At 44.1% G+C, this 72,089-nt stretch overlaps 1 protein-coding gene and 1 pseudogene across 1 annotated transcript; both read right to left on the minus strand.

Annotated features, from left to right (window-relative positions):
• Positions 1-957: 957 nt before the first annotated feature.
• On the minus strand, positions 958-20,937 carry LOC129020328 (chloride intracellular channel protein 4-like; annotated as a pseudogene).
• A 7,861-nt stretch (positions 20,938-28,798) lies between these two features.
• On the minus strand, positions 28,799-38,134 carry CD70 (CD70 molecule). Its single transcript, XM_054465746.2, has 3 exons — positions 37,794-38,134; positions 37,000-37,033; positions 28,799-33,573 (listed from the first exon to the last, which is right to left on the minus strand). The coding sequence occupies exons 1-3, from the start codon at positions 37,953-37,955 to the stop codon at positions 33,188-33,190; spliced, it is 582 nt and encodes a 193-aa protein (XP_054321721.1). The 5' UTR covers positions 37,956-38,134; the 3' UTR covers positions 28,799-33,187.
• Between the last annotated feature and the right edge of the window lie 33,955 nt (positions 38,135-72,089).

The raw sequence follows: 72,089 nt of genomic DNA on the forward strand, positions 1-72,089 counted from the left end.
TTTTGTTTGTTTGTTTCTTTTTTCTTTTCTTTTTTTTTTTTGTTTTTTTTCAGATGGAGTCTTGGTTTGTCGCCCGGGTTGGAGTGCAGTGGCATGATCTTGGCTCACTGCAACTTCTGCCTCCTGGGTTCAAGCAATCCTCCTGCCTCAGCCTCCCAAGTAGCTGGGATATAGATGTGTGCCACCACACCCTGCTAATTTTTGTATTTTTAGTAGAAATGGGGTTTTACCATGTCGCCCAGGCTGCTTTTGAACTCCTGACCTCAGGAGATCCACCTGTCTTGGCCTCCCAAGGGATTACAGGCATGAGCTATCACACCTAGCCAGGAGTGTTTATTTTTAAGATAACTTCTATACCTTGTCTGTCCTTGATCCTAATCCTTGAATAACTCATGTTCATGCTAAATACAATTTCTACTCTAAAGGAAGAGGAGTGGTCTGTTAGGAAAAGCATATTTTAAGGAGAAGACACGAAGACATCTCTGTCACAAATGCAAGTTTACTTAGTGAGTCTTTTGGTTACATTACTACATTAACTGTTTCTGTCACTATTTCAATCTCCTTATCATTGGGACAGGTATTGTTGAACATATCCCTACTACTTGTATTCGTTAGGTATCTCCAGATGCCAGTTATTCCTTTTTTTTTTCTATATTTTATTTATTTATTTTTTTTGAGATGGAGTCTCACTTTATCGTCCAGGCTGGAGTGCAGTGGTATGATCTCGGCTCACTGCAACCTCGGCCTCCCGGGTTCGAGGTATTTTCCTGTCTCAGCCTCCCAAGTAGCTGCGATTACAGGCACCCATCACCAAGCCTGGCTAATTTTTGTATTTTTAGTAGAAATGGGTTTTACCATGTTGGCCAGGCTGGTCTAGAACTCCAGACCTCAAGTGATCACCCACCTTGGCCTCCCAAAGTGCTGGGATTACAGGCATGAACCACCATGCCTGGCCAGTTATTCCTTTTGGAATATCAAAGTTGTGATTTTTTTTTTGACAATATGCAGTTTGGGCAGCAGACGGCAATCAGCTAATGCCATTTTATTGCCACCAGAAATTTATGTGTAGAAAACTTAGTGTACTGCATGCTATTTTCATCAATTTCATCAGGGAGAGGAGAATTCAGATATTCATAAGTTTTTGCAGTTTTTTCTTTAACTTTTACTTTAGGTTCCAGGGTACACGTGCAGGATGTGCAGGTTTGCTACATAGGTAAATGTGTGCCATGGTGATTTGCTGCAGAGATCAACCCATCACCTAGGTATTAAGCCCAGCATTCATTAGCTATTCTTCCTGATGCTCTTCCTCTCCTTGCCCCACTGGCAGGCCCCATTGTGTGTTGTTCTCCTCCCTGTGTCCATCGTTCAGCTCATAGTTATAAATGAGAACATGCGACATTTGATTTTCTGTTCCTGTGTTAGTTTACTGAGAATAACTGCTCCAGCTCCATCCATTTCCCTGCAAAAGACATGATCTTGTTCCTTTTTATGGCTGCATAGTATTCCATGGTGTATATGTACCACATTTTCTTCATCCATTCTGTCAGTGAGGGGCATTTGGGTTGATTCCACGTCTTTGCTGTTGTGAACGGTGCTGTAGTGATCATATGCGTGCATGTATCTTCATAACAGAATGATGCATATTCCTTTGGGTATATACCCAGTAATGGGATTGCTGGGTCAAATGGTATTTCTGCTTCTAGTTCTTTGAGGAATCACCACACTGTCTTCCACAATGGTTGAACTAATTTATACTACCACAAACGGTGTAAAAGCATTTCTTTTTCTCTGCAACCTCACCAGCATCTGTTGTTTCTTGACTTTTTAATAATCACCATTTTCTGCAGGGTTTTTAAGAGACCCTTCACTCATGCTTCATTAACCTCTGGCCTTGAATTCTTGATCTATGCAGAGAATTTGGCAAAGATGTCCATTCCAGCAGTATTTGATTCTGGGTGTTTTGGTGAAAGCTTTAAGTACTTGGGAGGGCATAAGACTTCTTCAGGAGATTCCTCAATCTTATTTGACTTCACTGTTGAAAGTTATAAGTGGTAGGTGGTTCCCAGGAGCCTTGTTTTGCAGATCTGCAGGTTTCCTTTTTCAGATCAACAGTTGTGACACTAAAGACAACTCCTTTGAGCTAAAGAATCATGAGGAATCTCTGGGAAAAAAGGCAGATTCCTGTATTCCTGTGCTTTCACCATCACAGACAGCCTTGACCCAGAGCTCAATGAGGGGCTCTTCATCTTCCTCCTTCAACCTGTTCAGTGGCATCGACAATGCCAAGGCCAGCTCAGCTGGGCTTTGCAAACGGTGGCAGCTGCTGCTTCTGCTCCAAGGCTGCTCTGGCTGATGGCTTTGGCCATACTGCTCACTGGACAGTCTGGCATTGAGGTGGCCACGGCCTCAGCTCCTCAGCACTGCACCACACTGCAGATTGAGCCACTTCTTCAATTGGCCTTAAATTTATCAAAGGGAAATTGTCTAGGTGAGCCTGAGTTAATCACACAAACTCTAGAAATCTGAATGTAGAAGTCAAATATCAAGAAAGTCAGAAGCCAGAGAGATTCAGACCTTGAGAAGGATTTGACCTGTCATTGCTGGCTTTAAAGGTGGTAAGGGCCACATGACAAAAACCCAAGAACATCTACTAGGAGCACAGTGATCCCTGGCTAACAATGAGCTAAAAAAACAGGGGCCTCAGTTCTACACTGCAAGGAACTGAATTCTGCCAACAACACTAATGAGTTCGAACACAATTCTTCCCCAGACTCCAGATAAAAACACGGCTTGGTCAACTCCTTGATTGTATAACCTTGAGAATAGAATCCAGATAAATCTTGCCCAGATTCCTGGTGAAAACACCATGAAAATAATGTATGAGTGTTGTTTCAAGCCACTAAGTTTGTGATGATTTGTTACACGGCAGTAGCTAACTAATACAGAGTTATGTGGCCAACCTGTTGATTGGGATCACCAGTCTTACTTTGCAAAGATACTTCAGAACCATGGACAGTGGAACGCATGCCAGGGGAGAGCTGATTGGCTGGATTAGTTACCATCCAAACTGGAGTGATCCTATTGGACAATCTTTGACCTAGCCACTGATCCCTGGTCCAGTCAGATTTTGTCAGGGTCTACAGACTCAACTTCTCTGCCAATCACGAAGATGGTGCCTCAGGAGTCTTGTAAGGTCTTGAGTGAACAAGTCCCTGCCTAGTTCTTCAGAAGGATATTGCACCACCCTCTTCCTCATCCACATTAGCCTCCTTTGGCTTCTCCTTCCCACTTCCCAGCTATTGCCCAGTGGTGTTCCTGCAGTCAGGAACTCCCTTCCTTTCTCTCTTTGATACTTTCTATCCTTTACCTAGCCAACTCTCTTTTTTTTTTTTTTTTTTTTTGAGACAGAGTCTCTCTGTCACCCAGACTGGAGTGCATTGGCATGCTCTTGGCTCACTGCAACCCCTGCCTCCCAGGTTCAAGCAATTCTCATGCCTCAGCCTCCCCAGAAACTGGAATTACAGGTGCACACCACCATACCAGGCTAACTTTTTTTTCTTTACTTTTTTTCTTTTTCTTTTCTTTTCTTTTATTATTATACTTTAAGTTCTAGGGTACATGTGCACAACGTGCAGGTTTGTTACATATGTATACATGTGCCATGTTGGTGTGCTGCACCCATTAACTCGTCATTTACATTAGGTATATCTCCTAATGCTATCCCTCCTCCCTCCCTCCATCCCACGACAGGCCCTGGTGTGTGATGTTCCACTTCCTGTGTCCAAGTGTTCTCATTGTTCAATTCCCAACTACGAGTGAGTACATGTGGTGTTTGGTTTTCTGTCCTTGCGATAGTTTGCTCAGAATGATGGTTTCCAGCTTCATCCATGTCCCTACAAAGGACATGAACTCATCCTTTTTTATGGCTGCGTAGTATTCCATGGTGTATATGTGCCACATTTTCTTAATCCAGTCTATCATTGATGGGCATTTGGGTTGGTTCCAAGTCTTTGCTATTGTGAATAGTGCCGCAATAAACATATGTGTGCATGTGTCTTTATAGCAGCATGATTTATAATCCTTTGGGTATATACCCAGTAATGAGATGGCTGGGTCAAATGGTATTTCTAGTTCTAGATCCTTGAGGAATCGCCATACTGTCTTCCACAATGGTTGAACTAGTTTACAGTCCCACCAACAGTGTAAAAGTGTTCCTATTTCTCCACATCCTCTCTAGCACCTGTTGTTTCCTGACTTTTTAATGATTGCCATTCTAACTGGTGTGAGATGGTATGTCATTGTGGTTTTGATTTGCATTTCTCTGTTGGCCAGAGATGATGAGCATTTTTTCATGTGTCTGTTGGCTGCATAAACGTCTTCTTTTGAGATGTGTCTGTTCATATCCTTCACCCACTTTTTGATGAGGTTGTTTGATTTTTTCTTGTAAATTTGTTTTAAGTTCTTTGTAGATTCTGGATATTAGCCCTTTGTCAGATGGATGGATTGCAAAAATTTTCTCCCATTCTGTAGGTTGCTTGTTCACTCTGATGGTAGTTTCTTTTGCTGTGCAGTAATTTTTTTTTTGAGATGGAGTCTCACTCTGTCACCTGGGCTGGAGTGCAGTGGTGCAATCTTGGCTCACTGCAACTTCTGCCTCCTAGGTTCAAGTGATTCTCCTACCTCAGCCTCCCAAGTAACTGGGATTACAGGTGCCTGACACTAACTCAGCTAATTTTTTGTGTTTTTAGTAAAGATGGGTTTTCACCATGTTGGCCAGGCAGGTCTTGAACTCCTGACCTCAAGTGATCCTCCCACCTTGGACTCCTAATGTGCTGGGATTACAGGCATGAGCCACCATGCCTGGCCTGATAGCTCTGAAATTTAAAAACTATTTAGAATCTCACTGGGAATTATGTGCTTTCATGGCTAATGGCCTATTGCTAAAACTATGTAAGCCCCTTCCCTCTAGGCTCAGGGACTGTCACATAAGAGGTGGGCATGTGAGACTGTAAGGGCCAAATTTGAGGGATAGAATTATTTCAGACCCTCCTACTCGTCTTGGGCTACTATGTTGCCTCTCTCCATCCATCCCAACCATAAAAAGTTTTGCTTTCCATAGAATTAAACAAAAATTATGGAGAGATATCCAGATACCTGGTGTATTAGTCTGTTTTCATGCTGCTGGTAAAGACAGACCCAAGTCTGGGTAATTTATACAAGAAAAAGGGTTTACAGTTCCACGTGTCTGGGGCAGCCTCACAATCATGAAGGAAGGCAAGAAGGAGCAAGTCACATCTTACATGGATGGCAGCAGGCAAAAAGAGAGCTTGTGCAGGGAAACTCCTGTTTTTAAAACCATCAGATCTCGTGAGACTTATTCACTATCATGAGAACAACATGGGAAAGACCTGCCCCATTATTCAATTGCTTCCCACCAGGTCCCTCCCACAATGTGTGGGAATTCAAGATGAGATTTGGGTGGTGACACAGCCAAACAATATCACCTGGTGACAAAGCCTTCTGGGTATAGTGCTCCCAGTAATAAAATGATGCCAATTATATAAACAATTTTATCAGCCACCTTAGGAGGAATTACTAAAAAGACTACAAAAAGCCTTGCAGCACACTGAAAGTCTCTAAATTCCTTAGCTTAAATGGTTTTAGGAAAATGCTTATGTTTTGTATAGCTAATTGCTACAAGTGTGTAACTACAACCAAGATTATAGTAGCTCAATGCATAGAACTTAAATAGATGCCAATTTTATAACCTCGCCTTTTGGCATTTGATTTTTGGCTCTTATGTTACCTAAAGGGTTCCCAGGGTTAATGAGAACCTGCCCACCACCATTCCAGTCTGGCCTGGAACATTTAGTTGGCTATAAATATTTTGACTCCAAATCCCTTGGCCATGGGGTCCCACTGAGGGACATGTTGGGCCTGGGTAGGCAGACACATCACCCCAGCAATAATATGGGACAAAATAGAAGTTTGGCCATTGATGCTGCGTCTGGCAAATAATGACCAAAAAAAGGCGGAATGTAAACTAATAATTAAATCCCAAGCTCCCCCTTCCCACTGTTACTGATGGAATGGATCCCTCCTTGGCCAAGGGAAGGCCCTGTAAAAAACCTTAAAAACTTAGTTCCCAGACATAATGGGATGGGAGGCCAGACATACCTTCCTTTTGTGGTTTAGACACAAAAACTGACTACAATTAATGGTCAAATAAAAATCACAAGACAGAACAGACTTTCTGTAACAATAAGATAGCAAATTAAGCCAGGTACGGTGGCGTGCACCTGTAGTATCAGGTTGCCAGGTCCAACCTGTGGACCCTGACCCAGTGATGGATGAAAGATGTACACTGACACAGACATTTTGCCTGTCAGTGCGGCTAAGGGGCTCTGCTGCCTGAGGCCACAGCATTGGCCTCGATAAGCCAGTGAATTTTGCATTTATTTAGTACAGATTAAATGACAAAGGTCTCAAGTAAACACCACTGGAGGGTAATTAACATTGCTGACCTCCTGAGTAGAGAGCAGTCATGCACCCGCAGATGATCAAAGGTCAGTCTTAGGACCACATGACTAAACAAGCTATTTAGATAAACTCCTCTACATTCCTATGTATCTACGCCCTAAGCTTTTAAGAGAATTCAGCTGCCTCCAGCCAAATCTTTTACTGAAGTGATGCAAACCACCCGGCCTTCCAAGAAAGTTTGTGTCTATTTCCTGTAACTCTATCTTTATAATTTCTCCCACCTCCCTGACCAATCTCCTACACCAGGTATTTGGGAGACTGAGGTGGGAAGATAGCTTGAGCCTGGGAGTTCGAGGCTACAGTGAGCTATGACTGTGCCACTCCAGTCCATCCTGGGTGACAGGGCAAGATCCTGTTTCAAAAAAAAAAAAGATACCAAATTATAAACAGAACCTAAGACCATGCCAGCAAAGGTTAAGTCACACACTCCTTCACTTAAAAAGTAAACTATGTTCATCCCAGCACTTTGGGAGGCTGAGGTGGGCAGATCGTGAGGTCAGGAGATAGAAACCATCCTGGCTAACATGGGGAAACCCATCTCTACTGAAAATACAAAAAATTAGCCAGGCTTGGTGGCATGCGCCTGTAGTCCCACCTACTCAGGAGGCTGAGGCAGGAGAATCGCTTGAACCTGGGAGACGGTGGTTGCAGTGAGCCGAGATCAAACCACTGCACTCCAGCCTGGACGACAGAGTGAGACTCCATCTAAAAAAAATAAATAAATAAACTATGTTCTAAATGCCACAAAGCTTTTCTTTTTCTCAAGCAGCCAAACAAGCATTTGCCTCTAGATAAGTAACATTAAAGCACTTTGTAGCTCCACTGGATGCTAACTGACCACCAGCCATAACTATGGCTTTAATTAGGCAAGAGATTTATTTCAGTAACTTTTTCCTGATGAAGAAACCACTGACCATGGGATAGATCTGGCTGGTTTACAGAAATTGCAAGCTTGTGTGCCTTTTTGTCCTGAAAAGAACTTTTGATGTATAGGGCTTAATAGTAATATTTTTATTCTAGTCTATTATTATTATCATTATTTTTTTGAGATGGAGTCTCGCTCTGTTGCCCAGGCTGGAGTGCAGTGGCTCGATCTTGGCTCACTGCAAGCTCCGCCTCCCAAGTTCACGCCATTCTCCTGCCTCAGCCTCCTGAGTAGCTGGGACTACAGACGCCTGCCACCAAGCCTGGCTAATTTTTTGTACTTTTATTAGAGACGGGGTTTCACTGTGTTAGCCAGGATGGTCTCGATCTCCTGTCCTCGTGATCCACCCGCCTCCGCCTCCCAAAGTTCTGGGATTATAGGCGTGAGCCACTGCGCCCGGCTATTTTATTTTATTTTATTTATTTTATTTTATTATTTTATTTTATTTTATATTTTATTTTATTTTATTTTTGAGAAGGACTTTCACTCTTGTTGCCCAGGCTGGAGTGCAGTGGTGTGATCTCGGCTCACTGCAACCTCTACCTCCTGGGTTCAAACAATTCTCCTGCCTCAGCCTCCTGAGTAGCTGGGACTACAGGCACAGGAAAACTCCTGTTTTCAAAACCACCAGATCTTGTGAGACTTATTCACTATCACTTATAGCCCCACCATGCCCAGCTAATTTTGTTTTGTATTTTTAGTAGAGGTGGGGTTTCACCATGTTGGTCAGGTTGGTCTCAAACTCCTGACGTCAAATGATCCACCCACCTTAACCTCCCAAAATGCTGGGATTACAGGTGAGCCACCATGCCCGGCCCCACAGTGTCTTTAAATCAATGACTCTCATCATGGTTTGGATCAGGCTTCTCCAGATGGAAAAATTTGCTGTGATTTTAGCCATGATTATAGGGATAGCTTTATTCTTCTACCCTGGACTGTAACGCTGTTGCACGCTATGTATGGGAATGCAAGACTGGCTTTCCCAGAGGCTTCTTTTTTTTTTTTTTTTTTTGAGACGGAGTCTTGCTCTGTCGCCCAGGCTGGTGTGCAGTGGCGCCATCTCGGCTCACTGCAAGCTCCGCCTCCTGGGTTCACGCCATTCTCCTGCCTCAGCCTCCCGAGTAGCTGGGACTACAGGCGCCTGCCACCACGCTCGGCTAATTTTTTGTATTTTTAGTACAGACGGGGTTTCACCATGTTAGCCAGGATGGTCTCGATCTCCTGACCTCGTGATCCGCCCGCCTTGGCCTCCCAAAGTGCTGGGATTACAGGCGTGAGCCACCGTGCCTGGCCCCCAGAGGCTTCTGATCCCTTAAAACGTGATGCTTCAGCAGATCTTTTTAAAAAATATTTTAAGTTTTTGTGGGTACATAGTAGGTATATATATTTATCGCTTCATGAGATATTTTGATACAGGCATGTAATGCATAATAATTACATCAGGGGTCAAAGGGGCATCCATTCCCTCAAGTGTTTATGCTTTATGTTACAAACAATCTGATTATACTCTTTTAGTTACTTTAAAATGTACAATTAAATTATTTTTGACAATGGTCAAGTATTGCCCAGGCTGGAGTGCAGTGGCACGATCTCAGCTCACTGCAGCCTCTGCCTCCCGGCAGAAAATAGCTTTATTTTCCCGCCTCAGCCTCCTGAGTAACTGGGACTACAGGTGCCCACCACCACGCCCAGCTATTTTTGTTTTTTTTTTTTTTTGTATTTTTAGTAGAGACAGAGTTTCACAATTTGGCCAGGCTGGTCTTGAACTCCTGACCTCAGGCAGCCCAGCCACTTTGGCCTCCCAAAGTGCTGGGATTACAGGCATGAGCCACCTTGCTCATCCTCTTATTCATTTTTTCTTTTCTTTTTTTTTTTTTTTAAAGCAATGCAAATTTATTATCTCATATTTATATATATATTTTTAAAGCAATTTTTTAAAGCAACTCTTATTCATTTTTTCTAACTACTTATTGTACCCATTAATGATCATCACTTCCCCCTACCCCACCACCCTTCCCACCCTCTAGTAACCATCCTTCTACTCTCCATCTCTAGGAGTTCAATTGTTTTAATTTTTATTTCCCACAAATAAGTGAGAATATGCAAAGTTTGTGTTTCTGTGCCTGGCTCATTTCACTTAACATAATGACCTCCAGTTCCAACTATGATGATGCAAAGGACAAGATCTCACTCTCGTTTTATGGTAGAATAGTACTCCATTGTGTATATGTCCCATATTTTATGTATCCATTCACCTGTTGATGGACATAAATTGCTTCCAAATCTTGCCTATTGTGAATAACGCTACGATAAACATGGGAGAGTAGATATCTCTTTGATATACTGATTTCCTTTCTTTTGAGTATATACCTAGCAGTGGGATTGCTGGATTGTGTGGATTTAGTTATTTGAGGAACTTCCATACTGTTATTCATAGTGGTTACACTAATTTACATTCCCACCAAGAGTGTACGAGCGTTACCTTTTCTCCACATCTTTGCCAGCATTTGTTATTGCCTGTCTTTTGGATAAAAGCCATTTTAACTGGGGTGAAACGATAGCTTATTGTAGTTTTGATTTGCACATCTCTGATGACCAATGATGTTGAGCACCTTTTCATATACCTGCTTGCCATTTGTATGTCTTCTTTTGAGAAATGTCTATTCAGATCTTTTGCCCATTTTAAGATCAGATCATTAGATTTTTTTTTCCCTATAGAATTGTTTGAGCTCCTTATGTATTCTGGTTATTAATCCCTTGTCAGATGGGTAGTTTGCAAATATTTTCCCCATTCTATGTGTTGCCTCTTGAATTTGCTGATTGTTTCTTTTGCTGTGCAGATGCTTTTTAACTTGACGTAATCCCATTTGTCTATTTTTGCTTTGGTTTCCTGTGCTTGTGAGATATTACTCAAGAAATCTTTGCCCAGTCCAGTGCCCTGGAGAATTTCCTCAATGTTTTCTTTTAGTAGTTTTATAGTTTGAGATCTTACATTTAAGTCTTTGCTTCATTTTGATTTGATCTTTGTATATGGTGAGAGATAAGGGTCTAGTTTCATTCTTCTGAATATGGATATCCAGTTTTCCCAGCATCATTTATTAAAGAGACTATCCTTTTCTCAACATTTGTTCTTGGCTTTTTTTGTCAAAAATGTTTTCACTGTAGATGTATGGATTTATTTCTGGGTTCCCTATTCTGTTCCATTGGTCTACGTGTCTGTTTTTATGCCAGTACAATGCTGTTTTGGTTACTATATCTCTGTAGTATAATTTGAAGTCAGGTAATGTGGTTCCAGCAGTTTTGTTCTTTTTGCTTAGGATGGCTTTGGCTATTCTGGGTGTTTTGTGGTTCCATATAAATTTTGGGTTTTTTTTTCTACTACTGTAAAGAATGTCATTGTTATTTTGGTAGAGATTGCATTGAATTTGTAGATTCCTCTTGAAGTTTTAACAACATTGATTCTTCCAATCCATGAACATGGAATATCTTTCCATTTTTTATGCCCTCAATTTCTTGCAGCAATATTTTATAGTTTTCATTGTAGAGATCTTTCAGTTCTTTGCCTAAGTTAATTACTAGGTATTTTATTTTATTCATACTATTGTAAATGGAATTACTTTCTTGATTTCTTTTTTCAGATTGTTCACAGATTTTTGTATGTCAACTTTGTATCCCACAGCTTTACTGAATTTATCAGTTCTTATATATTTATGTATATATGTGTGTATATATATATAACATATGTATATATGTGTGTGTATATATGTGTGTATATATATTACATATACATATACATATGGAGTCTTGCTCTGTCATCCAGGCTGAAGTGCAGTGGCGTGATCTTGGCTCACTGCAACCTCTGCCTCCCGGGTTCAAGTGATTCTCCTGCCTCAGTCTCCTGAGTAGCTGGGATTACAGGGGCATGCCACCAAGCCTGGCTAATTTTTGTACTTTTGGTAGAGACAGAGTTTCACCATGTTGGTCAGGCAGTTCTCGAACTCCTGACCTTGTGATCCACCCGCCTCAGCCTCCCAAAGTGCTGGGATTACAGGCATGAGCCACCACGCCTGGCCAGTTCTAATATATTTTTTTAATGGAGTCTTTAGGCTTTTCCAAATCTAAGGTCATATCATCTGTAAACAAAGATAACTTGACCTATTTCTTTCCAATTCAGATGCCCTTTATTTCTTTCTCTTGTCTGTTTGCTCTAGCTAGGACTTCCAGTACTACGTCGCATAACAGTGCTGACAGTAGATGTCCTTGTTGTGTTCAGACCTTAGAGGAAAGGCTTTTGGTTTTTTATCATTCAATATAATACTAGCTGTGGGTCTGTTGTATATGACTTTTACTATGCTGAGGTGTGCTCCTTCTACCCCCAGATTTTTGAGGGATTTTATCATGAAGAGATGTTGAGTTTTATCAAATGCTTTTCTTATCATGAATTGAAATGATCATAAATTTTATTCCTTTATTCCATTGATATGATTAATCATATTGATTGATTTGCATATTTTGAACCATCCTTACATCCTTGGGATAAGCCCCACTCGGTCATTCTGGATGATCTTTTTAATGTGTTGTTGAATTTGGTTTGCTAGATTTTTTGTTGAGGATTTCTGCATCAATATTCATCAGTGATATTGGCCTGTAGATTTTTTTGATGTGTCTTGTTTTGTTTTGGTATCAGAGTAATACTGGCCTTGTAGAACAAGTTTGGAATATTTGTTTCTTTCTTTTCTATTTTTCAGAACAATTTGAGTAGGATTCGTGTTAGGTTTTCTTTAAATGTTTGGTATTATTCAGCAGTGAAGCCATTGGGTTCTAGGCTTTTCTTTTTTTCCTTTTCTTTTCTTTTTTATTTGAGATGGAGTCTCACTCTGTTGCCCAAGCTGGAGTGTGGTAGTGCAATCTCAGCTCACTGCAACCTCCGTCTCCTGGGTTCAAGCAATTCTCCTGCCCCAGCCTCCCAAGTAGCTGGGATTACAGGCAGGTGCCACCACGCCAGCTAATTTTTTGTATTTTTAGTAGAGACGAGGTTTCACCATGTTGGCCAGGCTGGTCTTGAACTCCTGACCTCATGATCCACCTGCCTCAGCCTCCCAAAGTGCTGGGATTACAGGCTAAGCCACTGCACCCAGCTGAGTCTAGGCTTTTCTTTGCTGGGAGATTTTTTTTATTATGACTTCAATCACATTACTTATTATTGGTCTGTTCAGATTTTGTGTTTCTTCGTGGTTCAATCTTGGTAGGCTGTATTTGTCTAGGAATTTATCTATTTCTTCTAGTAGGTTGGTGCAAAAGTAATTGTGGTTTTTCCATTGAAAATAATGGATTTTCCAATTCATTGGCATATAATTTTTCATAGTAGACATTAACAATTCTTTGCATTTCTGTGGTATGAGTTGTAATGTCTACTTTTTCATCTCTGATTTTATTTATTTGGGTCTCTTTTTTTCTTAGTCTGGGTAAAGGTTTGTCCATTTTTAAAATATCTTCAAAAAACCAACTTTTTGTTTCATTGGTCTTTTGTATCATTTTCTTCATTTCAATTTTATTTATCTCTGCTCTGATCTTATTTATTTATTTATTTTTTTTTTGAGATGGAGTCTTGCAGACTTGCCCAGGCTGGAGTGCCGTGGTGCGATCTTGGCTCACTGCAAGCTCCGCCTCCCGGGTTCACGCCATTCTTCTGCCTCAGCCTCCCGATTAGCTGGGACTAGAGGTGCCTGCCACCATGCCTGGCTAATTTTTTTGTATTTTTAGTAGAGACAGTATTTCACTGTGTTAGCCAGGATGGTCTCTATCTCCTGACCTTATGATCCACCCGCCTCGGCCTCCCAAAGTGCTGGGATTACAGGCGTGAGCCACCATGCCCAGCTGCTCTGATCTTTATTATTTCTTTTCTTCTACTGAGTTTGGGTTTGGTTGGCTCTTGCTTTTCTAGTTCTCTAAGATGCATTGTTAGTGTGTTTATTTGAAGTTTTTCTTCTTTTTTGATGTAAGTGCTTATAGCTGAAACTTCCCTCTTAGTACTGCTTTCACTGTACCTCATAGGTTTTGGTATGTCATGTTTTCATTATCATTTGTTCTGAGGAATTTCTGAATTTATTTTTTAATTCTTCATTGACCCACTGGTCATTCAGGAGTGTATTGTGTAATTTCCATTGTGTTTGTATACTTTCCAATATTTTTCTCCTTATCGATTTCTAGTTTTATTTCATTGTGGTCAGAGAAGACGCTTGATATTATTTTAATTTTTTTTGAATATTTTAAGACTTGTTTTGTGACCTAACATATGGTCCATACTTAAGAATGATCCAAGTGCTGAGGAAAAGATGTTTATTCTGCAGCTGTATTCAATGTTTATTCTGCAGCTTTATTTAATGTTTATTCTATAGCTGTTGAAGGAAATGTTCTGTAAATATCTATTAGGTTCATTTTGTCTATAGTGCACATTAATTCTGATGTTTCTTTGTTGATTTGCTGGCTTGAAGATCTGTCTGGTGCTGAAAGTGGGTTGTTGAAGTTTCCAGCTATTATTGTATTGGGGTCTATCTCTCACTTTAGCTCTAATTGTATTTGCTTGTTATATTTGGGTGCTCCAGTGTTGGGTGCATATATATTAACAATGGCCATATTCTCTTGCTGAATTGACCCCTTTATCATTGTATAATGATCTTCTTTGTCTCTTCTTATAGTTTTTGTCTTGAAATGTATTTTGTCTAAGTATAGCTACTCCTGCTCTTCTTTGGTCTCCATTGGCATCCCTTCATTTTCAGTCTGTGTGTATCTTTATAAGCGAAGTGTGTTTCTTGTGGGCAACAGATCATTAGGTCTTGTTTCTTTTTTTAATTCATTCAGTGACTCTATATCTTTTGATTGGAGATTTTAGTCTATTTACATTTAATTTTATTATTCATAAGTTAAGACTTACTTCTGGCATTTTAGTTTGTTTTTTCGTCTTCCTTTCCTTCTTTCCTGTCTTCTTTTTAGTGAAGATGATTTTCTCTGGTGGTTTAATTTAATTTATTGCTTTTTATTTGTTTTGTATCCATTGTATGTTTTTTGATTTGAGGTTACCATGAGGCTTGCAAATACTATCTTATAACCCACTATTTTAAGCTGATAACACCTTAACACTGCTTGCATAGATAAACAAGCAAGCAAAAAGAAAACTAGTAAAAACTCTAACTTTGCAGGCTGGGTGCAGTGGCTCATGCCTGTAATCCCAGCACTTTGGGGGGCTGAGGCAGGTGGATCACGAGGTCAGACATTCGAGACCAGCCTGGCCAACATAGTGAAACCCCTTTTCTACTAAAATACAAAAAATTAGCTGGGTGTAGTGGCGGGTGCCTGTAATCCCAGCTACTTGGGAGGCTGAGGCAGGAGAATCGCTTGAACCTGGGACGTGAAGGTTGCAGTGAGCTGAGATTGCACCACTGCACTCCAGCATGGGTGACAATGCAAGAGCCTGTCTCAAAAAACAAAACAAAACTCAAACTTTGCCTTCCTGCTTTTTAACTTTTTGTTGTTTCTGTTTATATCTTATTGCAGAGTCCGTGTCTTGAAAAGCTATTGTAGGTATTATTTTTGATTGTTTTATCTTTTAGTCTTTCTACTTAAGGTAAGAGTCCTTTATGCACCACAGCTACAGTCTTATAATACTCTGTGTTTTTTGTGTGTACTTACTATTACCAGTGAGTGTTGTACCTTCAGATGATTTCTTATTGCTCATTGACAACCTTTTCTTTCTGACTGAATCACTTTCCCTCAAGCTCACTTAGGGACCCAGAGCACTCCACCCTGCAGTGGCAAGGCTTGCCGGAACTCAAGCCCTGACCACTGAAATGGGTGATTCCGCTCTGGTTAGGGCCAGTCCAACTGCTTCCGCTATGGATGGGTCAGCTGGGGACAGCTCAGTTCCGCTTTCTGCTGTGACAAGGGAGCAGTGAGTTCAATGCAAAGCCTCACAATTGCTGTGCTTTCCCCCTCCCAACTCACAGATTCTCTGGCCACATGGCTGCTGCTGGGGGGGTGGGGGAGGGGTGGGACTGGCAATTCAAGACTGTCTTTCCTTCCCTCTTCAGTGCCTCTTTCAGTGACATGAAGTCAAAACCATGCACTGTGAGTGCTCACCTGATTTTTGGGTCCTAGGAAGGCACTCCCTTTGTGTAGCTAGTTGTCAAACTTGGTGCTCCTGTTGGAGGGACGACTGGTGGCACTCTTTATTTGGCCACCTTGCTCTGCCCTTCCCAGAAGATTCTCTTCTGTAAGCCCAGGGACTTGTGAATCCTTTCAACTCCAGGTGGATAGGTTCTACTCCATGGATGCCTAATTATTCCCCTTTTCAGCAGGAAGTAGCCAGAATGGATGCATCACCTGTTTTCCATAGAAATGGAATGGAGTTTAATGGTGGGGAATTCGTAACTGGGGACTTCAGTTTAAAAATATATTTTATTTTATTTATTAATTTTTTTATTAGGGTAGTAAAGTGAAGCAGTGGGAGTGGAGAAGGAACAGAGAAATATGTAACAGGTTGTGAGCAATTAGTTGTAAACACCACTGCACTTGGACCAGCCTAAAAGTATATTTTAATTGTTGGGTGCAGTGGCTCATGCATGCAATCCCAGCACTTTGGAAGGCTGAGGTGGGCAGATCACCTGAGGTCAGGAATTCAAGATCAGCCTGGCCAACATGGTGAAACCTCGTCTCTACTAAAAAGACAAAAAAAAATTAGCCAGGCGTGATGGTGGGGGTCATAATCCCAGCTACTTGGGAGCCTGAGGCACAAGAATTGCTTGAACCCGGGAGGCGGAGGTTTCAGTGAGCCGAGATTGCACCACTGCACTCCAACCCAGGTGACAAGAGTGAGACTCCCTCTAAAAAATATATATATATATATATAAATTTATTTATTTATAAATATATCTATATCTATCTATCTATCTATATATGCACATATATACTTTTAGTCACCCTCCTCCCCTCTCACCTCTTCATTCCTTCCCTCTCTAGATACTCCCTTCTGGCAATGCATGCTTATCTAATTAGGCACTTCCTTGAGAAATTCCAGAGGCTAATCTTAAAACCAACCAGGCAAATCAGGAGCCCTGATTACAGAATCCTTTCACTTAGGGAGAGCCACTAATACTAATGGTTAGTCCACCATCATTTGGCCAAAGTCAAGATAATACCAACCAGACCCCTGAACAGACAACAACCCAAGTTAGCTATTGGAACAAGACCCACAGACCCCATTCCCTGCACCATTCTACTCCACATCTCCCATACTGAAGTGGCATCATTGTCTGGGGTAAATACCTGGGAGTCGTCTTCTTGCACCAAGAAGACTAACAATATGGACACACACACATGGAATGGGTTAAGCAGCAGAAAGTTTAATAGGTAGAAGAAAGGAGAGAAGAGGAGCAGCTGTCTCCCTCTTTCGAGAGAGAGGTGTCTAAAAAGGAAAAAGTGGTGGACCTCATCAGATTTTACAGGAAGGCTTGAGGAGGAGGTGTCTGACTTATGTAAGGCCCACAGATTGGTTCAACCAGGTGTGATGTTTACATGGTGTGTGGGGAAGGCTGATTGCCCCACCCTAATCTTATCATGCAAATGGGCTTTCTGCTTGGCCAGTGCCATCTTGTCTGCCTCTTACTGTACATGTGGCTGGCAAAGAGAAGAGAAGATGGAGCTGCCATTTTGAACATGCCTATTCCCAGGTAGTTTCTTCCTATTGGCACAACTGCCGGCATTCACCTGTGCAACCTTCTAGCTTGTTTGTCTATGTCTGCCACTTGATTTTACAGGCTGCTCTTTGTTAGAAAAGAAAATGATTTGGGGGCTGCTTTTCATTAAGAGGAAGACCTTACCGAGGACCCCCATATCTCCCTATCTGCCTAAGTAATTTCTTCTTAACTGCTATATCAATACCAAGCTTTCCTGTAAAATCCCTATAGTAAGATTTTAAAATTTAAGATGATCTTTCTGACTATAGTCCCCTATATTCCCAGTCTGCTGGCTCTCTGATTAAACCTGCTTTTCCTTCCTCCAATCCTTGTCTCTTGAGTCTGGCTTTCAAATCATGAGCAGCCATACCTGGGTTCTGTTACAGATCTGGTAATGTCTGACCTTGCACTGCTCATGACACATTCTTTGCCTCATAAATGAACAGCTGAGCTGCTTGTCCCTGCTGACCAATGAGAACAAATGCTTGTCAATGAATCTTGGGTTAAGCTTCCCATATTTCCTCAGACCTCTAAACTATAAAGACCCCTTTCTATAAAAGAAATCCTTTTTGCTTAACTCTTGAGATATTAGCAGACTTTATGGTCAGAGTGTTCTACTGGGATATGTCAGGCCTCTGAGCCCAAGCTAAGCCATCACGTATACATCCTTTGACTTGCACGTATACATCCAGATGGCCTGGAGCAACTGAAGAACCACAAAAGAGGACATTCCACCATTGTGATTTGTTCCTGCCCCACCCCAACTAATCAATCGACCTTGTGACATTCCTCTCCTGGACAATGAGTGTCATGATCTCCCCACTCTGCACCTTGTGTCTTGCCCCTTCCCGCAAGAGATAACCACCTTTAAGTGTAATTTTCCACTATCTACCCAAATCCTATAAAACTGACCCATCCCTATCTCCCTTTGCTGACTCTCTTTTCGGACTCAGCCCACTTGCACCCAAGTGAAATAAACAGCCTGGTTACTCACACAAAACCTGTTGGTGGGCTCTCTTCACATGGATGTGAGTGACATTTGGTGCCAAAGACCTGGGACAGGAGGACTCCTTCAGGAGACTGGTCCCTGTCCTCGCCCTCACTCCATGAGGAGATCCACCTACGACCTCGGGTCCTCAGACCAGCCCAAGGAACATCTTACCAATTTTAAATTGGGTAAGCGGCCTCTTTTTATTATCTTCTCCAATCTCTCTCACTATCCCTCTACCCTTCAGTCTCTCCCTTCCTTAATTTCGGTTCCTTTCCCTTTCTGGTAGAGACAGAGGAGATGCATTTTATCCGTGAACTCAAAACTCTGGTGCTGGTCATGGACTTGGGAAGACAGTCTTCTTTTGGTGTTTAATCACTGTGGGGATGCCTGCCTGATTATTCACCCACATTCCAGAGGTGTCTGGGATGCCTGCCTTGATCCTTCACCTTGGTGGCAAGTACCACCTCCCCTGAGTAGCAAGTACCACCTCCCCTGGGTGGCAAGTACCACCCCGCCTCTCTCTGTGTCTCTACCCTCTCTTTTCTCTAAACTTAACTTTTTACTATAGGCAAACTTCTGCCCTCCATTCCCACTTCTTCTCTCTTAGCCTGTGTTCTAAAAAATTTCAAACCTCTTCAACTCTCGCCTGACCTAAAACCTAAGTGTCTTATTTTCTTCTGCAACACCGCTTGGCCCCAATACAAGCTCGACAATGGTTCTAAATGGCCAGAAAATGGCACTTTCAATTTCTCCATCCTACAAGATCTAGATAATTTTGTCAAAAAATGGACAAATGGTCTGAGGTGCCTGACGTCCAGGCATTATTTTACACATCAGTCCCTCCCTAGTCTCTGCTCCCAATGTGACTTGTCCCAAATCTTCCTTCCTTCCTGTCTGTTCCTTCAGTCTCCATCTCAAGCTCTGAGTCCTTTGAATCCTCCTTTTCTATGGACTCATCTGACCTTTCCCTTCCTCCCCAGGCTGCTCCTCGCCAGGCTGAGCCAGGTCCCAATTCTTCCTCAGCCTCTGCTCCCCCACCCTATAATCCTTCTATCACCTCCCCTCCTCACACCCGGTCCGGCTTAACAGTTTTGTTCCGCGACTAGTCCTCCCCCACCTGCCCAACAATTTCCTCTTAGAGAGGTGGCTGGAGCTGAAGGCATAGTCAAGGTTAATGCCTTTTTCTTTACCTGACCTCTCCCAAATCAGTTAGCGTTTAGGCTCTTTTCCATCAAATATAGAAACCCAGCCCAGATCATGGCCCATTTGGCAACAACCCTTAGACGCCTTACTGCCCTAGACCCAGAGAGGCCAGAAGGCCGTCTTATTCTCAATATGCATTTTATTACCCAATCTGCTCCCGACATTAGAAAAAACTCCAAAAAATTAGATTCTGGCCCTCAAACCCCACAACAGGACTTAATTAACTTCGCCTTCAAGGTGTACAATAATAGAGAAGAGGCAGCCAAGCAGTGACGTGTTTCTGAGTTACAATTACTTGCCTCTGCTGTGAGAGAAACCTCAGCCACATCTCCAGCACACAAGAACTTCAAAATGCCTAAGCTGCAGCGGTCAGGCATTCCGACAGGACCTCCTCCCCCAGGATCTTGCTTCAAGTGCTGGAAATCTGGCCACTGGGCCAAGGAATGCCCGTAGCCAGGGATTCCTCGTAGGCCATGTCCCATCTATATGGGGCCCCACTGGAAATAGGACTGTCCAACTCACCTGGCAACCACTCCCAGAGCCCCTGGAACTCTGGCCCAAGGCTCTCTGACTGACTCCTTCCCAGATCTTCTCGGCTTAGCGGCTGAAGACTGACACTGCCCGATCACCTTGGAAGCCTCCTGGACCATCACAGATGCTTTGGGTAACTCTCACAGTGGAGGGTAAGTCTGTCCCCTTCTTAGTCAATATGGAGGCTACCCATTCCACATTACCTTCTTTTCAAGGGCCTGTTTCCCTTGCCTCCATAACTGTTGTGGGTATTGACAGCCAGGCTGCTAGACCCCTTAAAACTCCCCAACTCTGGTGCCAACTTGGACAATATTCTTTTATGCACTCCTTTTTAGTTATCCCCACCTGCCCTGTTCCCTTTTTAGGTCAACAAGTTTTAACAAAATTATCTGCTACCCTGACTATTCTTCGACTACAGTCACATCTCATTGCTGCCCTTCTCCCCAACCCTAAGCCTCCTTCATGTCTTCCTCTTGTATCCCCCCAACCTTAACCCACAAGTATGGGACACCTGTACTCCCTCCCTAGCAACCGATCACACGCCCATTACTATCCCATTAAAACCTAATCACCCTTACCCTGCTCAATGCCAGTATCCCATCCCACAACAGGCTTTAAGGGAACTAAAGCCTGTTATCACTCGCCTGCTACAGCATGGGCTTCTAAAGCCTATAAACTCTCCTTACAGTTCCCCCATTTTACCTGTCCAAAAACTGGACAAGTCTTACAGGTTAGTTCAGGATCTGTGCCTTATCGACCAAATTGTTTTGCCTATCCACCCTGTGAGGACCAACCCATACACTCTTTTGTCCTCAATACCTTCCTCCACAACTCACTATTCCGTTCTTGATCTTAAAGATGCTTTTTTCACTATTTCCCTGCACCCCTTGTCCCAGCCTCTCTTTGCTTTTACCTGGACTGACCCTGACACCCATTAGTCCCAGCAGCTTACCTGGGCTGTGCTGCTGCAAGGCTTCAGGGACAGCCCTCATTACTTCAGCCAAGCTCTTTCTCATGATTTACTTTCTTTCCACCCCTCTGCTTCTCACCTTATTCAATATTTTGATGACCTTCTATTTTATAGCCCCTCCTACAAATCTTCCCAACAGGACACCCTCCTGCTCCTCTGACATCTATTCTCAAATGGATATCGTGTATCCCCCACAAAGCCCAAATTTCTTCCTCATCCCTTACCTACCACAGCATAATTATTCATGAAAACACACGTGCTCTCCCTGCCGATCATGTCCGGCTGACCTCTCAAACCCCAACCCCTTCTACAAAGCAATAACTCCTTTCCTTCCTGGGCATGGTTGGGTACTTTTGCCTTTGGATACCTGGTTTTGCCATCCTAGCAAAACCATTATGTAAACTCACAAAGGGAAACCTAGCTGATCCCATAGATCCTAAATCCTTTCCCCACTCCTCTTTCCATTCCTTGAAAACAGCTCTAGAGACTGCTCCCACACTAGCTCTCCCTGACTCATCCCAACCCTTTTTCCTTACACACAGCCGAAGTGCAGGGCTGTGCAGTCAGAATTTTTATACAAGAGCCAAGACTGTGCCCTGTAGCCTTTCTATCCAAACAACTTGACCTTACTGTTTTATGCTAGCCCTCATGTCTGCGTGTGGCAGCAGCTGCTGCTTTAATACTTCCGGAAGCCCTCAAAATCACAGGTCATGCTCCACTTGCCCTCTACAGTTCTCACAACCTTCAAGCATTAATATCGTCCTCACACCTTTCACACTTATTGTCTGGCCCTTGACTCCTCCAGCTCTGTTCACTCTTTATTGAAACCCCAACAGTAACTATTGCCCATGGGCCTGATTTCAACCCAGCTTCTCACTTAACACCCAACACAAGTCCTGAACCATATGACTGTGTTTCCCTAATACACATAGCATCTTCCCCCTTTTCCTCAGATTTCTATTCTTCCAATTCCAAACCCAGGCCACACTTGGTTTATCGATGGCAGTGCTTCTAAACCCAATCAATTTTCACCAGCTAAAGCTGGACATGATGTCGTTTCCCACACGTTTATTATCGAAGCTGCTGCACTTCCTCCCTCCACCACTTCCCAACAAGCTGAACTAATTGCTTTAACTCGTGCGCTCTCTCTTGCTAACGGAATGCACATTAACATTTATACTGACTCCAATATGCTTTCCACATCCTCCATAACCATGCTGCCCTCTGGGCTGAAAGAGGCTTCCTTACCACACAAGGCTCTTCCATGATCACTGCCTCCCTAATAAAGGCCCTCCTTAAGGCTGCTCTCCTGCCGGCCAAGGCTGGAGTCATTCATTGTAAAAGACACCAGAAACCTGCTCATCTTATTGAAAAAGGAAATACCTATGTCGACAGGACAGCAAAAGAGATAGCCGATGCCTCCACCCCCGCCAATATTCCAGCCTCCACTCCAGAGGGCCAGTATTTTTCTTTCTCCTCTATCACTCCCACCTACTCTTCTTCTGAAAACCTGCTCTACCAGTGTTTTCCAGCTCAGGGTGAGTGGTTCTTAAATCATGGAAAATTCATTCTTCCTGCCTCACAAGCTCAGTCCATTCTTTCTTCCCTTCAAGACCACCTCCATGTGGGATACAAGCCTCTGGCTTGCCTCCTACAGCCCCTCATCTCCTTCCCTTTGTGGAAATCCATCCTTAAGACCATCACCTCTCAATGCTCTGTCTGCCATGCCACCAGCCCCCAAGGCTTTCTCAGGCCTCCTCCTTTTCCTACCCATCAGGCTCGTGGATTTACTCCCACACGAGATTGGCAAATTGACTTTACTCATATGCCCCATGTCCGTAAATTTAAATATCTCCTGGTTTGGGTTGATACCTTCACCAGATGGGTCGAGGCTTTTCCCACTAGCTCTGAAAAGGGTACTGCAGTCATCTCTTCCCTTCTAACAGATATAATTCCCCGATTTGGCCTCCCTACTTCTATTCAATCTGACAATGGTCCGGCCTTTATTAGTCAAATCACCCAAGCAGTTTCTCAGGCTCTTGGTATTCAGTGGAACCTTCATACCCCTTAATGTCCTCAGTCTTCAAGAAAGGTAGAACAGATGAATGGTCTTTTAAAAACACACCTCACCAAGCTCAGCCTCCAAGTTAAGTACTTCTACCACTCGCCCTCCTCAGAATTAGGGCCTGTCCTCCAGAGGCCACAGGGTACAGTCCATCTGAACTTTTATATGGACGCACTTTCTTGCTGGGCCCCAACCTCATCCTAGACACCAGCCCTCTAGGCGGCTATCTTCCAGTCCTCCAGCAGGCTAGACAGGAAATTCACCGGACTGCTAATCTTCTCTTGCCTACTCCAGATTCCTAGCCATATGAAGATACCTCTTTTGGTACATCCTCTCATCTTTTCACTTTACATTTCCAATTTTGCCTTACACAAGGTCTCTTTTTCCATCGTGGCTCCTCCACCTACATGTGTTTAGCTGTTAATTGGCCAGGCACGTGTACACTAGTTTTCCTTACCCCCAAAAATCAATTTGCGTATGGGACCGAACAGCTTCCTGTTCCCCTCGCGACACCAACATTTCACTACTGTTTTGTTTTTCTTATTATTAATATAAGAAGACAGGAATAGGCCTGAACTTACTCACTGCTGAAAAAGGAGGACTCGGCATATTTTTAAATGAAGAGTGTTGTTTTTACCTAAAATCTATCTGGCCTGGTATATGACAACACAAAAACACTCAAGGATAGAGCCCAGAAACTCGCCAATCAAGCAAATAATTATGCTGAACCACCTTGGGCACTCTCTAGTCAGATATCCTGGGTCCTCCCATTTCTTAGTCCTTTAATACCTGTTTTTCTCCTTCTCTTATTCAGACCTTGTACCTTCCGTTTAGTTTCTCAATTCCTACAAAACCACACCCAGGCCATCAGCAATCATTCTATATGACAAATGCTCCTTCCAACAACCCCACAATATCATCCCTTACCCCAAAATCTTTCTTCAATTTAATCCCTCCCACTCTAGGTTCCCACGCCACCCCTAATCCCACTCAAAGCAGCCCTGAGAAACATCATCCATTATCTCTCCGTACGACACCCCCAAAAAATTTTTGCTGCCCCAACACTTCACCACTATTTTGTTTTGTTTTTCTTATTAATATAAGAAGACAGGAATGTCAGGCCTCTGAGCTGAAGCTGAGCCATCATAACCCCCGTGACCTGCACGTATACATCCAGATGGCCTGGAGCAACTGAAGAACCACAAAAGAGGACATTTCACTATTGTGATTTGTTCCTGCCCCACCCCAACTAATCAATCAACCTTGTGACATTCCTTCTCCTGGACAATGAGTCTCATGACCTCCCTACGGAGCACCTTGTGACCCCGCCCCTGCCCCCAAGAGATAACCACCTTTAACTGTAATTTTCCACTACCTACCCAAATCCTATAAAACTGCCCCACCCCTATCTCCCTTTGCTGACACTCTTTTCGGACTCAGCCCGCCTGCACCCAAGGGAAATAAGCAGCCTTGTTGCTCACACAAAGCCTGTTGGTGGACTCTCTTCACATAGTTCTGTGTGACAGGATAGTCCTGTTCTACCCTCCTTGCAATAGTATTTTTAAATAAAGTCTCTCCTTGCTCAATTCAGATTTGTTTTTTATTTGACAGAGTAATGGTCTGTGCACATAAAAGAACAAGCGTGCCCAAAAGTGTGCACACAAAGATCAAGGCTGGGTGTGTGCACATGAGGAGGAGGCTGTGCTCAGTGTGTTTGTGTGTGTTTATGGGTACTGGGTAGGTGGTTTTTGACTTGCATATGAGTCTGAGCATCCAGATAGTCTCTGAATGTAAAGAAAGCTTGGTCTTGTCTGGGCTTGTCTGGGCTTGCCCCCTGAGCGGATGAGACACACCCCGTCTCAGCCTATTTGAATAACGGCAAAGTGTTAAGCCAATTCTCAGGGAGGAAACAATCTTGCAAATACAATATCATCTTGGGGCTGGAGGAGAGAAGAATCTGCCACAGGTCTGCCAGTGGAAATGTGTGGTCCCATCAGAGAACCAGGGTATATAAGACAGACACCAGAGAGCAGCTTCACTAAGACCAGAAGACCCCAGTACCCTCTTCCAGAATGTCCTGGGTCTTGCGTGGCCCCCATGGGGAAACCAGGGTGTATATGAGAAAGACGTCAGAGAACAGTTTCACTAAGACTGGAAGAGCTTAGTTCCCTCTTCCAGAATGCAGTATTTGGAGCAGGAGAATCTGCTCTTTAATAGCTTTCAGCTACACAGGTTTCAGTTCCTCAAAGGCTGCACTTCTGACGTTGAGAAGTCAGAACATAGTAATATCTGCATGAACATTGCAGCATTATTATTATTTTTTTAAATTTTACTTTAAGTTCTGGGATACATGTGTAGAATGTGCAGACTTGTTCCATAAGTATACATGTGCCATGGTGGTTTGCTGCACCTATCAACCCATCATCTAGGTTTTAAGCCCCACATGCATTAGGTATTTGTCCTAATGCTCTCCCTCCCCTTGCCCCCCCACTCCCTGACAGGCCCCGGTGTGTGATGTTCCTTTCCCTGTGTCTATGTATTCTCATTGTTCAACCCCCACTTATGAGTAAGAACATGCGGTGTTTGGTTTTCTGTTCCTGTGTTAGTTTGCTGAGAATGATGGCTTGGCTTTCAGCTTCATCCATGTCCCTACAAAGGACATGAACTCATTCTCTTTTATGTTTGCATAGTATTCCATGGCGTACATGTGCCACATTTTCTTTATCCAGTCTGTCACTGATGGGCATTTGGGTTGGTTCCAAGTCTTTGCTATTGTGAATAGTGCCATTGCAGCATTATTTATAATAGCCAAGATATGAAAACAACCTAAGTGTCCATTAATGAAAGAACAGATAAAGAAAGTATGGTCTATAGACACATTGGAATACTATTTCATCTTACAAGAGAAGAAAATCCTGACATTTGGGACAATATGGATGAACCTGGAGGACATTAGGCTAAGTGAAATAAGCCAGACACAGAAAGACAAATACTGTATGATCTCACTTATAAGTGTAAGAGTTAAAGAAAGAGAAAAGAAACATGAAAAGTGGCTCAACAGTAAAAGACGGGTTTATTTTGGAGAATAAACCTGAGAGGGGCTTCTGGCCAATTTTGGTCAGGAGCGCTCTCTCTTACAGACTAAGAGTATATATTGGTTTTAGGGTGAGGGGGCTTATCACAAGCTTGGAATGTTTCTGTGTGGGGGAGAGGTTTATGGTGGGGGTTGGAATGTCTCTGGTCACAGGGGAGGTTATCTTGGGGCTGACATCTTCCCGGCCAGAAAGGAGGTTATCCTGGGGCTGGAATGTCTGTGGTTGAGGATGTTATTTGTGATTTATGGTCATGGTGACCTTAGCCATTAGGCTGATGCCATTTGGATTTAGGCGGTTTTTTGATCAAGGTGAAACTTTTTTTTCTTTTTTTTTTTTTGAGATGGAGTCTCTGTCGCCCAGGCTGGAGTGCAGTGGCGCGATCTCAGCTCACTGCAAGCTCTGCCTCCCCAGTTCATGCCATTCTCCTGCCTCAGCCTCCTGAGTAGCTGGGACTACAGGTGCCCGCCACCATGCCTGGCTAATTTTTTTGTATTTTTAGTAGAGACGGGGTTTCACCATGTTAGCCAGGCTGGTTTCAATCTCCTGACCTCATGATCCGCCCACCTCAGCCTCCCAAAGTGCTGAGATTATAGGCGTAAGCCACCCCGCCCAGCACTGATCAAGATGAAACTTAAAATGGCAGCACTTGTCCAAGATGGTGATACTCCTGTTCTGTCAATATGGGGAATCTTAAAAAAAAAAACAAAGCCAAACTCTTAGAGACAGAGAGTAGAACTGCGGTTATCAGAGAATGGGGTAGGAGGAAATGAGCAGATATTGAGGCACAAATATGTGGGCTCCCTGGAGGCTTGCATAGTATTAAGGAGTGGGTTTGCCCCAAATTGGAAAATGTGGGCTCTGTGTTCAAATAGTCTCACTTGGGTCTTAGGGCTGGTAAGGTTTGCTGGAAATTTGCATGTGCATTGTACATACGCACACCAGCATGATATTTAAATCAGTATTCTGAGAATTTTAAAGAGATACAGTTTTCCTATCTCAGCACAACATACTCATGAAGAATTTACCATCACCCTTAAAAAAGACCACACACAAAGTGTGGTCGGTTAATTGGTGAATTACGTAGATTCACCAAAACACCAGTTCCTTTGTTTTGTGCAGGCTAAATTTATGACAGTGGACATCTCTGGTCTCTATCCTGTTAATCTGGATGTCCGAGTTTAATGCTAAATTTCAAAAGATGAGGCTGGGCACAGCGGCTCATGCCTGTAATCCTAGCTCTTTGGGAGGCCGAGGCGGGTGGGTCACCTGAGGTCAGGAGTTTGAGACCAGCCTGGCCAACGTGGTGAAACCCAGTCTTTACTAAAAATACCAAAAAAAAAAAAAAAAAAAAAAAAAAAATAGCCAGACTTGTTGCGATCTTGGCTCATTGCGACCTCTGCCTCCTGGGTTCAAGCGATTCTCTTGCCTCAGCCTCCCAAGTAGCAGGGACTACAGGCGCCTGCCATCATGCCTGGCTAATTTTTTTTGTATTTTAGTAGAGATAGGGTTTTGCCATATAAGCCAGGCTGATCTTGCACTTATTGCCCTTCTGACCAAGCCGAGGCGGGTGATCCTTCCCCTCCCTCAGCTGGGATAGGTGAACCACCCATCTTGGCCTCCCAAAGTGCTGGGAACAAGCATGAGTCACCGCTCCTGGTCCTGGTAATGGACATTGAATTTCCTTTTGAGGAGGTGGACACGATGGTGATTAACTGTTAACGGACTTTGAATTTTCTTTTTTCTTTCTTTTCTCTCTCTTTTTTTTTTTTTTTTTGGAGATAGAGTCTCGCTTTGTTGCCTAGGCTGTAGTGCAGTGGTGTGATCTTGGGTCACGCAACCTCTGCCTCCCAGGTTCAAGCGATTCTCCTGCCTCAGACTCCTGAGCAGCTGGGACCACAGGTGCCCGCCACCACGCCTGGCTAATTTTTTTCTATTTTTAGTAGACACGGGGTTTCAGCATGTTGGCCAGGCTGATCTCAAACTCCTGACCTCAGCTGATTCACCTGCTTCGGCCTCCCAAAGTGCTGGGATTACAGGTGTGAGCCACCATGCCTGGCCTTGTATTTTCTTTTCTATAAAACCCTGTGTATACACTCTTTTTTCAAAAATTGAGGTGAAAATCATGTAACATCAAATAATCCTTCCTTCCTTCCTTCTTTTCTTCCTTCCTTCTGTCCTCCTTCCCTCCTTCTCTCTCTGTCTCTTTCTTTCTTTTCTTTCTTTGCATTCCTTTTTCACCCTAGGTGGAGTGCCACATGAACATAGCTCACTGCAGACTCCCGGGTTCTAGCCTTCCTGTTAATGGACATTGAATTTCTTTTTCTTTCTCTTTTTTTTTTTTTTTGGAAATGGAGTCTCGCTCTGTTGCCCAAGCTGGAGTGCAGTGGCATGATCTTGGCTGACTGCAACCTCTGCCTCCCAGGTTCAAGTGATTCTCCTGCCTCAGCCTCCCGAGTAGGTGGGATTACAGGCAGGCGTGGTAGTGGGTGCCTGTAATCCCAGCTACTCGAGAGGCTAAGGCAGGAGAATCACTTGAACCCGGGAGGTGGAGGTTGCAGTGAGCCGAGACCGTGCCACTGCATTCCAGCCTGGGTGACAAGAGCGAAACTCCATCTCAAAAAACAAACAAACAAACAAACAAAAAATCAAAACAAAGAAAAAAGAAAATAGAACTGATTCAAATGACTGTTAAGCACCTGAAGAAAAGTTCTGGACTGGTAGAAACACAAAGAAACTCTCAAAGACTGTATATCTAAAAAATTATATTTTATATTCCTGTGAACAGTTTTAATCCTATGTGGTAGATTAATGTAAGTTAGTTTATACAATACATATTTTTCCTTTTTGACTGGCTTATTTCATTGAGCACAATGTCCTCAAACTAGTCATGCCTTCCTAACCATCCCCCAAAGTCTTAACTCATTTCAGCATTAACTCAAAATTCCACAGTCCAAAATCTCATCTGAGACAAGGCAAGTCCCGTCTGTGAGCCTGTAAAATCAAAAGCAAGTTAGTTACTTCCTATATACAATGGGGTACAGGCATTGGATATACCCATTCCAAATGGGAGAAACTGGCCAAAACGAAGGGGCTGAAGGTCCCCTGCAATTCCAAAATCCAGTGGGGCAGTTAAATCTTTTTTTTTTTTTTTTGAGACAGAGTGTCGCTCTGTCACCCAGCCTGGAGTACAGTGGCTCGATCTCAGCTCACTGCAACCTCTGCCTCCCGGGTTAAAGCGATTCTCCTGCATCAGCCTCCCAAGTCGCGGGGACTCCAGGCGCACGCTGCCACGCCTGGCTAATTTTTTTTTTTTGTATTTTAGTAGAAACAGGGTTTCACCACATTGCCCAGGCTGGTCTCGAACTCTTGAGCTCAGGCAATCTGCCTGCCTCGGCCTCCCAAAGTGTTAGGATTACAGGCATGAGCCACTGTGCCTGGCCAGGCAGTCAAATCTTTTTTTCTTTTTTTTTTTTTAAACTATACTTTAAGTTCTAGGGTACATGTGCACAACGTGCAGGTTTGTTACATATGTATACATGTGCCGTGTTGGTTTACTGCACCCATTAACTCGTCATTTACATTAGGTATTTCTCCTAATGCTATCCCTCCCCCCTCCCCCTACTCCACACTCCACGACAGGCCCCGGTGTGTGATGTTCTCCGCCCTGTGTCCAAGTATTCTCATTGTTCAATTTCCACCTATGAGTGAGAACAAGCGGTGTTTGGTTTTCTGTCCTTGCGATAGTTTGCTCAGAATGATGGTTTCCAGCTTCATCCATGTCCCTATGAAGGACATGAACTCATCCTTTTTTAAGGACAAATACTACTGCGTAGTATTCCATGGTGTATATGTGCCACATTTTCTTAATCCAGTCTATCATTGACGGACGTTTGGGTTGGTTCCAAGTCTTTGCTATTGTGAATAGTCAGGCAGTCCAATCTTAAAGCTGCCAGATAATCTCCTTTGACTCTGTGTCTCACATCCAGGTCATGCTGATGTAAGTGGTGGGTTCCCATGGTCTTGGGCAGCCCCTTCCCTGTGGCTTTGCAGGGTACAGCCTCCCTCCCGGCTGCTTTCACAGGCTGGCGTCGAGTGTCTGTGGCTTTTCCAGATGCATGGTTCTGAGTCCAGGTAAGGTTGGAGAGGGGCTGCAGGGCTAGATTTGTGAGGGAAGGCGGTGCATGGGTCTCACTTCCCCTCCCTCAGCTTTGACACCCCACCGCTCCTCTCACTTCCCCCTCTAGAGGCGAGAGCATGGATGCAAGATGCAGGATTATCTGGCTTGGAATCCTGAGTCCACTACTATGTAGATGAATTGCCTTGGGCTTGTGACTCAGGTTTTCTGCCACTATTTTCCTTAACTGTTAAATACTGAGGTTCCAGCTGTTACAAAACCAGTAACTTTGGACAGATGACTCAATGGTTTGCACCTCTGTTTTCCTCATCTGCGAAATGGGAACAATGATGATTCCTCCAGCTTTGTAGGGCTTGCATGAACACGAGCTGAGTTAATGGGATAAAACAGTGTGCAGTCCATATTAAATGCCGTTAAGAAGCACTTGACTTTACTTTGAGTCCCCAGTTCCAAAATCCAAAAAGCCCTGGAAATCAAGTTGTTTTGGTGAATTGTTTGGCAGCAATCTCTGACCTGAACTAACTTTTTGTTAATTGTAGTCTTTTTTTTTTTTTTTAAAGACAGAGTCTCACTCTGCCACCCAGGCTGGAGTGCAGTGGCAATCTCCACTGCAATCTCCACCTCCTGAGTTCAAGAGATTCTCCTGTCTCAGCCTCCCTAGTAGCACAGATTACAGGTGCCCATCATGACACCCAGCTAATTTTTAAATGTTTAGTAGAGATGAGGTTTCACCATGTTAGCCAGGTTGGTAATTGTGGTCTTGAGTTTTTTGTTTTTTTTTTTTTGAGATGGAGTTTCGCTCTTGTCACCCGGGCTGGAGTGCAATGGCATGATCTTGGCTCACTGCAACCTCCACCTCCTGGGTTTAAGTGATCCTCCTGCCTCACCCTCCTGAGTAGCTGGGTTTACAGGTGCCGGCCACTGTGCCCAGCTAATTTTCTGTGTTTTTAGTAGAGACAGGGTTTTACCACGTCGGCCAGGCTGGTCTCAAACTCCTGACCTCGGGCGATCCGCCCACCTCGGCCTCCCAAAGTGCTGGGACTACAGGTATGAGCCACTGCGCCTGGCCTGTAGTCTTGATTTTTATCCCATTTAGTGTGAATGTTAACACTTCTCATTGTAAAAAAAAAAAAAAAAAAAAATAGGTGTGGTGTTTGATTACAAAATGCTGTCCCAACCTCACTGAGGTGATGCATAAAAGATGGTATAAGCGCTAGGCGCGGTGGCTCATGCCTGTAGTCCCAGCACTTTGGGAGGCTGAGGCGGGTGGATCACAAGGTCAAGAGATCGAGACCATCCTGGCCAACATGGTGAAACCCGTCTCTACTAATAATAGAAAAATTAGCCGGGCGTGGTGGTGGATTTCTGTAGTCCCAGACTTGGGAGGCTGAGGCAGAAGAATTGCTTGAACCTGGGAGGGTGGAGGTTGCAGTGAGCTGAGATTATGCCACTGCACTCCAGCCTGGACAACAGGGCGAGACTCCATCTCAAAAAAAAGATGGTATAATCCTGTACACCATCTTTAAATACTGGAAAATTCTGAGTCCCAAAATGTATTTGAGGTCCAGGGCAGTGGCTCATGCCTGTAATCACAGCACTTGGGGAGGCCGAGGCGGGAAGATCGGCATTTCGGGAGATTGGAGTTTGAGACCAGCTGGGGCAATGTAATGAGACCTCATCTCAAAAAAAAAAAAAAAAAAAAATTGCCAGGTGTGGTGGCCTCTGCTGGCGGTCCTAGCTATTTGGGAGGCTGAGGTGGGAGGATCGCTTGAGCCCAGGAGTTTGAGGCTGCGAGACAGGATCATGCCACCGCACTGCGGCCTGGGTGACAGATCAAGACCCTGTATTTTCAGTAGAGGTGAGGTTTCGCCATGTTGGCCAGGCTTGTCTTGAACTCCTGACCTCAAGTGATCTTTTGTTATTATTATTTAAGTTCTGGGGTACATGTGCAGGATGTGCAGTTCCGTTACATAGTTAAATGTGTGCCATGGTGGTTTGCGACACCTATCACCAGGCTGGAGTGCAATGACGCGATCTCGGCTCCCTGCAATTTCCACCTCCCGGGTTCAAGCGATTCTCCTGCCTCAGCCTCCTGAGTAGCTGGGATTACAGGTGCCCTCGACCACGCTTGGCTAATTTTTGTATTTTTAGTAGAGACGGAGTTTTACAATGTTGGCCAAGCTGGTCTCAAACTCTTGATTTCAAGTGATCCACCCGCCTTGGCCTCCCAACTCATTAGGTATTTTGCATTGTCTGCTTTGAGAGACAGTCACCCAAAGTGATCTTTGTGTTTCCTCTCTTGTCAAATAGATGCACCAAGGAGAAAACAGAACTTTTTATTTTTTTGACAAGGAATCTCACTCTTGCTCAGGCTGGAGTGCAGTGGCATGATCACGGCTCACTGCAGCCTTTGACCTCCTGGGCTCTACCCAATCTCCCACTTCAGCCTTCGGAGTAGCTTGGACTAGCACACCACTACATCTGGTTAATTTTTGTATTTTTTGTAGAGATGGGGGTCTCACTATGTTGCCCAGGCTGGTCTTGAACTCCTAGGCTCAAGTGATCTGCCTTCCTCAGCCTCCCAAAGTGCTGGGATTACAGGCATGAGCCACCGTGCCCAGCCCGCTTCCTCTATTCTTCAAACATCCCTAACCAAGAACATTTTTTTTTCCTGAGACAGAGTCTTGCTCTGTTGCCCAGGTTGGAGTGCAGTGGTGCAATCCGGCTCACTGCAACCTCCACCTCCTCGGTTCAAGCGATTCTCCTGCCTCAGTCGGCCGAGTAGCTGGGATTACAGATGCACGCCATGACGCCCAGCTGATTTTTGTATTTTTTAATAGGAAAATGAGAGAAAAAGCTCAATGCCTTCTCTCGTCCTGCCACCACTACCCCCCCACCGCACTCCCACACCAACCCCGGGTGGCCCCTGTGTGTACACTTTTTCTCTCGAACTTAAATAAAATAAAATAAAATTAAAAAAAACCCTAATCAGAAGCAATGGTCAGGGGTGCACCCACTGCACTCCAAAGAAGGTCTCATCAGTGTTTCGGGAAGGCAAAAGTGTCCCAGTGAGGTTGGTGCAGAGTGTGTCCCCTCGGGCCAGGGGCGTCAGGCGCTGGGAGGCAATGGTACAACCTTGGTGGAAGCTGAGACGCAGCAGGCTGATGCTACGGGAGGCAGGAGAGCAGATTCCCACGGCCAGGGTGGTGGGGTGGTGCCTTGAGGTCGTCGTGGAGGAGCAGATGGCCAGCGTCACCTGGATGTGTACCATGTAGATGCCATCACGATGGATACGTAGCTGCCCCTTGTCCAGCTCCGGTCCACGCAGGAAGGAGCGGCCCAGTGCTGGGCCCCCCTGCCAGTATAGCCTGGGGTCCTGCTGAGGTCCTGGGGGCACAGGGTTAGAGGGATGAGAGGATGGACGTTTAGGGAAACTGAGGCACAGGGAGTCATAGAGAAAGTCAGATATAGAGATCGAGAGTTAGAGATCAAGGAATAGGTTGGACGTGGTGGCTCATGCCTGACAACCTAGCAGTTTAGGAGGCCAAGGCGGGTGGATCACCTGAGGTCAGGAGTTCAAGATCAGCCTGGACAACATGGCGAGACCCCAGCTCTACAAAAAATAAAAAGTCAGTCAGGTGTCGTGGTGCACGCCTCTGGTCCTGGCTACTCTTGTGAGGCTGAGGCTGGAGGATCGCTTGAGCCTGGGAGGCTGAGACTGCAGTGAGCTATGATCATACCACTGCACTCCAGCCAGGGTCACAGAAACCCTGTCTCAAGAAAAAGGGAGGGGGATAGAAGGTTAGAGATCTAAAGGGAAGGAGAGAGGGGTAAGGGGAGAGGGGTAGAGAGAGGGAGAGAGAGACACCAGGAGAGAGAGAGACAAAACAAAAAACAAAAAACAAAAAAAACCCACCAGAAACAGACAAGGGTAAAGATAGAGGGGGAGGGAGAGATATATAGAGAGAATACAGAGAGAGAGCACGAGAGAGCAAGAGAGAGAGTGTATGTGTGAGAGAGGACGAGAGAGCCAGAGTGTGTGAGAGAGAGGACGAGAGAGCTTGAGAGAGAGTGCGCGAGACAGAGTGTGAGAGCGAGCTCGAGAGAGTGCAATGGGAGAGTGTGTTTATGTGAGAGAGGACGAGAGATACAGAGCTCGAGAGTGCACGAGAGTGAGCGAAAGTGCCTGAGAGAGTGAGACAGACAGCACGAGAGACACAGCGTGCGAACGAGAAAGCACGAGAGAATTTCCCAAGGGAAGCCTGCTCGGGTCACACCCTGAACCCCAATAAAAGCTTTGGCTTCCAGGTCCCTTTTTTTTCTTGCTCTCCACCCGCTGGTTGAGTGTGCGTCTCAGAGAGCTCCCCTACCTTCCCATTGGCCCTCTTCTCTCTAGGATCTTTATTTTCTTTAGAGACAGGGTCTGGTCCTGTCACCCAGGCTGGAGTGCAGTGGTGCAATCATAGCTCACTGCAGCCTCAGCCTCTGGGGCTCAAGCTATCTCCCACCTCAGCCTCCTGAGTCACTGGGAGGTGGCGTGCGCCACCATGACCAGCTAATTTTCAAAATTTTGTTCTAGAGATGGTGGTCTTGCTATGTTTCCCAAGAAACATAGTCTAGAACTCCTGGGCTCAAGCGATCCTCCCACCTCAGCCTCCCAAAGCGCTGGGATCACAGACGTGAGCCACGGTGCTCGGCCATATTTCACGTGTTTCATCTCAGCGTCTCCTGTCTCCGTGTCTTATCTGACTGACACACCTGAGCCTCACTCTCCTCCTCACTCAGGGCTCTCCTGGAGACTGGCTGTCTTGTTAGGAAGGAACTGAACACAGGTCAAACAGGAGCCACAAGGGTGTTTACCAGGCTTTGCAAATTTCCTGTAAGAGTGACACCTGGTCCCCTCTCAGACACTTAGGCATGACGTCATCCAACAAAAGAAACAACTGTCCTGTGAAAGACACTGCCACCACGCCTGGTGCCCCATCGATGTGGGTTTACAGCCACTCTCCAGAAAGGGGCCCCATCGATGTGGGTTTACAGCCACTCTCCAGAAAGGGGCCCCATCGATGTGGGTTTACAGCCACTCTCCAGAAAGGGGCCTCAAGACCAAATTACAGGAAAAATATGGCAGAGAGAGAGAGAGAGAGAGCGGGGGGAGACATATCAGGGGTCAGAGACCCAAGGAGAAGAGAGAGAAACAAAGGTCCCTTCCATTACAAAATGGAAGGAACAAAACACACAAGCCTGCGGTGATTTTAGTCTCTGGGGATGAACCGTGGAAAAACAGAAGAGGAAGAAGCGTTGGAGAGAGGCTGGGAGGAGGTAGAGACTCCCACCTAGAGCAGAACTGTTCATTTCTTCTCCCTCAAGGCTTCTTGCCAATGCCACCCACTCAGAGACCCCCCCCCCCCGCCACCGCCACAACTCCACTTTAAAGGAAAACCCCCAACCCTGGCGTGCCCGGATTCCCCACCCACCTCCTTGCCTAATTTTTTCTCTAAAACCTGCTCTTGGCCCGTTTTACTCTACGTGGCATTGCTCTGTTTTTCACATGTTCATTTTTATTTTTTTTGTCATCTCCTCCTCGGTAGGAGTGATAGTAGAAGAGAAGCTCACCAGGCAGGGATTTCTGTCTGTTTTGTGCGCGACTGCGGCACCGGAACAGTGCCTGCCCACTGCACATGTATAATTAGTGCTTGTGGCATGAATGGAGGAAGGGTAGCCTTTCCTGTGAGCGTTTTCGTTTACTAACAAAACCCCTTTGACTCTTCCAAGCGGGGAGATGGAATGTGAAGGACTGAGAGGGAAAGAGAGAGAAAGGTAGTGGATGCCCAGAAACACAAACCTGCTCTCTCTCTCTCTCTCTCGTTCTTTCCCTTTTCCTTTTTCTCTTGGGCATGATCTCTTTGTTCCCCATCCTGTTTTTCTTCTTCCCCCTCTCTGTCTCTTCTTCTCTGTCATTCTCCTTCTCTCTTCCTCTCTCTGGCTTTCTTTCTTTCTTTTCTTTCTCTCTCTTATTTCTTTTTTTTCTCTTTCTTTCTTCTGTCTTTCTTCCTTTCTCTCTCACCTCCCTCCCTCTCTCCTTCCTTCCTTCTTTTTTCTTTCCTTTCTTTCTTTTTCTTTTCCTTTCTTCTTTTTATTTATTTATTTGACAGAATCTCCCTCTGTCGCCCAGGCTGGAGTGCAGTGGCATTATCTTGGCTGACTGCAACTTCTGCCTCCCAGGTTCAGGCGATTCTGCTGCCTCAGCCTCCTGAGTAGCTGGGATTACAGGCGCCTGCCACCACGCCTGGCTAAATTGTGTATTTTTAGTAGAGACGGTGTTTCACCATTTTGGCCAGGCTGGTCTCAAACTCCTGGGCTCAAGTGATCCACCCACCGCGGCCTCCGAAAGTGCTGGGATTACAGGATCGAGCAACCACGCCAGGCCGCCTCTCTCGTTTTCATTCTCTCTTCCTCTCTCTCCGTCTCCTCTATCTGTCTTTTTTCTCTTTCTCCGTCTCTCTCGTTCTTTCTGTCTCCCTCCCTCCCTCTTCCTCTCTCCTTTGCTCTCTCTTCCTGCGTCTCTCCCTGTTTCTTTCTTTCCCCTTCTTCTCCTGTCTCCGTCTGTCCCCTCTGTCCCTCTCTGTCCCCTCTGTCCCTCTCTGTCCTTGTTTCTCACTGTCTCTCCCTCCGTTTCTCTGGGCCTCTCCCTCCCTCTCTGTCTTCTCTGTCTCCGCCTCTCCGTTTCCCTCCCTATCTCTCCCTCCCTTTCTCCCTCCGTCTCTCTCTGTGTCTCTTCTTCTCCCCGTCCCTCCACGTCCCCCGTGTTACCTGTGTGATTCAGCTGCAGCTCAGCTATGTCCCACTGGAAGAAAAGACCAGAAAACAGGGCACAGACGTAAGCAGAGAGGTTCTATGTGTCCCCTGTGCCAGGAGCTCTCTTTTCTCTGTCCATCCTCCTTTCCACCTCTCATCCCACGGCGCGCACGGGTGATTTTATTTCATTTTATTTTATTTACTCTTGACTTCTTAAAGAGGAAGCAGGTCTGAACCAGCGGGGAGCGTAAAGTCGAGACCTTCAAAAGAACTTAGTTTCCCGAATCGTTTTCCTGGATGTCTCTGGGCGCGAGGGCACCGCGCGCAGCGGACTCTCTCCGCTGCAAAGGCTCCCGGCGCGGTCCCCAAGGGGACCCCTCCCCCACCCGGAGCGAGTGGCTGGGGCCATCCCGTCCTAGGAGGCCCCAGGAAGCCCCCACGCCCAACCTTGTGAAGCCCCCAGCAGCCTCTGAGTCAGCCTGCCGGGGGAACACCAGAGCCGAGTCATCTTCCATTTCCATGTGCGCCTACCTTTCCCATCCCGGGATCTCCCTGTACCTCCTGGCAGGGCTGACTCTCTCGGAGCCCCTACACCGGGCAGCCTGGTCTCCGCCTCGCCTCCCCGTTCTGGTATCTGTCTCTGCCCTACCAGATCTTCCTCCCTGGCCTCTTTGTACCCATCTCATTCTGTCTTTTCGGTCATGCGCCTCTCAGTCTCCGCCCTGGTGCACGGTCCCTGCGCCCCTCTCCGTATTCTCTGCCGGCATAAGTTGGGATGTTTTCTTCCCAACTTTTCCATCTCAACTCACCCCAAGTGACTCGAGCGGCAGCTGCTGCTGAGCCTGTGCTAGGCGCTGGATGCAGACCACGAGGCAGATCACCAAGCCCGCGACCAATGGGACCAAAGCAGCCCGCAGGACGCACCCATAGGGCCTGCGTCGCACCGAGCAGCCCGAACCCTCCTCCGGCATCGCCTCGGCGATCACCTCCGCTAGCGCAGGCGGGGCGATGGGGGCGCAGAGCGCTGCGGAGAAGGAAGGAAGGAAACTGCAGCCCCCTCCCGGGGCTCCTGGGCGTCTACTTGCCTCAACCTGTCAGGGGACCAGCCTGCCCCTCTCTGGGGATGTCCGGCCGGTGGAGGGGAGGGACTTGAGCAATTGGCGAGGGGAAATTCCCTCCAACCGCTGCCAGTCTGCAGATCCTAAAGTGGGTGGAGGCGGTTGCCAGGATGCAGGCAGTGGCCCCGGGTGAGCCTCAGAGTTGCCTGCCCCCAACCCCTCCCCGCCCGACCTTCAGGCAGGAGACATTCAATCTTCTTATTCCCCTCTCCACCTCATTCTTCTGGGGCCCATTCATTTATTCAACAAACCTCCACTGCACATTTATTAGGGACTAGATTGTGCTGTGCACTGGGGATACAGCAGACATCCAAGAATTGGGGGTGCTTCCCAAATATTCGTGTACCCCTCTCCTGCATTTTTTTGTTTTGTTTTGTTTTTGAGACGGAGGTCTCCCTCTGTCGCCCAGGCTGGAGTGCAGTGGCGCCATCTCAGCTCACTGCAACCTCGGTCTCCTGGGTTCAAGCGATTCTCCTGTCTGAGCCTCGCCAGTAGCTGGGATTAACATGCGCGCGCCACCATGCCTGGCTAATTTTTTGTATTTTTAGTAGAGATGGGGTTTCACCATGTTGGCCAGGCTGGACTTGAACTCCTGACCTCGGGTGATCCACCCGCCTTGGCCTCCCAAAGTGCTGGGATTAAAGGCATGAGCCACTGCACCCGGTCAGTTATCTCCTGCATTCTTGGAGACCTCCTGCTTTTTGTTTAAAGTTAAATTAAATTAATATTTTTATTTTTATTTTATTTTATTATTTATTTATTTTTTTTTTGAGACAGAGTCTTGCTCTGTCGCCCAGGCTGGAGCGCAGTGTCGCCATCTCGGCTCACTGCAAGCTGCGCCTCCCGGTTCACGCCATTCTTCTGCCGCAGCCTCTCTAGTAGCTGGGACTACAGGTGCCCGCCACCACGCCCGGCTAATTTTTTGTATTTTTGGTAGAGATGGGTTTTCACCATGTTAGCCAGGATGTTCTCGATCTCCTGACCTCCTGATCTGCCCGCCTCGGCCTCCCAAAGTGCTGGGATTACAGGCGTGAGCCACCGCGCCGGGCCTAAATTAATATTTTTAGAGACAGAGTGTTGCTCTGTTGCCCAGGCTGGATGCAGTGGCGCCACCACAGCTCACAGCAGCCTCAAACTCCTGGGCTTCAGTGACCCTCCCATCTCAGCCTTTTGCATAGTTGGGTCTACAAGCACACGCTACCATGCCCGGCTAATTAATTTTTTTTTTTTTTTTGGGTAGAGGATGGAGTGTTACTATGTTACCAGGCTGGTCTCAAACTCCTGGGCTCAAGCGATCCTGCTGCGTAGGCCCCCCAACTGCTTGGCCGGGCACGGTGGCTCACGCCTGTAATCCCAGCACTTTGGGAGGCTGAGGCGGGCGGATCACAAGGTCAGGAGTTCAAGACCAGCCTGGCCAATATGGTGAATCCCCGTCTCTACTAAAAATACAAAAATTAGCCGGGCTTGGTGGCAAGACGCCTGTAGTCCCAGCTACTCGGGAGGCTGAGTCAGGAGAATCGCTTGAACCCGGGAGGTGGAGGTTGTCGTGAGCTGAGATCGGGCCACTGCACTCCAGCCTGGGAGACAGAGAGACAGTCTGTCTTGAAAAAAAAAATAAATAAATAAAAATACAACTGCTTATGAAACTGAGTCTCGTTCACCACAAGAAAATTGGAAATTGAAAGCTCCATGAAACACAATTTTTCTTTCTCTCTCTCTCTCTCTTTTTTTAAGATCGTGTCTCCCTCTGTCGCCCAGCTTGGAGTGCAGTGGCGCCATCTTGGCTCACTGCAATCTCCGCCTCCCAGGTTCAAGCAATTCTCCTGCCTCATCCTCCTGAGTAGCTGGGATTACAGGCGCCCATCACCACGCCTGGCTAATTTTTGTATTTTTAGTAGAGATGGAGTTTCACCATGTTGGCCAGGCTGGTCTTGAACTCCTGACCTCCAGTGATCTGCCCACCTTGGCCTCCCAAAGTGCTGGGATTACAGGTGTGAGCCACTGTGCCCAGCCACACTTTATCTTGTCACCTGTGATTTGGTAAAAGATCAGAGTGTTTGATGATTCACCGCTCAGCAAGTGCGTGGGTGAGAAGGAGCCTCAAACCTGGAGGCTAGGATCTGAAATGGATCCAACTTTTTGGAAGTACAGCTTGTTGAAATCTATCAAGGCACCAAAATGCACCTTCCCTTCAGCCCAGAAATTTTACTTCAAGGATTTTCTTTCATAAGCACACTTGCACACGTCACAGACGCAGACGTACGCACACAAACTCAACGTGGTGTGGTTTGAATAATACTGGAACACAACCAACCAGAAGACCCATGCACGAATGAGGGTTTAGTCCTGTGCTAGGCACTTGTCAGGTTTCACCTTTTCTGATCTTCCCAAGAACCTATGAAGTGGATCATGCTGTTATTTCCATTTTCTCTATGAGCAGGCTCAGAGAGGAAGGCCACCAGCTTAATCCACCTAGCAAGGAGCTTGGGAGAGAAAGTGCCTAGATTTGAATGTGGATCCATATCATGTACCTGAAGAACCTGGACCTTCCCACCTGAGTCACTTAGTGACTTGACCTGGCCTCTGACCACTTTCCAGTCTGTGCAGTTCTGCTGGAGGTCATTTGCACCATTTTTTATTATTTTATTTATTTATTTTTGAGACATCTTGCTCTGTCACCCAGGCTGGAGGGCAGTGGCGTGATCTCGGCTCTCTGCAACCTCTGCCTCCCGGGTTTAAGTGATTCTCCTCCTGCCTCAGCCTCTCAAGTAGCTGGGATTACAGATGCATACCACCACATCCGGCTAATATTTGTATTTTTAGTAGAGATGGGATTTTGCCATGTTGGCCAGGCTGGTTTCAAACTCCTGACCTCAAGTGATTCGCCAGCTTTGGCCTCCCAAAGTTCTGAGATTACAGGCATGAGCCACCACGCCCAGCCACGGTTGTGTGCATTATTTTTTGGTGACGTTTGAGAAGAAGGTTTTCTAAAACCAGAGTTTCCCCATCTGCAGACTCTAGAGCTGAGGGTCCAGGACAAGATGTCCACTGATGTTGGCACTCTCTCTCTCTCTCTCTCTCTCTCTCGCTCTAAGTCAGGGGAATCATGAGCCCTGTGAAGGGAAAGAGTTGAGGGGAGAGACCCAGAGGACAGCTGGAGCACAGGAAGATCACTTTCCTCCTAAGGAAGCCCGAGGCCCACCAGGCTGATTTTTGGCTGCCTTCTGCTTTTTCCCAAGGGAAATCTGGAAATTTCTGCCTCTCTTTCATAACCCTGGAAGCCGTGGGCAGCTTGAAAGTGCCAACTCAGGCTTCCTCTTTGTCCAACTTGGTCACTCCTTCTCTTTCCCTTTGCTGCGGCTGATCTCAAGTTGCCACAGGGATATGCCCCTTGGTGTTGATATAGGAATTAAGAAGGAATTACTGGCTGGGCGCAGTGGTTCACGCCTGTAATCCCAGCACTTTGGGAGGCCGAGGTGGGTGGATCACCTGAGGTCGAGAGTCTGAGAGCAGCCTGACCAACAAGGAGAAACCCTGTTAAGGGAGGAGACCACCCCTCATATTGTCTTATGCCCAGTTTCTGCCTCCAAAGAAAGAAAAAGTAAAAACAAAAAGGCAGAAATGAAATCCACAAGCAGAAAGCCCAGCGCCTCACCCTGGGCCTGGTAGTTAAAGATCAACCCCTGACCTAATCGGTTACGTTATCTATAGATTACAGACATTGTATAGAAAAGCACTATGAAATCCCTATCCTGTTTTGTTCCGATCTAATTACCAGTGCATGCAGCCCCCAGTCACGTATCCCCTGCTTGCTCAATCAATCACGACCCTCTCACGCTCACCCTCTTAGAGTTGTGAGCCCTTAAAAAGGACAGGAATTGCTCACTCGAGGAGCTCGGCTCTTGAGACAGGAGTCTTGCCGATGCTCCTGGCCGAATAAACCCCTTCCTTCTTTAACTTGGTGTCTGAGGAGTTTTGTCTGCGGCTTCTCCTGCTACATTTCTTGGTTCCCTGACCAGGAAGCAAGGTGATTGGTGGATGGTCGAGGCAGCTCCTTAGGCGGCTTAAGCCTGCCCTGTGGAACATCCCTGCAGGGGACTCCGACCAGCCCGAGCGACGCGGATCCTGAGAGTGCTCCCGGGTAGGCATTTGTGCCGGTGGGACGCCTCGCCAAACCAGTGTGTGGCCGGCCCCCGTGGAGGATCAACGCAGTGGCTGAATGCCGGGAAGGAACGGGCACTTGAAGTCTGGACATCTAAAACTTGGTAAGACTAGTCTTTGAAACTTGCCCACTCCGTTTGAGTGGAAGCGTGGCCTGATCACCCACGGCATGCCTGTACCGGCACTTTGGTTTTGGTTTTGACTTGATTTGAACTGCTTGACAGGATTGGTCTCAGGAACTTGCCCACGCCATTTCAGTGGAAGCGTGGCCTGATCACCCACGGTGTGCCTGTGCCGGCACTTTGGTTATTGTTTTTGACTTGACTTGGGTTGCTTGATACTTTGGTTTTGGTTTTGACCTGGCTTGGATATCTGGATACTCTGATTTTGGTTTGGAGCAAACTGCAAAAGTGTGTGTGTGCCCTTTTTACCCGTTCTTTGTTTTGTGGTGTGCGTGTGGTGTGAGCGTGGTGTTTTGTCTCGAAGAAGCATAGGTCAGGCACCAATAAGCCCACCCTACTAGGAACTATGTTGAAAATTTTCAAAAAATATTTAAAGGAGACTATAGAGTATATGACACTAGGAAAACTTAAAACTTTGTGTAAGATAGACTGGCCAGCATTAGAGGTAAGTTGGCCATTAGAAGGAAGCCTGGACAGGTCCTCTGTTTCAAAGGTATGGCACAAGGTAACCTGTAAGCCAGGGCACCCAGACCAGCTTCCGTACATAGACACTTGGTTACAGCTGGTTTTAGACCCCCCACCCCCAACACACAGTGGTTGAGAGAACAGCAGCATAAGTGGCTGGCAGAGGCAAGAGAAAGACCAGCAGAGAGAGAGAAAGGAAAGAGACAGAGAGGAAAAAAGGCAAAAATAGAGAGAAAGAGACAAAGAGGAAGAGGCAGACAAAGGGGAAGTCAAGGAAAGAGAGAGAGAGAAAGAGAAAGAGAGAGAGTCAGAGAGAGAGAGGACAGAGGCAAAAGGAAAGTCAAAGAGAGAGCGACAAAGTCAAAGAGAGAAAGAAAGATGATTTAACATTAACCACCGAAAATTCCCTTAACTCAGCAGGTTTCCTAACAGGGGATGTAAATCTTAATTACCAAATACGAAGGTCTGACCAGACCTAGGAGGAACTCCCTTCAGGACAGGACGATCGATGGTTCCTCCTGGGTAATTAAAAAAAAAAAAAAAAGCCATCTATACCAATTCTAATTTAGACAAAACAAGGTCTTATTAACAGCAAAGGATAATTAAAATCCCAGACTTACAAGGTTTTCAACAAAAGTAAAGTTTACTAAAAGTTAACAGTTTAACATGTATGATAGTAACTTCTATTCTTCTGGCCTTAGACAGTCTAGTCCACAGACATAAAAAAAGGTTTGCTTTGGAAAAGAATGGTTATCATCTTCGAGAAAAAAAAGGAAAAAAAAAAAAGGTAGGGCAGAATTTATATAAAAAGAGTATTATATGGTAAATTCTTGTCCTGAAATAAATTAACCGGTTGTTTAAAGAAAGAAATGTTTGTAATAAGTCAGAAAGTTAAGGCATGTCAGAAAATTGCCTGTAAAAGTTGTGAAAGAAAAATAAGTTATAAAAAACGTGTGTTAAAAAAAGAATTTATGCAAAAAATGTTGTATAATTTAAAAGTAACTAGGCCTCCTGAATGTAAAACTATTGAAAAAAAAAAAAACAGTTTATGTGCAAGGCGTATAAGAAAAGTAAAATATACCCTTAGTAAAAGGATTATAAGGAGGCATAAGAGTGTACATTTTTACCTACATTAAAAAGTTAAGTTAAAAAAACTATTGTTTTGAAGGTTTAAGCAAGTTTAAAACGTTAATTGTAAAGAAAATTCTGTGTGTAAACATATTAGCTAAAGTTAAAGAAGTATCATCCAGTTTTTCCGGACATTAAAGTAAAAGCGTAACAGGTTTTTCTTAAAGCACCAACCTGCTCTTTAGCAAAAATTATAAAAGGTTGAAAAGAGTCTATAAAATCGTACCTTATAGTCAAACATTAAAAATTAGATAAATATGTCTACAAGGTTTTATTAAAATTAGGTTTAACATTAATAACACACTAATATAAAAATAAAATTTAGCTTATCTGGTATGAAAATCATACAAAAAGCATTATTAAATATAAAATAGTGTTTATCTTTCTTTGGTCTAAAAACTAACAAAAATAGGTGCTAAAGGAAATTTCTCAGTAAAAAGGCACTAAGGACTATGAAGTCCACTGCCAAGGTCCCCACATTTAAAACAAAAGGTCAATTTCTTAGAAATTATATACTTGGTTTATCTTCCACTTTCTTTTCTCTCAAAAACTAATATGAGGGGCTGTCTCCTCCCTTAACAGGGTTTCTCCTTGTTGGTCAGGCTGCTCTCAAACTCCTGACCTCAGGTGATCCGCCCACCTCGGCCTCCCAAAGTGCTGGTCTTGTGTCATTTAGGAAAAAAAAAAAATGAAAAGGATCCAGTCCACCTTCAGAAAGGAAAAAATGGCCCTTCCTGTACTAAAGGACAATGTAACCCCTTAGAGCTAGTAATAACCAATCCCCTTGATCCTCGCTAGAAAAAAGAGGAACGTGTAACCCTAAAAAATTGATAAGAGCTAGACTGGATCTTCAAGTAAATATCGTGGTTTGAGAAAAAGTGTATAAATGCTCTCCTGAGCCAGTATTTCAAACCTTCTATGATAAACTAAAGTGCCAGTACCAGAAATTCCATGAAAAACAAGAAATTTGTTTTTGCAATTAGCCAAGCATGTAGCCCAGTCTCTCAATGTCACTTCGTGTTATATATGTGGAGGAACTGTAATAGGAGATCAATGGCCATAGGAAGCATGAGAATTAGTACCTACAGACCCAGTTCCTGATGAATTCCCAGCTCAAAAGAATCACCCTGATAATTTCTAGGTCCTAAAAGCCTCAATTATTGGACAATATTGCATAGCTAGAGAAAGAAAAGAATTCACTCACCCCGTAGGACGACTTAGTTGTCTCAGACAGAAACTGTATAATGGTACCACAAAAACAGTCACTTGGTAGAGTTCAAATCACACAGAGAGAAATCCATTTAGTAAATTCCCAAAGTTGCAAACCATGTAGACATACCCGGAGTCCCACCGGGACTAGATAGCCCCCACTAGATTATGCTAGATATGTAGGCATAGAGCTTACACCAAATTGCCTAACCAGTAGGCAGGCAGTTGTGTTATTAGCACTATTAAACTATCTTTCTTCCTACTGCCCATAAAAACAGGTGAACTCCTGGGCTTCCCTGTCTATGCTTCCCTCGAAAAGAGAGGCATAGCTATAAGAAATTGAAAAAATGATAAATGGCCCCCTGAGAGAATCATACAATATTATAGGCCTGCTACTTAGGCACAAGACAGCTCGTCAAGATACTGGATCCCCATTTACATGATCAACCAAATCATATGGTTACAAGCTGTCTTAAAAATAATCACCGGTAAAACCGGCACAGCCTTGACCATTCTGGCCCGGCAAGAAACTCAGATGAGAAATGCTATTTCTCAAAATAGATTAGTTCTCGACTACTTGCTAGCAGCTGAAGGAGAAGTCTGTAGGAAATTTAACCTTACTAATTGCTGCCTACACATAGATAATCAAGGGCAAGTAGTTGAAGACATAGTTAGAGATATGACAAAACTGGCACATGTGCCCGTGCAAGTGTGGCATAAATTTGATCCTGAGGCCATGTTTAGAAAATAGTTCCCAGCGCTAGGAAGATTTAAAACTCTTACAATAAGAGTTATAATAGTAATAAGAACCTACTTACTGCTTGCTTGTTTGCTACCTGTACTTCTTCAAATGATAAAAAGCTTCATTGCTACCTTAGTTCACCAAAATGCTTCAGCACAAGTGTACTATATGAATCATTATCGATCTGTCTTGCAAGAAGACACGGGTAGTGAAAATGAAAGTGAGAACTCCAGTATTGATCGAGAGTCTCAAAAGTGGGGGATAAGGGAGGAGACCACCCCTCATATTGTCTTATGTCCAATTTCTGCCTCCAAAGAAAGAAAAAGTAAAAACGAAAGGGCAGAAATGAAATCCACAAGCAGACAGCCCGGCACCACACCCTGCAGCCCCCAGTCACGTACCCCCTGCTTGCTCAATCACGACCCTGTCACGCTCACCCCCTTAGAGTTGTGAGCCCTTAAAAAGGACAGCAATTGCTCACTTCAGGAGCTCAGCTCTTGAGACAGGAGTCTTGCCGATGCCCCCGGCCGAACAAACCCCTTCCTTCTTTAACTTGGTGTCTGAGGAGTATTGTCTGCAGCTCGTCCTGCTACACTATCTCTCTAAAAATACAAAATTAGCTGGGCGTGATGGCACATGCCTGTAATCCCAGCTATTCGGGAGGCTGAGGCAAGAGAATCGCTTGAACCTGGGAGGTGGAGGTTGTGGTGAGCCGAGATTGCGCCATTGCAATCCAGTCTGGGCAACAAGAGCGAAATTCCATCAAAAAAAAAAAAAAAAAAGAGAGAGAGAGAGAGAAAAGGAATTACTTAGGCAGAGAGCAAGGGCATGGGACTCCTCAGTAAGGCTTTTCTTTTTAATGAAAAGCAGCCCCAAATCATTTTCTAACAAAGAGCAGCCTGCAAGCTGGGAGCTTGCCTGGATGAATGCCAGCAGGAACTAAGGACTAGACATATTGAAGATGGCGGCTCTATCTTCCCTTCTCTGCCAGCCACGTGTGCTGTAAAGGAGCAAACAAGATGGCACCGATCAACTAGAAAGCCTGTTTGCTTAAGAAGGGTAGGCTGGGGCAGCGGGGCGCTGTGGCTCACGCCTGTAATCCCTGCACTTTGGAGGCCGAGGCGGGTGGATCACCTGAGGTCAGGAGTTCGAGACCAGCCTGGCCAATGATGAAATCCAAACAGTAGCTGGGCGTGGTGGTGTGCGCCTGTAATCCCAGCTACTCGGGAGGCTGAGGCAGGAGAATCGCTTGAACTCGGGAGGTGGAGGTTGCAGTGAGCCAAGGTCACACCACTGCATTCCAGCCTGGGTGACAAAGTGAGACTCCATCTCAAAACACACACACAGAATTAGGGTGGGACAACCAGCCTTCCCTGCACACTATGTAGACGTCATATCTAATCAAACCAATCTGTGAGCCCTGTGTAAATCAGACACCGCCTTCTCTAGCCTGCCTATAAAATCTGCTGTGGTCTGCTGGCTCCCCTTTTTTCGGATCTCTCTCTCTCTCTCAGCTCCTCTCCTCTCTCTTTTCTTTTTTTTTTCTTTGATACGGAGTCTTGCTCTGTCACTCAGGCTGGAGTGCAGTGGCCTGATCTCAGCTCACTGCAACTTCCCCGTCTTGGGTTCAAGCAATCCTCCTGCCTCAGCCTCCCGAGTAGTTGGGATTACAGGCGTGCACCACCATGCCCAGCTACTTTTTTGTATTTTTAGGAGAGACGGGGTTTCACCATATTGGCCAGGCTGGTCTTGAACTCCTGACCTCAGGTGATCTGCCCGCCTCAGCCTGGGTCTTAAAGTGCTGGGATTACAGGTGTGAGCCATCCCACCCGGCCCTCTCTCCTTTCTTCTATTAAACTTTCCACTCTTAACCCACTCACTTGTGTCTGTGTCCTGAATTCTTTCTCTGCACGTGTCAAAGAACCCCAACGTATATAACCCAGACAGCGTAGCGGGTTCAGTGTTACCTTTGGCAGAGTTCTAACAGGAAAAGGACAGGGATCCTTCAACTTACAGCTTCCTGCTTAACTATATAGCATGCCTCTCACTGCTGGGATTTCTGCTGGGAGGGAGGGTATCAAGACACTTTTGTCTCAGCACTTACTTCTCACTCTTCCATTCCTGTTCCTTTCTTTTTCTTTTCTTTTGAGACGGAGTTTTGCTCTTGTTGCCCAGGCTGGAGGGCAATGATGCAATCTCGGCTCATTGCAGCCTCCGCCTCCCAGGTTCAAGGGATTCTCCGGCTTCAGCCCCCCGAGTAGCTGGGATTACAGGCGCCCACCACCACGACCAGCTGATTTTTATATTTTTCGTAGAGACGGGGTTTCACCATGTTGGCCAGGCTGGTCTCGAACTCTTGACCTCAGGTGATCCACCCGGCTCAGCCTCCCAAAGTGCTGGAATTACAGGCGTGAACCACCATGCCCGACTCATTCCTGTTGCTTTCTTTATCCCACGAGCCAGTAGGACTAGGAAAATTCTGTGCAAAAGGAAGCAACAAGAAACAATCTTCACCTACATGGAAGTCTGGGCTGGCATGTCATCTCTGTTCTGCAAAATCTTTAGGAGCCAAAATTCTTTCGCTCAAGTGCCTCTGACACATCAAAGGTGATGCCCTTGTCTGCAAAGTACAAAGTGACACACCACCATGGCTGAGTTCCAGGAAACAGGAAGGTCAAAAAGTGAAGGGAAGCAACTATCCTTCCTTTTCAAGGAAGTGCTTGCGCTAATAAATTCCACTCACAACCCATTGGCCAGGACTTTGTCACATGACTCAGGCAAGGGAGGCTGGGAAATGTAGTCTTCATTCTGATTAGCCATGTACCCAGCTGAAACTCCAGGGTTCTATTACTATCAGTAACAGAATTTTGTGCCTCAAGTGCAGATTTCAAGGGGGCATCTCAAACTGTCATTGTCAAGATAAATGCTATTCTCAGGCAACATTTTAAAAAAATCTAAAAAGTGAAGGTCAAAAAAATTCATGATGAACAAATTGCAAAAATGTTTTAAATAGAGATCAGATCCAAGCCTACACTTCTACAATCTGCTTCATTTTTTTCCACCCTAATTCTGGTCTTGCAGCCCAAATTTGCATTCTGGCTTCAACACTTACCAGCTGTGTGACCTACAGCAAGTGATTTAACCTCTCTGTGCCTCAGTTCCCTGGAAGTAATAAAAGTATCTCACAGGCTTGCTATGAGGTTGGAAGGAATTAATATTTGTAAACTGTTTAGCAAAGAGCCAGTACGTAGTAAGGAACTGGTAAGAACTATTACTATCATTGCTACTACTGAAACGGCCTCCTTGTCTGGAGTAACACCCGAGGTTCACAGTCTCACAGCCAAGGAAAACAAGGACACGGACATAGAAAGAGTGAGGTCGAGAGTGGAAGTTTAATAGGCGAAAGAAAAAGAAGAGCTCTCTGCTACAGAGAGGGGTCTCGGAAAAATGGGTTGCCGTATCAACGGTGAAATGTAGGGGGTTTTATAGATAAGCTAGTGAACAAACGGTGTTTGATTTACATAGGGTGTGAAAAACTGGTTAGACCATGTGTCCCATTTGCATAGGGTGCAAATTTCTGGTAGCCTCTGAACCTAATCTTTTATTATGCAGGCAGGTTCTCTGCCTGAGCTGTGCCATGTTGCCCATTTCTGTTACTGCACACGTGGTAACATAAAAGGGAAGATGAAGCCTCCATGTAGAGCCTGCCTGGCCCCTGGGTAGCTCTCTTCTATTGGCGTACCTGTCGGCATTCTCCCGTGTAAGCCTCCAGCTGTGCCTGTCTATGTTTGCAGCTGAATTTTTCAGGCTGCTGCTTGTTAGAAAAGAAATGATTTGGGGGCTGCTTTTTGTTAGAAGGGAAGCTCTGCCGAGGACTCTGTTGCCTTCACTATCTGCCTAAATAATTTCTTTCTACCTCCTGTATCACTACGACTGTTGTTATTATTAATCTGAGAAAGAGACTCTGTTGCCCAGGCTGGAGTGCAGTGGCGCAATCTTGGCTCACTGCCAGCTCTGCCTCCCGGGTTCACGCTATTCTCCTGCCTCAGCCTCCCGACTAGCTGGAACCACAGGCACCCACCACCACACCCGGCTAATTTTTTTGTGTTTTTAGTAGAGACGGGGTTTCACTGTGTTAGCTGGGATGGTCTCGATCTCCTGACCTCGTTATCCGCCTGCCTTGGCCTCCCAAAGTGCTGGGATTACAGGCGTGAGCCACCGCGCCCGGCCTCACACTCAGCTAATTTTAAAAGTTTTTGGAGAGATGGGCTCTTGCTATGTTGCTCAGGCTGGTCTTGAACTCTTGGCCTCAAATGAAACTCCCACCTTGGCCTTCCAAATTGTTGGGATTCCAGGCATAAGCCACCACTCCTGGCCAGACTTTACACAATAAAGGTTTATTTCGGGCCGCTCTGCCTATGGAATGGCCATTCTTTACTCCTTTACTTTCTGTTTTTGTTTGTTTGTTTGTATGTGACGGAGTTTTGCTCTTGTTGCCCAGGCTGGAGTTCAACGGCGCGATCTCAGCTCACTGCAACCTTTGCCTCCCGGGCTCAAGTGATTCTCCTGCCTCAGCCACCAGAGTAGCAGAGATTACAGGTGCCTGCCACCACACCCGGCTAATTGTTTGTATTTTTAGTAGACATGGGGTTTCACCATGTTGGCCAGGCTGGTCTCGAACTCCTGAACTCAGGTGATCTGCCCGCCTGGGCCTCCCAAAGTGCTGGGATTACAGCCGTGAGCTAACACTCCTGGCCTATTCCTTTATTTTCTTCTAAACTTATTTCACTTAAAAAAAAAGTTTATTTTCTACTCACACAACATTCAGATCAGCAAGAGGTTCTGTCGATGCTGAGCTGAAATAGGCTTCTTCCTTTTTTTTTTTCCTGTTGAGACAGGGCCTCACTCTGTTGCTCAGGGTGCAGTGCCGTAGCACAGTCTCGGCTTAATGCAACTTCTGCTTCCTGGGTTCAAGTAATCCTCCTATTCAGTCCCCCAAATAGCTGGGACCACAGGTGCACGGCACCATGCCCGACTAATTTTTTTTTTCATTTTCAACAAGTGTTTTGTTACCAAACATTAAAAACCTACACAAAATACAGGCCAGGTACAGTGGCTCACGCCTGTAATCCCAGAGCTTTGGGAGGCCGAGGCGGGCGGATCACCTGAGGTCAGGAGTTCGAGACCAGCCTGGCCAACATGGTGAAACTCCCTCTCTACTAAAAATTCAAAAATTAGCCAGGCATGGTCACGTGCACCTGTAGTCCCAGCTACTCAGGAGGCTGAGGCTTGAGAATTGCTTGAACCTGGGAGGCGGAGGTTGCAATGAGCCGAGATCATGCCACTGCACTCCAGCCTGGGCGACAAGAGCCAGACTTCATCTCAAAAAACAAAAATATATACAGAATACAAAGACAGTGTAATAGACTTGTCACCCAGGTTTAACAGCTACTAGTTATGCCATTTTTGTTTCATCTATACTTTGACCCATTTCCTACCCCTCACTGTATTAGTTTTTTGGGTTTTCTTTTTAGATAAAATGTATATATATTGAAAGGTACAATCTGAACTGTACCTTTTTGACAAATTAATACACTCATATAGACTTCCCCCCTTTAAAGAATAGAATTACTCCACTTACCAATCATTAATGTACATATAATTTATCTCGAAGTATTATTTACAATCCAAATTTTTATAAAATAGGTCAGAGTTTTGACTGAGAATTTTTTTTTTTTTTTTTGAGACAGAGTTTTGCTCTTGTTGCCCAGGCTGCAGTGCAATGGTACAATCTCGGCTCACCGCAACCTCTGCCTCCCAGGTTCAAGCGATTCTCCCGCCTCAGCCTCCCGAGTAGCTGGGATTACAGGCTTGCGCCACCTCGCCTGTCTAATTTCTTGTGTTTTTAGTAGAGATGGGGTTTTGCCATCTTTGCCAGGTTGGTCTTGAACTCCTGACCTTCTGATCCACCTACTTCAGCCTCCCAAAGTGCTGGGATTACAGGCGTGGGCCACTGCGCCTGGCTGAGAATTTTTATTTCTAAAAAAGTAGAGATCTGTAGAGCACACAGTAACTACAATGTCTATTTATCTCAAGTAAATACAGTTTGATGAATAAAATTAAGGAAAATTCACCTAAGATGAAAAAAAACAATCAAACCATCTGTGCAATATGCTATCTGTAGGAGCATTTGGTTAAGAATAACAAACTAACCCAACAATTTTATTATTTTAATAACCAAAATTGGCACAAATTTCTACTATTTTTTTCATAGAAATGCTCCCTCACAATAAAAAATTTTCATATCATGAGAGCAAAAACAGCAAATATTTGAAAAAGTAGATGTCTTATAAAATTAAGTAGCAAAGGCCAGCCGCAGTGGCTCATGCCAGTAATCCCAGCACTTCGGGAGGCCGAGGCGGGAGGATCACTTGAGGTCAGGAGTTCGAGACTAGCCTGGCCAACATGGTGAAATCACATCTCTACTAAAAATTCCAAAATTAGCCAGACATGGTGGCGGGCAGGAGAATTGCTTGAATCTGGGAGACAGAGGTTGCAGTGAGCCGAGATCTCGCCATTGTACTCTAGTTTGGGTGACAAGAGCAAAACTCCATCTCAAAAAAAAAAAAAAAAAAAAATCACAGTTACCTATAATTTGATCATTCAATCAATCATCAGATAATTCATTCAATTATCTGCAAGTGTAGATAATTCTCATAGCTTCCTATTAAAATTATGTTTTATGCCCTTACAAATTTTAACTTAGTTTTTCTTTTATTTATTTATTAGTAGGAGTCTCACTCCGTCGCCCAGGCTGGAGTGCAGTGGCGCAATCTCGGCTCTCTGCAACCTCCACCTCCTGGGTTCATGCAATTCTCCTGCCTCAGCCTCTAGAGTAGCTGAGATTACAGGCATGAGGCACCACGCCCAGCCAATTTTTGTATTTTTAGTACAGACAGGGTTTCACCATGTTGGCCAGGCTGACCTCGAACCCCTGACCTCAAGTGGTCCACCGCCTGGGCCTCCCACAGTGCTGGGATTAGAGGCATAAGCCACCTCCCGCTCCTACTTTTTCTTCTTATTTGGTCCAAGGGCTGTGGGACGGGGCCCCACCCCAGCCCATCATCAGGGACTTCTGGTCTTGGCCATGTGTCCTAAGACTTAATAGTTCTTGCGCGTTCTCTTGGTAATCAATTCAATTTGTTTCTTCCAAATCTTGCAGTAAAACTGATGTTCCAGCCAGGCGCTGTGGCTCATGCCTAAAAGTCTTTCATCTGGACATGATCTTTGTGCTAGGCGTGTAAAGCAGAAAATCACGGATGGATACACATCATTGCCAGTCCCTTTTCACTAACCAAAGCGTGTCAGTGACCCTGCTTAACTTTCGTGGGTGCAGAGAAGTGGCATGCTTGCAAGAGTCAGAAACAAAGCTGAAAATATTAAGTGGAGAACACGAATCGCTATCAAAACCCACCCATTTGATCACAGAAACTCAGCTCACGCTCCTTCCTGCTTGCAAAGTACAGTCACCCCTCCGCGAGAGAACTCCGTAGTCCCACCTGTAATGGCATCAAGCCTCGTTTTCTTTCCATGTGGTCTGTTATCATTCAGTAGCCTAGCCAAGCTTTTTTTTTTTTTTTGAAATTACTGAACATATATTTCTGAGTTCCTGCTGTTTCCAAGGTATTAATACAATAGTGCAGAAATCAAAGTTCCTACCCTCTTGGAGATTGCATTTGATGAGTTCCCATTTGTGTCAGGCCAACTTTCTTGCATTCTGTTTCTATTTTAAAAATAAATATGGTCTCAAAAAACAAACAAACAAAAACAACAACAAAAAAATGGTCTCAGTGAATATTCCAACAGCCCTGGGAGATAAGTAGTATTATCTTGAGATGCCTTTTGTGAATTTTCAGCAACAACTAGAATTTTAAAAACAATCCATAAATATTTCCATAATGTACGTATATGAAAGGACACAGTGAACAATGATAAGAAAACTTAGGTTTAAAGAGGTTAAGTAACTTGTTAAAGGTAAAAGCTGGCCAGGCGTGGTGGCTCACACTTGTAATCCCAAAACTTTGGGAGGCTGAGGCAGGCTGATCACTTGAGGTCAGGAGTTTGAGACCAGCTGGCCAACATGGTAAAACCCTATCTCTACTAAAAATACAAAAATTAGCCAGGCATGGGGACGGGTGCCTGTAATCCCAGCTACTTGGGAGGCCAAGACATGAGAATCACTTGAAACCAGGAGGCGGAGGTTGCAGTGAGCTGAGATCATGCCACTGCACTCCAGCCTAGGTGACAGAGTGAGACTCTGTCTCAAAAAGAAAAATAAATAAATAAATAAATAAATAAATAAAAATAAAGCAAAGCCAAAATTCAAAACTCAAAGTCTATTTTGACTCCAAAGTTCCTTTTATACAATACCTTTTCCTTTGAAGTCATGCCCCAGCTGATATCACAGTCAAAATGCATTTTAAAGGATGAGTGGGACAGAGGTGTAATGGAGAAAAGGTACTAGCCAAAACTTTTTTTAAAATAGGCTTTTATGGGTGTGGTGGCTCATGCCTGCAATCCCAGCAACTTGGGAGGCTGAGGCAGGAGAATTGCTTGAACCTGAGAGGTGGAGGTTGTGGTAAGCCAAGATCGCTCCATTGCACTCCATCCTAGGCAACAAGAGTGAAGCTCCATCTCAGGAAAAAAAAAAAAAAAAAAAAAAAAAAAAGGCTTTTTAGAGCACTTTTAGTTTCACAGCAAAATTTTTTTTTTTTTTTACTATTTTTCTTTTTTTTAAATTATTATACTTTAAATTTTAGGGTACATGTGCACAATGTGCAGGTTAGTTACATACATATACATGTGCCATGCTGGTGTGCTGCACCCATTAACTCGTCATTTAGCATTAGATATATCTCCTAAAGCTATCCCTCCCCCTTCCCCCCACCCCACAACAGTCCCTGAAGTGTGATGTTCCCCTTCCTGTGTCCATGTGTTCTCATTGTTCAGTTCCCACCTATGAGTGAGAATATGTGGTGTTTGGTTTTTTGTTCTTGTGATAGTTTACTGAGAATGATGATTTCCAGTTTCATCCATGTCCCTACAAAGGACATGAACTCATCATTTTTTATGGCTGCATAGTATTCCATGGTGTATATGTGCCACATTTTCTTAATCCAGTCTATCATTGTTGGACATTTGGGTTGGTTCCAAGTCTTTGCTATTCACAGCAAAATTGAGCAGAAAATACAAAAACTTTCCACACATCCCTAGAGCCCCCTGCTCCCACAAACAATCCCATTGTTAACATCCTACACCAGAATGGTACACTCGTTATAATCAGTGAACCTACACTGACACATCATTATCACCCAAAGTCCATAGTTTACATTAGGGTTCACTTAGTACCTATTCTGTGTGTTCTGACGAATGTATAATGACATGTATTCACCGTTGTAGTAGTATAATATAGAATAGTTTCACTGTCCTAAAAATCCTCTGTGCTTCACCTATTTATCCTTCCCTCCCCCACCCCTAAAAACAGTGAATCAGTGGGATACGGTGGCTCACACCTGTAATCCCAGCACTTTGGCAGGCCGAGGGGCTGGACAGGAGTTCGAGATCAGCCTGGCCAACATGGTGAAAGCCTGTCTCTACTAAAAATACAAAAAATTATCTGGGCATGGTGGTGCATGCCTGTAATCCTGGCTACGCAGGAGGCTGAGACAGGAGAATCTCTTGAAGCCAGGAGGCAGAGGTTACAGTGAGCCCAAATCGTGCCATTGTACTCCATCTTGGGTGACAGAGTGAGACTTCATCTCAAAAAAACAAAACAAAGAAACAAGCAAAAGACATGAATCTTTTTACTATCTCCATAGTTTTGCCTTTTCCAGAATGCCATGTAATTGGAATCATCATGATCTCAATTGGAGATCCTACTTCCAAACACAGTCACACTGTGGTTTATGGCTTCAATATATGAATTTTGGCAGGGACAACATTCAGTCCCTAATATCTTGTATCCTGTGACTTGCTGAGATCACTAATAGTTCAACTAGATTTTTGTAGATTCCTTAGGAATTTCTTCATACCTGATCATGTAAATCTGTGAATAAAGATAGTTTATTTATTCACTTACAAGATTTGTATTTTATTTATTTTTCTTGCCTTATTGCACTGGCCAGGATATCTGGGACGATGATGAATAGAAGCAGCGAGAGTAGGCATATTTGCCTTTTCTCTGATTTTAAGTACAAAGCATTCAACCTTTCATCATCTAGTATGTTATCTGCAGGTTTTCTGTAGATGCTTTTCATCAGGGTGAGGAAGGTCTCTTCTATTCCTAGTTTGCTGAGGGATTTTTATTATAAAAGAATGCTCAGTGTTGTCAAATTATTTTGCTGTGTGGACTGAAATTATTTTATGTTTTTTTTCACTTATTCTTTTAACATGATGAGTTACATTGCTTTATTTTTATATGTTAAACAACTTTGCATTCTTTAGATACATTTCATTTGGTTATGGTCTATTACCTTTTTTTACACTGTTGAATTTAATATACTAAGTTTTTTTAGGATTATCGCCTCTATGTTCAAGAAAGATATTGATTTGTAGTGTCTTTTCTTTTCTTTCTTTTATTTTTCTTTTCTTTTTTCTTTTTCTTTTCTTTTCTTTTTTTTTTTTTTTTTTGAGATAGAGTCTCACTCTTTCACCCAGGCCAGAGTGCAGTGGTGCACTCTCGGCTCACTGCAGCCTCTGCCTCCTGGTTCAAGAGATTCTCCTGCCTCAGCCTCCCAAGTAGCTGGGATTACAGGTATGTGCCACCATGCCTGGCTAATTTTTGTATTTTTAGTAGAGACAGGATTTCACCATGTTGGCCAAGCTGGCCTTGAACTCCTGACCTCAAGTGATCTGCCTGCCTCGGCCTCCCAAAGTGCTTAGATTACAGGCGTGAGCCGCTGCACCCAGCCAGTGTCTTTTTCTTATGATGCCTTTGTTTGGTCCAGAGGTAGGATAATTCTGACCTCCACATACAATGAGAAATATTCCCTCTTCCACTATATTCTGAAACAGTTTGTGTAGAATTGGTGTTATTTATCCCTTAAATGTGTGATAAATATTTTACCAGTGGAGCCATCTGAGCTTGGACTTTAATTTGTGGGAAGGATTTTTATTTAGAGATGAGATCTCGTTATGTTGACCAGGTTGGTCTTGAACACTTGGCCTCAAGCAGTCCTCTCACCTTGGCCTTCCAAAGTGCTAGGATTACAGGTGTGAGCCATCAACACCCAGCCTGGCTATTGGTTTTCTATGTGTCATATGACCTTGTTCTTCATGTTTTCCATTACTGCATTCTGCATTTGTTTGAATTTAGTTTATTTTTTTTGTAGGGTACTATTTTCATTTCCTTTTTCTTTCCTATTCTGTTTTTTTTCCCCATTTTATTTATTTATTTATTTACTTGGAAATGGAGTTTCACTCTTTTTTTTTTTTTAAGTATTTATTGATCATTCTTGGGTGTTTCTCGGAGAGGGGGATATGGCAGGGTCATAGGATAATAGTGGAGAGAAGGTCAGCCGATAAACACATGAACAAAGGTCTCTGGTTTTCCTAGGCAGAGGTCCCTGCGGCCTTCTGCAGTGTTTGTGTCCCTGGGTACTTGAGATTAGGGAGTGGTGATGACTCTTAATGAGCATGCTGCCTTCAAGCATCTGTTTAACAAAGCACATCTTGCACCGCCCTTAATCCATTTAACCCCGAGTTGACACAGGACATGTTTCAGAGAGCACGGGGCTGGGGGCAAGGCCATAGATCAACAGCATCCCAAGGCAGAAGAATTTCTCCTAGTACAGAACAAAATGGAGTCTCCTATGCCTACTTCTTTCTACACAGACACAGTAACAATCTGATCTCTCTTTCTTTTCCCCACATTTCCCCCTTTTCTTTTCAACAAAAACGCCATCGTCATCATGGCCCATTCTCAATGGTCGCTGTCTCTTCCGAGCTGTTGGGTACACCTCCCAGACGGGGTGGCCGGGCAGAGGCGCTCCTCACTTCCTCCCAGACGGGGTGGCGGCCAGGCAGAGACACTCCTCGCTTCCTATACGGGATTGCGGCCGGGCAGAGGCTGTAATCTTAGCACTTTAGGAGGCCAAGGCAGGCGGCTGGGAGGTGGAGGTTGTAGCGAGCCGAGATCACGCCACTGCACTCCAGCCTGGGCAGCATTGAGCATTGAGTGAGCGAGACTCCGTCTGCAATCCCAGCACTTCGGGAGGCCGAGGCGGGCAGATCACTCGAGGCCAGAAGCTGGAGACCAGCCCGGTCAACACGGCGAAACCCCGTCTCCACCAAAAATACAAAAACCAGTCAGGCGTGGCGGCGCGCACCTGCAATCCCAGGCACTGGGCAGGCCGAGGCAGGAGAATCACAGGAGCCTGAGGCAGGGAGGTTGCAGTGAGCTGAGATCATGGCAGTACAGTCCAGCTTCGGTAACAGAGGGAGACCGAAGAAAGAAGGGAGACGGGAGAGGGAGGGGGAGAGGGAGAGGCCCCATTTATTTTCTTAATGGCCTTCTGGATTATAATTAACATACTAATTTTATTCATTTTATTTAATTTTTTTTAAGACGAAGTCTTGCTCTGTCACCCAGGCTGAAGTGCAGTGGTGCAATCTTGGCTGACTGCAACCTCCACCTGCGCCCCCCTCCTACCTGGTTCAAGTGATTTTCATGCTTCAGCCTCCCTAGTAGCTGGGACAACAGGCATGCGTCACCACACCTGGCTAATTTTTGTATTTTTAGTAGAGATGGGTTTTCATCATGTTGACCAGGCTGGTCTTGAACTCTTGACCTCAGGTGATCTGCCTGCTTCGGCCTCCCAAAGTGCAGGGATTATAGGTGTGAGCCACCATGCCTGGCCTCATTAACATATTAACTTTATAACAACCTTGTTTGAATAACACTTTTTTTATAATATACAAACTCTCTGCCTCTATATCTCTGTCACTCCCCTTCATATTGTTATTTTCACATATCGTATCTTTATACATTGTGTGCCCTTTAACATAGATTTATATGTTATCTCTTTCATCAGAGTTAGAAAGTTTTTTGCCATTATTTTTACAAAATATTTTCTTCTTTCACTTTCTCTTCTCCTCTGGGACGCATGATGTGTCTATTGCTATGTTTGATGTGCCCCATAGATTTTCCCAGGCTCTGTGTATTTTTCTTTTTTTTTGAGACGGAGTTTTGCTCTTGCAGCCCAGGCTGGAGTGCAATGGCGTGATCTCGGCTCACTGCAACCTCTGTTTCCCGGGTTTTCCTGCCTCAGCCTCCCGAGTAGCTGGGACTACAGGCACGTGCCACCACACCCAGCTAATTTTGTATTTTCAGTAGAGACAGGGTTTCTCCATGTTGGTCAGGTTGGTCTCGAACTCCCGACCTCTGGTGATCTGCCCGCCTTGGCCTCCCAAAATGCCACCACACCCAGCTAATTTTGTATTTTCAGTAGAAACAGGGTTTCTCCATGTTGGTCAGGTTGGTCTCGAACTCCCAACCTCTGGTGATCTGCCCGCCTCAGCCTCCCAAAATGTTGGGATTACAGGCGTGAGCCACCACGCCCAGCTGGCTCTGTGTATTTTTCTTCACTTTTTTCCTCTGCTTCTTGGACTTGCTAACTTTATAGCTGCCTTATCTTCAAGTTTGTTGATCTTTTTTCTACCCTCTCAAATCTGTTTTTGAATTCCTCTAATGAATTATCATCTCCATTATTGTAACTTTCAGCTCCAGAATTCCTGTTTGTGAATGAATTTTTAATAATTTCTTTCATTTTATTGACATTCTCACTTCTTTCATATATCATTCTCATGATCTGCTTTAGTTCTTTGTCCATATTTTCCTTCATCTCACTGAACACATTTGAGACAGTTGATTTAATGTCTTTGACTAATAGTTTCAATGTGTGGGCTTTCCTAGTAACAGTATATGTTAAATCACGGTTTATTGTAAATGAGTTATACTTTCCTATGTCTTTATGCTTTGTAATTAGAACTGGACATCCTGAGTATTATGATTCATAAGTCTGGAACTCTGATGCTCCAAGTCTTCATGGATTGCTGATTTCTGCTTACTGAAGGCTGAAACTATTCATTTCTGACTTTTCCCAACTGTTTTTTGGCAAGTGTGTATCCTTTGGGTGTGATCACTGAAGTGTCTTTTCCGTTTTGTGGTCAGTTAGTAACATGACAAAGATTTTACAAAGCATTGAACCTCTAAGTCTGAGGGATATCAAGGGACTCAAGAGGGCCAAAACGAGCATCTTATTAGCTTCTCGGGACATTGCCAGACCTAGTAGAGTGAAAATCCCCCAAATTTTGGAGGCCAAGGTCTCAACTGCCTGCTCTGGTACTGGTCACCTGTTTGAGGAAAATGGGCTTTCTCCAAATTGCCCTACTCGGATGGAGGAATGGGGAGTGGGGGCTGGTTTGTGAAGGCTGTTCTCTTTCTAAAGTCTCAGTCTCTCTTTTCATCAAGCACTCCTCTCATTACTATGAGTGCTGCAACAGGATGACTAGTTCTGAAATCATTGATTCTGTGTCTCCCGCCCCTCAGTTCACTGTTTATTTCACTGGAGGGAGGGGCTCCCAGAGCTTTCTACTCTGTCTTTTTGCTTGACTTCACTGTTTGCTGACTTTCTGAGATATGCCCAAGCTCATACGGCGACTGGAAATTTCCATGTTAAAAGTACTTCGCCAGATTGGGCAACATGGTGAAATCCTGTCTCTACAAAAAAGAAAAATACAAAAATTCCTTGGGCGAGGTGGCACACTCCCGTAGTCCCAGCTACTTGGGAGGCTGAGGTGGGAGAATTGCTTGAGACTGGGAGGCAGAGGTTGTTGCAGTGAGCCGAGATCGCACTACTGCACTCCAGCCTGGGTGACAGAGTGAGGCTCTGTCTCAAAAAAAAAAAAGAAGAAGCTACTTGACATGATAGTTTCCAATAAAAACATTTTAACCTAATTCCTTCATTTCACTCTTTAGCAATCAATATGTGAAAATTATATTGAACTGGTAAAAATGCAGGTTACAAAGATAAGATAAATATGAAATGCTATGATACACCTCTGACCACTGGAAGACATAAGAGAGAGTTGTAATGATTATGTTTAATATTTTGGTTAGTAAACAGAGAGAATGCATCTGCCCAGGGATTCAGTAGAGGTATGTGAAGATTTAATAAGGTAAGTAATTCTTAGTTTTTGAGAAACCAGAGATAGAAAATATGTTGGTGATTTTTTTTTTTTTTTTTTTTGAGACAGAGTCTGGCTCTTTCGCCCAGGCTGGACTGCAGTGGCACGATCTCAGCTCACTGTAACCTCTGCCTCCCGGGTTCATGCCATTCTCCTGCCTCAGCCTCCTGAGTAGCTGGGATTACGGTGCATACCACCACACCTGGCTAATTTTTTTTTTTTTTTTTGAGACGGAGTCTTGCTCTGTTGCCCAGGCCGAAGTGCAGTGGCGCAATCTCGGCTCACTGCAAGCTCCGTCTCCCAGGTTCATGCCATCCTCCTGCCTCAGCCTCCCAAGTAGCTGGGACTACAGGTGCCCGCCACCACACCTGGCTAATTTTTTGTATTTTTAGTAGAGATGGGGTTTCACCGTGTTAGCCAGGATGGTGTCGATCTCCTGACCTCGTGATCCGCCCGCCTTGGCCTCTCAAAGTGCTGGGATTACAGGCGTGAGCCACTGTGCCCAGTCTATTTTTTTTTTTTAACTTTAAGTTCCGGGATACATGTGCAGAACATGCAGGTTTGTTACATAAGTATATGTGTGCCATGGCGGCGGTTTGCTGCACCTGCTCACCCATCCTCTAAGTTGCCTCCTCTCACTTCCCACCCCACAACAGGCCTGGTGTGTGATGTTCCCCTCCCTGTGTCCAAGTGTTCTCATTGCTCAACTCCCACTTATGAGTGAGAACATGCGGTGTTTGGTTTTCTGTTCCTGTGTTAGTTTGCTGAAGATGATGGTTTCCAGCTTCATCCATGTCCCTGCAAAGGACACGATCTCTTTCCTTTTTATGGCTGCATAGTATTCCATGGTGTATATGTACCACATTTTCTTTATCCAGTCTATCATTGATGGGCATTTGGGTTGGTGCCATGACTTTGCTATTGTAAATAGTGCTGCAATAAACATATGATGCATGTGTCTTTATAGTAGAATAATTTATGTTCTTTTTTTTTTTTTTTTTTTTTTGAGATGGAGTCTCAGTCTGTCACCCAGGCTGGAGTGCAGTGGCATAATCTCGGCCCACTGCAACCTCCAACTCCAGGTTCAAGCAATTCTCCTGCCTCAGCCTCCTGGGTAGCTGGGATTACAGGTGCCCACCACCACGCCTGGCTAATTTTTGTAATTTTAGTAGAGATGAGGTTTCACCATGTTGGACCAGGCTGGTCTCGAACTCCTGGCCTCAGGTGATCTGCTTGCCTTGGCCTCTCAAAATGCTGGGATTACAGGCGTGAGCCACCACTCCCTGCCAGGATTGTTATTACTACTTTTAACCCATTTCCCATTTGCCCCGAGAATACTCTTGTCTCTAATCCCAATGCAACATCATATACATTTCTGCTACATTAGGATTAGAGACAAATTCTGTTTAGAAATAACTCCAAGAACAGTTTTTATATTTTATTTGCACATTGAAACTCAACCAGATTTGCTTCAGCCTCAAGTGTGTTCATGTAAAGTTAAATGAACTCTGGCAGTGAGCTGCACGTTTTTTAAAATTAGGAAATGAGTTAACTAATATTGAACTTGAGGTTTTAGTCAATGCAATGAGACAAAAAGATTGAATAGGAAGAAATGAGTCATTATTTAGAGATTACCTTATTATGTATGCAGAAAATTCTAGGCAAGTCGTTGTGGCTCACGCCTGTAACCCCAGCACTTTGGGAGGCCAAGGTGAGTGGATCATGAGGTCAGGAGATCGAGACTATCCTGGCTAACACAGTGAAACCCTGTCTCTACTAAAAATACAAAAAACTAGCCAGGTGTGGTGGCAGGCGCCTGTAGTCTCAGCTACTCGGGAGGCTGAGGCAGGAGAATGGCGTGAATACAGGAGGTGGAGCTTACAATGAGCCGAGATCACGCCACTGCACTCCAGCCTGGGCGACAGAGCAAGACTCTGTCTCAAAAAAAAAAAGAAAAAAGGAAATTCTAAATAATCTACACATAGTTTTATTTTTACTGTTGAGATGGAGTCACTGTGTCATCCAGGCTGGAGTGCAGTGGCGCGATCTCGGCTCACTGCAACCTCTGCCTCCCAGGTTCAAGCAATTCTCCTCCCTCAACCTCCCAAGTAGCTGGGACAACAGGTGCTCACCACCACACCCAGCTAATTTTTTTTGTAGTTTTAGTAGAGATGGGGTTTTATCGTGTAGGCCAGGGTGGTCTCAAACTTCTGGTCTCAGGTGATCCACCCATCTCAGCCTCCCAAAGTACTTGGATTACAGGTGTGGGCCACCGCGCCCAACCTACACATAGTTTTTTGTTTGTTTTTTTTTTTTTTTTGAGACAGAGTTTTGCTCTGTTGCCCAGGCTGGAGTACACTGGTATGATCTTGGCTCACCACGACCTCTTCTTCCCGGGTTCAAGCAATTCTGTTGCCTCAGCCTCCTGAGTAGCTGGGATTACAGGCATGAACCACTGTGCCCAGCCTACACATAGTTTTAGTATATTGATTTAGCAACATCACCGGAGGCAAAGCCGAAATACAAAAATAAATCATATGTTTATATATCACTGTCAACTAGAAAAGACATGTAAAACTATGTCATTTACAAAAGCAACAAAAATACATCAAATACCTAGGACTACATCTAATGGAAGCACTATACAAATTCTACACCAAAAACCATAAAATGTTACTGAGAAAATTAAAGAAAGCTTAAATAAATAGAAGGATATACCATGGCCAAGAGGTTGGAACATTTAATACCATGAAGACACCAATTCTACACCAGTGTCTATTGATCTATAGATTCAATGCAATCCCAGTCAATACCTCAGCAGGAAGTATATGTATGTGTGTGTGTGTGTGTGTGCACGCGTGAGAGAGAGAGATGAGAGAGAGAGATTGATTCTAATAAAAACACAGGGAAATGCAAAGAACTAAGAAAGACAAGATGATTTATAAAAAGAACAAAATGAAGAGACTCTACTATATATTGAGTCTTATTAAAAGGCTACAGCAAGTTAAACAGTGTGGTATTAGTGCCACAAGGGACTACAATCCAGTGGGATTATACAAATAATTGCTTTGGCTGGGCACGGTGGCTCACGCCTGTAATCCCAGCACTTTGGGAGGCTGAGGTGGGCAGATCACCTGAGGTCGGGAGTTCGAGACCAGCCTGACCAACACGGAGAAACTCCGTCTCTACTAAAAATACAAAATTAGCTGGGTGTGGTGGCACACGTCTGTAATCCCAGCTACCTGGGAGGCTGAGGCAGGAGAATTGCTTGAACCTGGGAGGCAGAGGTTGTGGTGAGCCGAGATTGTGCCATTGCACTCCAGCCTGGGTAACAAGAGTGAAACTCCGTCTCATTAAAAAAAAAAAAAAAAAAGAAAACATGTAAAAGTATAAAACTCACTGTAAAGGTAAGTATAGAGTCAAATTCAGAATGCTTTAATACTGTAATGGTGTGTACAGATCATTTTAAACTGTAGAATAAAAAACAAAAGTATTTAAAACCCATACAGTAATTTGTTAATGGATACAAAATATTAAAAGATATAAAATGTGACATTAATAAGAACATATAAGAAGGAAGTAAAAGTGTAGAGATTTTTATGTGATCAAAATTAAGTTCTTAGCAGCTTAAGATGAACTGTTATAACTATAAGACGCTTATGTAAACCTTGTGGTAACTACAGAGAAAAAACCTGCAGTAGACACACAAAAGAGAGAGAGAAAGAATCAAAGCTTATCACTACCCCAAATTGTCAAATTGCAAAAGACAGTAAGAGAGGAAGAAAGAAATGAAGGAACTACAAAAACAGAAAATGATATGGAAAACAGAAATAGTAATTACCTATTGATAATTATTTTAAATGTATGTGGATTAAATTCTCCAACCAAAATACGTAAAGTGGCTGAATGGACTGAAAAAACAAGAACCATTTACATGCTGCCTACAAGAGACTAATTTTACTTTTAAGGACATATATAGGCTGAAAGTAAAAGGATGGAAAAAGATATACCATGCAAATGGTAGCCAAAAGAGAGAAGGGGTAACTGTATTTATATCAGACAAGATAAGCTTTTAGTAAAAAACTGTCACAAGAGACAAAAGAGGTCATTATATAGTAATAAAGAGGTCAATTCATAAAGATGATCTGCCAATTATAAATATATTTGCATCCAATGTTGGAGTTTCTATTATATAAGCAAATATTAACAGATGTGAAGAGAGAGATAGATAGCAATACATACTAATAGAGGAATTTCATACCCCACTGTCTATGGTAGATAGAACATCCAGACAGAAAATGAATAAGGAAACAGTAGACTTGAATAACACTGCAGACCAAAGGACCTCGCAGACATATGTAGAACATTTCATCAAACAGCAGCAGAATACACATTTTTCCTCCAAATACACATGGAACATTCTCTAGGACAGATCAAGGGTTAGGTCACAAAATAAGTCTTAACAAGTTTAAGATTGAAATCATATCAAGTATGTTTTCTCACCACAATGATATGAAACTAGAAATCAAAATAGGAAGAAAATTAGAAAATGCACTAATATGTGAAAATTAAACAACACATTCCTGAACAATAAATGAGTCAAAGAAGAAATAAAAAGGGAAATAAAAGAGTAGCTTGACAATACAAAAATGGAGAAAGCCTGTACCAAAATTTATGGGAGGTAGCAATAGCAGTTTTAAGAGTGAAGTTTATAGCAATAAATGCCTACATTAAGAAAAGAGAGGCCAGGCACGGTGGCTCACGCCTGTAATCTCAGCACTTTGGGAGTCCCAGGTGGGTGGATCATGAGGTCAGGAGTTTGAGACCAGCCTGACCAATATGGTGAAACCCTGTCTCTAATAAAATACAAAAATTAGCCGGGGCTAATGGCATGCACCTGTAGTCCCAGCTACTTGGGAGGCTGAGGCAGAAGAATTGCTTGAACCTGGGAGGCAGAGGTTGCAGTGAGCCGAGATCATGCCACTGCACTCCAGCCTGGGTGACAGAGTGAGACTCCATCTCACAAAAAAAAAAAAAAAAAAAAAAGAGAGAGAGAAAAGAAAGATCTCAAATAAACAACCTAAGTTTACACTTCAAGGAAATAGACAAATTAAGCAAAAGTTAGTAGAGGAAGAAAATAACGGAGCAAAAAATAAATAAAATCGAGACTACAAATGCTCAATGAAACTAAGAGTTGGTTTTATAAAAAGATAAACAAAATTAACAAAACTTTAGCTAGACTAAGAAAAAAGAGAGGAGACTCAAATAAAATCAGAAATGAGAGGACACATTACAACTGATACTACTGAAATACAAAGGATTATAAGAGACTATTATGCACAGTTATACACCAACAGATTGGGTAGCCTAGAAGAAATCGATAAATTCCTAGAAACACAAGCCTACCAAGTCTGAATCATGAAGAAATTAAAAAAGATCTGAACAGACCAATAATAAATTAGGAGATTGAATCAGTAATCAAAACTGCTCCAACAAAGACAAGTCTGTCACTAGGTGGCTTCACTGGTGAATTTCACTAACCTTGAAAAGAAAAATTAACACTAATCTTCTCAAACTATTCAAAAAATTGAAGAGGTGGGAATATTATCAAACTAATTTTACAAGGACAGTATTACTCTGAAACCAAAGGCAGAAAAGGCACTAGAAGAAAAGAAAATTACAGGCTAATATCCCTCAGAAACACAAATGCAAAATTCTCAACAAAGTACTAGCAAACCAAATTCAATAGCACATTAAGAGGCTCGTTCACCATGATCAAGTGTGATTTATCCCTAGGATGCAGGGATGGTTCCAAATACAGAGATTAATAAATATAATATACCATAATAACAGAATGAAGGATAAAAGTTATATAATCATCTCACTAGATGCAGAAAATCATTTGACACAATTCAACATCCTTTCATAATAAAAGCTAGCAACAAAGTAGGTATAGAAGGAAGGTATCTTAACATAATAAAAGCCTTATATGATAAGCCCACAGCTAACATCATATTCAGTGGTGGACAAGTGAGTCCACTCTCACTACTTCTATTCAACCTAGTACTGAAAGTTTTAGGCAGAGCATTTGGGTAAGGGAAAGAAAGAAAAGAAATTTAAATTGGAAAGGAAGAAGTAAAATTACCTCTGTTTGTAGATGTCATAATCTTATGTATAGATTTTTTTTTTTTTTTAGATGGAGTTTTGCTCTTGTTGCCCAGGCTGGAGTGCAATGGCGTGATCTCGGCTCACTGAAACCTCTGCCTCTGAGTTCAAGTGATTCTCCTGCCTCAGTCTCCCGAGTAGCTGGGATTTACAGGCATGCGCCACCACGTCAACTAATTTTGTATTTTTAGTAGAGACCGGGTTTCTCCATGTTGGTCAGGGTGGTCTCGAACTCCTGATCTCAATGATCTGCCCATTTCAGTCTCCCAAAGTGCTGGCATTACAGGTGTGAGCCACTGCACCCAGCCTAGAGAATCTTACAGATGCCACAAACAAACCTCTTAGAATTAATAAACAAATTCAGTTGCAAGATACAACATCAATGAAGACAATTCAGTGTGTTTCTACACACCGACAACAAACTATCTGAAAAAATAATCAATAAAGAAATACCACTTAAAATAGAATAAAAAATGCTCAGAAATTAATTTATCCAAGGAAGTAAAAGATCTGTTTACAAAAAAAAAAAATTGATCAAAGAAATTGTAGAAGACTCAAATGAATGAAAACATATCCCATGTTCATGGATTGAAGGAATTAATATTGTTAAAATGTCCATGCTACACAAAGTGATCTACAGATTCTATGCAAATCCCTATCAAAATTTCAGGGGCATTTTTCATAGAAATAGAAAAAAAAATTCTAAAATTTAACCACAAAAGACTTTGAATAATAAACGCAATTGAGCAAGAAAAACAAAGCTGAAGGCATCAGTTCTGGATTTCAAACTATATTACAAATCTATAGTAATCAAGACAGTATGTTACTGGAATGACAGCAGACACACAGACCAATGGAACAGAATAAAAAGTCCAGAAGCAAACTCACACATGTAGGGTCAAGGAATTTCAGACAAAAGTGCTGAGAACACACAATGGGAAAAGGAGAGCTCTTTGATAAATGGTGCTAGGAAAAATAGATATCCACATGCAGAAGAATGAAATTAGACCCTCATCTTGTTACTGAAACACCAGGGATATGGTCTAGGTCTGCTGCTTGCCACACAGAAAGCCAATGGCTGAGGTGATGAGTATTGCCAGGGAAGAAGGCTTTAATTGGGTGCTGCAGCTGAGGAGGTGGGAGATCAGTCTTGAATCCATCCCCTTGACTGACTAAAATTAGGGGTTTATGTAGCTGGGAAGAAATGTAATGATGTGTGGGGAAATGGGAACTTGGGAGGCATAAGGAAGCAATCATAATGAATGAGGGGTCTGGATGTGATGATCTGGTGAGTTTCAGTTCTTTAATATTTTTTGAGATGTCTGGGTCGGGGTGGGGAGGTTCTTTCTTGAAGAAGAAGAAATTCAGATAAAACAAACGTAAGTTTCAAGGTTTAAGACTGGAAGTGTCAATTTCTATTTATCAAAAACAAAACAGTCTATGGGACTATTGGGTCAGTTTCAGTCCCCTCTATTTATCAATTTTTTTATTCATGGGGAATCTGACCATCGATCTTTCTGGCTGCTTCATGTTGAGGAGGTGACCATGTGGCCACCTTCTGAAACACAATATTTCTCTCTCCAGCCACCACTGCCCCCACCAAAGACAAGTCAAAGCAGGATGAACCTACCTGCAAAATAAGCTTCAGTCCATGGCTGGGCATGGTGGCTCCTGCCTGTAATCCCAGCAGTTTGGGAGGCCAAGGCAGGTGGATCACTTGAGGCCAGGAGTTGGAGACCCAGGAGACGGAGGTTGCAGTGAGCCAAGATCATGCCATTGCACTACACTTCAATCTGGGTGACAGAGTGAAACTGTCTAACAAATAAAAAATAAAAAATAAAAAAGCTTCGGTCCCATATACTTGGCCTGATTACCCGCACAAAGTGCAGCAAAAATCATTTTCCACATAGATCCTTCTAAATTGGCCTTGCTGGAACCTCTCACTGTGTTCCATTATAAAAGAAAATCGGTTCTTAATGAAATTATGCCAACAAACACATTGACGTATCAGAATTTTAGGAATCTCATACAATCCTAGAACATATATTAACAACTCATCTATATAAATATAACCCTAAGGGCCAGGCATGGTGGCTCACGCCTGTAATCCCAGCACTTTGGGAGGCCGAGGCAGGTGGATCACGAGGTCAGGAGTTTGAGACCAGCCTGGCCAATATGGTGAAACCCCATCTCTACTAAAAATACAAAAATTAGCTGGGCATGGTGGCGCACGCCTGTAATCTCAGCTACTCAGGAGGGTGAGGCAGAAGAATTGCTTGAACCTGGGAGGCGGAGGTTGCAGTGAGCCAAGATTGAGCCACTGCACTCCAGCCTGGGCGACAGAGTGAGACTCCGTCTCAAAAATAAAATATAACCTGAAGGAAGCTAAACACCACCTTGGATCTGACAATGTTTCCTGCATGATTCTAACATAACAAATCAACCTAAGATATCGCTCTTGGACTTGAGGGAACCTAATATCCAAAAAAGTTAGCTTGAGGTCAAAAAGACTGAATTTAGACCTTTAAATTGTGCTCCTAGAAATTTTGCCAATTACAAAAATTTTAAAACACTTGATATCACAAAACATGATCACAGGTCACAATAGAATAGTCATTTATGGCCAGGTGCGGTGGCTCACACCTGTAATCCCCGCACTTTGGGAGGCCGAGGCAGGCAGATCACCTGAGGTCAGGTGTTCAAGACCAGCCTGGCCAACATTGTAAAACCGTGTCTCTACTAAAAATACAAAAATTAGCTGGGTGTGGTGGCAGGCACCTGCTAATCCCAGCTACTTGAGAGGCTGAGGCAGGAGAATCACTTGAACCTGGGAGGCAGAGGTTGCAGTGAGCTGAGATTGGGCCACTGCACTCCAGCCTGGGCGACAAGAATGAAATTCTGTCTCCAAAAAAAAAAAAAAAAAAAAAAGAAAAAGAAAAAAAGGAGAAAAAAAGTCATTTATTTAGCCAAAATGATAAAACAAAAATGTTTACCTTGTAATAGGAGATGCAGTTTCTCAAACAATAAGACAGCATGAGACCAAACAAATCTGTCTCTCTCCACTCCATTTTTCCCTCCAGTTTACTTAAAAGATAAAACTATTTTCTCTCTTATTAATATTATACAAGTTTTGTTCAAAAGAGAAAACCCAAATTTTACCTTTATGTGGTGTATTTATTAATGTTAAGGCTAATTTTAATAAAACCTTATGAATAAATCTATCTAATTTTCATTGGTTTGACCATAGGGTAAGATTTTGATAAACTTTTTATAAGCTTTTATGATTTTCTATTAAAAAGAACAGATCAACGCTCCACAAAAACCCTTACTCCTGACACGTGGGCTCAGACCCTCACCTTGCGTCAGTGTGCTTTTGACATTAACGTTTAATTTATAAGAAAACCTCTGAACTAATTTTATCCCTCAAAATTGGCCCTTATAATCTCACACACCCACCTTGTCCGTGATAGTTCCTGGGCCTAGAGGGATTGAATAGTTTTGGGTTTCTTTCTTTCTTTTTTTTTTTTGGAGACAGAATCTCGCTCTGTTGCCAGGCTAGAGTGCAGTGGCACGATATTGGCTCACTGCAACCTCCGCCTCCCCAGTTCAAGCGATTCTCCTACCTCAGCCTCCTGAATAGCTGGGACTACAGGCACCTGCCACCACTCCTGGCTAATTTTTGTATTTTTAGTAGAGACGAGATTTAACCATGTTGGCCAGGATGGTCTTGATCTCTTGCCCTCGTGATCCGCCCGCCTCAGCCTCCCAAAGTGCTGGGATTACAGGTGTGAGCCACCGCACCTGGCTGAATAGTTTTAATTTCTAGCCCTGTGTCTCATGAAAACAGTTCATTTTGATTGTCATTTTTCCCTGGATCTGAAGACAAGACTTCCATTGGTTTTGATGTTCAAGACTTAGCAGGGGTCAGTGCCTTTTTCAGACCCAGGAGTCAAAGTTGTGAAATTTAACAGCACAAGGATTAGTTAATAGGGTATTTATACTACCAAAAGGCCTGTCATTCCAACATGCCCCACATTGAAACGCTGGGATTTGGTGTCTAGGAGTTACTGCTTGCAGCACTTTAAACCACTGTATTAAAGTAATCAGGTTACTCATTGCATATGTCCAATTGCTAGCATTCTAGTGACAGCACTGTGACCAAAAGCATCAAAAATGTGGTAGGTGCTAAGCCAAACTTATCAAAGTAAGACAACTAGCTTTTTTCCCCATCATTAAAAAAAAAAAAAAAGTAAATGTAGGCCAGGCATGGTGGCTCATGCCTGTATTCCCAGCACTTTGGGAGGCTGAGGCAGGCAGATCACTTGAAGTCAGGAGTTCGAGTCCAGCCTGGACAACATGGTGCAATCCCATCTGTACTAAAAATACAAAAATTAGCTGGGTGTGGTGGCAGGTGCCTGTAATGCCAGCTACTTGGGTGGCTGAGGCAGGAGAATCGTTTGAACCCGGGAGGTGGAGGTTGCAGTGAGCCAAGATCACACCACTGTACTCCAGCCTGGGTGACAGAGTGAGACTGTCTCAAAAAAAAAAAAAAAAAAAAAAGTAAATGCAAATATCAGCTATGAAAATTCAATATGAGGAAAATATTATCCTTTAAGTTAAATTTTATACTATAAAATCCTTTCACTTAAATATTATATAAAAACACAGGGACAAAGTAAGAATAAGCCA

Source organism: Pongo pygmaeus, chromosome 20 (assembly GCF_028885625.2).
Source record: "Pongo pygmaeus isolate AG05252 chromosome 20, NHGRI_mPonPyg2-v2.0_pri, whole genome shotgun sequence".
Lineage (NCBI taxonomy): Eukaryota > Metazoa > Chordata > Mammalia > Primates > Hominidae > Pongo > Pongo pygmaeus.

Coding starts and splice junctions, on each gene's coding strand:
- CD70 (XM_054465746.2), bottom strand. CDS start 37,955: ATGCCGGAGGAGGGTTCGGGCTGCTCGGTGCGACGCAGGCCCTATGGG. Junction 37,034..37,793: donor TGCCGCTCGAGTCACTTGGG/GTGAGTTGAGAT, acceptor CTTTTCTTCCAG/TGGGACATAGCTGAGCTGCA. Junction 33,574..36,999: donor GCTGCAGCTGAATCACACAG/GTAACACGGGGG, acceptor CTGTGCCCCCAG/GACCTCAGCAGGACCCCAGG.